This window comes from Gadus morhua, chromosome 8 (assembly GCF_902167405.1).
Source record: "Gadus morhua chromosome 8, gadMor3.0, whole genome shotgun sequence".
Taxonomy (NCBI): domain Eukaryota; kingdom Metazoa; phylum Chordata; class Actinopteri; order Gadiformes; family Gadidae; genus Gadus; species Gadus morhua.
Genome location: NC_044055.1, coordinates 29250339 through 29322427, shown reverse-complemented (window position 1 = coordinate 29322427; position 72089 = coordinate 29250339). Strand labels below are relative to the sequence as shown.

The 72089-nt window shown below is 44.2% G+C and overlaps 3 protein-coding genes and 1 pseudogene across 5 annotated transcripts; 2 read left to right on the top strand and 2 right to left on the bottom strand.

The window, feature by feature from the left end:
• Positions 1-13089: 13089 nt before the first annotated feature.
• Positions 13090-17066, bottom strand: LOC115548924 (profilin-2). 2 transcript variants are annotated; one of them, XM_030363860.1, is made up of 3 exons: positions 16727-17066; positions 15654-15846; positions 13090-14664 (listed from the first exon to the last, which is right to left on the bottom strand). In XM_030363860.1, exons 1-3 carry the CDS (start codon positions 16853-16855, stop codon positions 14567-14569), a joined length of 420 nt encoding a protein of 139 aa, XP_030219720.1. In that variant the 5' UTR covers positions 16856-17066; the 3' UTR covers positions 13090-14566. The 2 variants fall into 2 exon arrangements, with proteins under 2 accessions (XP_030219720.1, XP_030219721.1); XM_030363861.1 differs by having other exon boundaries at positions 14334-14994.
• A 10058-nt stretch (positions 17067-27124) lies between these two features.
• LOC115548518 (TSC22 domain family protein 2-like) lies at positions 27125-56100 on the top strand (annotated as a pseudogene). Its single transcript, XR_003977607.1, has 4 exons — positions 27125-29591; positions 42055-42129; positions 52857-52908; positions 53829-56100. The product of XR_003977607.1 is annotated as a TSC22 domain family protein 2-like (transcript).
• A 204-nt stretch (positions 56101-56304) lies between these two features.
• si:dkey-17o15.2 (UAP56-interacting factor) lies at positions 56305-59928 on the bottom strand. The gene is given in 10 exon segments (XM_030363225.1): positions 56305-56776; positions 56972-57095; positions 57375-57449; positions 57546-57601; positions 58457-58529; positions 58639-58829; positions 59118-59281; positions 59401-59456; positions 59458-59521; positions 59717-59928. Coding segments are annotated over 10 exon segments (963 nt in total). The 5' UTR covers positions 59778-59928; the 3' UTR covers positions 56305-56677.
• Positions 59929-60330: 402 nt separating this feature from the next.
• cpdp (CPD photolyase) lies at positions 60331-65299 on the top strand. The gene is given in 10 exon segments (XM_030363224.1): positions 60331-60664; positions 61428-61576; positions 61934-61972; positions 61974-62117; positions 62523-62681; positions 62994-63192; positions 63662-63814; positions 64214-64335; positions 64488-64647; positions 64742-65299. Coding segments are annotated over 10 exon segments (1527 nt in total). The 5' UTR covers positions 60331-60411; the 3' UTR covers positions 64891-65299.
• The last annotated feature ends 6790 nt before the right edge of the window (positions 65300-72089 follow it).

Below are 72089 nucleotides of genomic sequence, written 5' to 3'. Positions count from 1 at the left end.
CCGAGTGTTGACAGAGAATGCTGAAAGCGCCCAGATGAGAGGAAGAGTTTCCCTAAAATCTACATAGTTTTTTGTGCTGTGATTCGTGTCAGGTTGCTCTATAGGAGTCATTAATAAGAAATGAAGACCAGAAAAGTAGTATAATTGGAGATCTTTAAGTGTTTGCCCAGCAACCTTGCTGACCATGACAAGGAGAAATACCAGGCAATAGAACAGAAAAGTAAAATGCTCTCAACAAAGGAGTGATATCAAATCATCTCTCATATATAAAAGTAACATCATATCTCTATCCACTCTAAATTGTCTTAACTTGCGCATAAAATACAGCCTCTGCAGCCCCTTTTTATTAATGGTGTCTGTAGGAGACCACTAGCGATGTTTCTTCTTTAACACAATGTTTACTTACAAATTTCCTGTAGCTCACAAAATTATTATTCCTTGTCTTGTCCTTTCTATAAAAGCAGTCTTGAACCGGGGTCCCTGGATTGTTTGGGGGGGTCCAACTCATTTGTGTAGACTATATATAGAGGCCTATCTATTTTTGGTATTATATTTTGAAATAATATTTTCTGGTTGCAATTTCGGCCCAATCCCAATCACCCCTTTGCCCTACCCTTTGCTTTTGAGTAGCCCTCGCCTTTGAGGTTCCTTCAAAGCAGAGGTTCCTTCAAAGCAGAGGGCCAAGGGAAATTCTTCCCCTACAAAATTGGCCAACCTTTCGAGACTAAGTTACGTCATTAATAGTCGTTTACGGAAATAGATCGCAACGAGTTTGTTACCGGCCTCAGCTGTTGGGATTTTTCTTCCGTGGGTTTTAAAAACCTTTTTGCGGTTGTCAGCGAATCTTAGACATAGAATATAGAATATACTTTAATTTTCATTATGCAGTAGAACCGTACAATGACATTTGCTTATGCAGCCTCTGAAATAATGCTCAAACAACAACACTCACTGTATAAAAGACACATTTCTAAGAAGACATGGTCAAGTCCTTTTAAAGTGCAACCGTGCAACTGTGTAAGCTTTTTGTTGCTTTTTTTATCATGGCCGTTGTTTTTGTCTCTCATTTGAGGTGCTCTGTAATAAAGACCCCAAGGAACTTAAAGCAGGAGACCTCCTTGAATTCCTCACTATTGATGATGTGGGCTTATGCCTTCTGAAGTCCACTGTGATTTTGTTTGTTTTCCTAACATTCAGGGTCAAGTTGTTGCTGCTGACTTCATCTCTGTAGGCACTGTAGTAGTTGTTGTCTAGATTTGCCCCATCCCAGTTGTGTCATCTGCAAATTTTATCACTGTGTTTGTGAGGTGAGAGGAGATGCAGTCGTACGTGTGGATGGAATAGAGCAGGGGGCTCAACACGCATCCTTGCAGACTAGTGCTCCAGTGCTGAGGGACAGGCTCGAGGATTGATGTGGGCCCAGTCTCACCGTCTGTGGGCGGTCTGTGAGGAAGTTTGTAATCCATTTCCCCAGGTTCTTATTGACGCCCAGATCAAGGAGTTTGGTGATCAGCTGGTCAGGAATGTTTTTATGCCAGGGGAAAACACGAAAGCTACCAAAGCCTCATACAAGGTCTCCCTACTCATTGCGAAAGCTGGCAAACCTCACTCAATCGGCGAGACCTTGGTTAAGCCTGCTGCAAAGGTTATGGCCAATATAATGCTAGGTGAGAAAGCGAGTGAGGAACTTAACAAAGTACATCTGCCAATGATACAGTCCAGAGGCGAATAACATCCATGGCTGCAAATGTCCAAGATCAGCTGGTGACACGTCTGCTTCAGAGTCTTTTTTTCTCTCTCCAACTGGACGAGTCCACAGACATCGGTAACGAGGCTACTCTCCTCTGCTTTGTGCTGTACATACATGCGGATGCTGTGCACGATGATTTTCTTTTCTGTCAATCCCTACCAACCAACACCACAGGAGAGGCGATATTTGAGTCCATTAACAACTTCATTGTGCCGAATAACATTGATTGGAAGAGGTGTGTTGGCGTGTGCACTGATGGTGCCACGGCGATGACAGCCAAACACAAGGGCCTGGTTACGCGTACACGCGCAGTCGCTCCCTCTGCCGCATCGACGCACTGCTGTATCCACAGAGAGCAATTGGCAGCAAAAAAAATGACACCCTGTCTTTAACAGGTTTTGGACGAGGCCGTACCAATTGTCAACTTAATTAAAAGCAAGGCACTGAACTCACGTCTTTTTAAAGTTCTATGTGAAGAAATGGGCAGTGAGCACACAAGACTTCTTTTTTACACAGAAGTTTGCTGGCTATCGCGTGGTAAAGTTCTCACCTGCCTCTTTGAACTGCGCGATGAAGTCAAGTTGTTTTTGCATCAAACTGATTAATTATGGCAGAATGCATGACTTTCAATGGCTCGCAAAACTAGCCTTTCTTGCTGATGTGTTGAGCACGCTTAACAACCTGAATTTAGCACTACAAGGTAAAGCAGTCACGGTTTTTACAGTGTAGGACAAAGTTAAAGCCACTCGAATCAAAATGGATATGTGGTGCGCGCGTTTTGAGCGCCAGGAGTTTGACTGTTTGACAGACTTCTGGGTTCACGTCCAACCTGAGCATCCTGAGCTGGCTGAGTCTGCGTTGCAAGTGTTAGGGCCCTATCTTGCATCCGGCGCAAGTGACTTAGTCACTGGCGCATGTGTCGTTGCTAGTTTACAACTGGCGCAGAGCGCTCTTTTGCCACCTGCGCCACTCGCCGGTAAATTAGGGAATGATCTTGCGCCCCAAGGGACGGTTCGGCGGAAGGAGGAGGCGTGTTCTGGCGCAAACGGTATTTTGACGTTTCTGAAAACCATTGCGCTACTGACCAGGAAATACCTGGTTTAAAGTCAGTGGCGCGTTGTTCAGACGCTATTTTAAGGGCGCATGCCTACATGCGCATGCATGCATACGGATTGCTTGTGCACCTCGCGCATACACTTTGCTTCTCTCATCTACCTAGCCGCACATTCTTGGTAAATTATTTGGGAAAGAACAGCTGATGCAGCGGTAATAAGTTGTACTTTAAATCAATGCATCTGCAAACACCGTACAGCAAACACATATTTTCTTGACAAAGACATCGTGTAGGCCTACATGCCCATAACTTTTAGGTTTGATGAGTAGGCCTATTTGATCGTGAAAAACATTGTTTTACCGCGAGTGAGTGTTAAAAAGAATGAATGAATGCGGGCGCGCGTGTGTGCTCTGTTTAAACACACGCAAACTAAACACTCTCATCATCATCTCATCTTCGTTCGCTTATCCGGGGTCGGGTCGCGGGGGGAGCAGCTCAAGCAGGGGGCCCCAGACTTCCCTTTCCCGGGCCACATTGACCAGCTCTGACGGGGGGATCCCGAGGCGTTCCCAGGCCAGTGTTGAGATATAATCCCTCCACCTAGTCCTGGGTCTTCCCCGAGGTCTCCTCCCCACTGGACGTGCCTGAAACACCTCCCAAGGGAGGCGCCCAGTGGGCATCGTTACCAGATGCCCGAACCACCTCAGCTGACTCCTTTCTAAGTAAAGGAGCAGCGGCTCTAATCCGAGTTCCTCACGGATGGCTGAGCTTCTCACCCTATCCCTAAGGGAGACGCCAGCCACCCTTCTGAGAAAACTCATCTCGGCCGCTTGTACCCGTGATCTCGTCCTTTCGGTCATCACCCAACCCTCATGACCATAGGTGAGGATAGGAACTAAGATCGACCGGTAGATCGAGAGCTTTGCCTTGCGGCTCAGCTCTCTTTTCGTAACAACGGTGCGGTAAAGCGAACGCAATACCGCCCCCGCTGCTCCGATTCTCCGGCCAATCTCACACTCCATAGTACCCTCACTCGCGAACAAGACCCCGAGGTACTTGAACTCCTTCACTTGGGCAAACTAAACACGTAACGCATAATACAATCAATGGCAACCAATGTCTATTACCGGGGGGACACACGCATATTAGGATAGCATACAATACTGATAAGAAACAATGTTTATAATGTATTGCGTATATCATTAAATAGAACCACAGTTACCGCATATCATATGTTATAGCCTATCATACGTTTTCTTTGCCGACATTTATTTGAGGACTCAGTATTTCTGAAGTTGTGGAAGAAACCCCCTTATTCCATGTGTGAATTAGGCCATATTATTTGGCAATATACTAAGCCATTTGCAGTTTGAAATTCATGTGCATCTGTCTCATCGGAGACTGCAGACGCGCTGTCTAAATATCAACTCGTCCGATTCAAATGCGCTCATGGCTCTTAAAGGGGATGGGAGCTGGCACTCTCATTGGTTTGTTGCACGTTACGCCCAAACCACACCTACGGGTAATTAGGCTGCTTCAGACCAACCCCTTTGACACTTGCGCCGTGGCGCAAGCGTCATTTATCCGCCTGTAAAATAGCGATAGCGCCGTAGAACCGCCCACAAAGCTACTTGCGCTTTGCGCTTTCCCACTTGCGTTTCAGACCGTTAAAATAGGGCCCTCAATGTGGTTTTCAACCACCTACAACTGTGAAGTTGGATTCTCCACACTCCTGCAGAGGAACAAGATCAATGTAGCCCCCTGTATGACACTGAAACTCTCCAGTGTGGAGCCAGAAATTGAGTCAGTGATGCAACAGCATTCCTCCCATTAGTTGTTGACTGCTGCTACCTGTAAAGCTGCTATGCTTATTTGAATTGTGACATTTTTGTCAGCAGTGCTAAAGTTCATAGCTTCATAAAGATTTGATTCCTATTAACACGAATTGTTGTTAAATTAACATTAATAGTTCACTCTTTTAATGATGAATTCACATTGAGTTCACACCCCGACAGTGGTATTTCAATAAATTATCTTTATACAACTCCCCATGTTTTATTCATCACATCACAACCAAAGGCAATAGCTCTGAACAAGATTAATATGAAACCGTAATTACACTGGTAAAGTTATTTGGTAGAAGCCTAGCCTAATTTTGCTTGTAGCCTATTTATTACATATTTTGTACTGTAATATTCTGCAGACATAATTTGTAAAAAAAAAAAAAAAAAAAAGCACAATAAAACAAAGACATCATGGTTTTATCTATGTTAAAAGAGGAAAAGCTTCCTCAAACAGTACAGGCGCTGGTGACCCTTCTTGCACACAGCTTCACGTATTAAATCAAATTTCAGGGTGAAATCGATTACTGTCCCAAGATAGTTACATGAGGTTACCTGTTAAATGGTCTGACCTTTTATTGTGAAGGCCTCCTGACTGTGAGCCTGCCTTCTAAAATCAATTAACATATCCTTTGTTTTGGACACATTTATCTGAAGATAAGAGTCATCACACCATCTAAGAAAGTCATCTATAACCGGTCTATGGCTGCTCTCCCCACACCTAAGCAGGCTGACTACTACCGAGTCATCTGCGTACTTTAAAATCAATCTATTTTCGTATGGTACTGTCATGAACTATCATCAAGTTTTAAAGTTTGCTAGCCAGCAAGTTCACCAGCTAGAGCCAAGCATACTAGCGATTTTGTGGATATGCTTGTTGTAAAGAAAATGTCTAAACTACTGTAGTAAAACATACTATGATGGGGTTGAGCGTGCAGGGAACATAATGCACACACACACAAAGGGCTCCAGTTTACATGAATCATGTTTATTAGATAAGATAATAAAACCCCACTGCTATGATCCGCCTAAGTTAGTCTTCTCTTTAGTTACACATAGTTCCTACAAATAACAACAATTTTTGTTCCAATCAGCCACTATTTAAAACTGTTCCACTGGGCGGACAAGAGTCTGTTAAAACAGAAGTTCACTTCACCGGGAGTGTCGATCAAGTAGGGAGGCGCCGTGAGTGTACCGACCCGGACACGTCCACTGACACCGCTCCCGTCAATGTTCATTCACAAAGTCTGGGGCCTTCTTCTCCATCAGCCTCCGCGTTCCATCCAGCTCTCGCTCCACACGGAATGTCGTCCTTGTTCAAGCTTTCTCCCCCGGCTGTCTCTCCACCCTCATTTATCAATCTCCCTCTCGCCGTTGAACCAGGTGTGTCGCATTACTAATAATAGCTTTCTCCAAACCCATAGTAGACTCCGTTTATCACAATACATTGAAACAACATAATGACAATACGATGGTTATCATAATTTTTTATGTTTATTAACGAAGAAGACACTTACATTTGTGGTTTTTGATCCAGTCACATTTTTCACCGCCATCTTGCCTAGGATTTTTCTTGATTTTCTATTTCCTCGCAAGGTATTATGGAAGATTTCTCACGACCCTTGTTGTTGATTGTGCCTCTTGAAAATCGTACTTTCAAAGGCTAGTTAGCTCTCCCCCTTAGCCCTACCCCTCAATGAAACTACTATTGGGAAAGCCCTACACTACACGTGAACGGGTACGGGCTAGGGCCAAGGGGTGAATTGCAGAAACCTAACCTACTCCAAAAAAGCTATGTGCTTTTCACTAGGGTCAGTCATCCAACTGAGATATGCTGCTGAAACCAACATTTTATAGCAAAGTAGTAGTCTCACATAACATGCATTGAATGTATTGTTCAATAAATAAATAAAATGTCAATGTAAAAGTATGAGCCTGATAAATTGATTTTAATGATGTCCACAATACTTACAACCAATCAAAGCTGGATATATTCATAGGGGAATACAACAGTTAATATATATGAATAGGCCTCTTGGCCTGGGAAAACATGCATGCAACCAAATGTTATCATAAAATATACAAATAAAACAATAAATATATGAAGGCATTCCCTGCTTTGTTTCCATGAAGGTGTTACAGTAGCAAAACAACCCAGCACTTTGTTAACAAATCCTTTTCTACGTATCCCAATATCTGCACGCTCTCACTCTAACATCACATATCTCAGTGAAATGTGGAGCCAAAGTGACTAGTACCCCTGTAGAACCAGGGGCGGTACTGTTCAGAGATCGTCAACCCAAGGTACGTTTTTCTGATATCACCCGCCATTAGCCTTTCTTATTGTACAAATATGTGCGCTTGCTACAATACTAATCAGCATTACTGACCTAAGATAAGTTGATTAGTAACGTAGCTGACAAGCGTGCATTAAACAATAAACATTAAAGTGGGTGATATCAGAAAACATACCTTAAAAATCAGTTGCCGGCTGACAATGTTTTTTTGGGGGTTGGGTCACAACAATTCAAGTGGCAGATTTCCGAAATACGGTATTCAAACGCAGTCTCGAAACCAATTGTAGGATAACTATGTTGGTTCAGAGCCATAAAGGTTCCTGTAATGAGGTACATGTATACATTGTAAGCACTGTTCACTAGGGTTGGGTATTGTTTGGGTTTTATCCGATACCGGGGCCTACTCTGTACTTTTCAAATGGTTCCGAGCCATATGGCGTGTTTCCACCGGCGGTGCGGTTAGGCCATGTACGATTAGGTCCGGTAGTGGTGCGGTTAGGGGCAGCTCCGTTACGGCTCTTGTTACCACCGCCGACATAGTTAGGCCGGAGGGCGAAAGCCGCGGCAGCTACGTAAGCATCGTGACCTCATAGCAGCCCGACACAGTGTAGCCTTCTAATAAATCCAATGAAAAAGAACACGACACATTAAACAAAGAGCAACCGTATGTAGGACGTACAAGAAGCACGGCAAAGTTTTGTGCGACATTTCTTCAATAAATTAAGCTTTTGCCGTTGTCCAGAAATACCTTGTTTGCTATTTTACCCCTGTGGCACAGAAGTGACGATTCTGTCGACCAATCTGAGAGATAGTTACGGCTAATCGCGGTTTAGTCTGGACACCGCCCGCTTTTGGCAGTGGAAACGTGAACCGTTCCGCAACTATTCATACCTAACCGAACCACACCCCAATTTGTCATCCTCATATCTGTATCATGCCACTGTGTGCAATACTGTCGATTTTGAAGTTGTGGACATTGAAAAATAATGGTGACAAACAATTGTTCAGTGGCAAACAATTCAGATACGATATTTCAATAAATAATTATTCAGTGATTAAAAATCAATGGCTTTTATTCTCAAAATCCAATGAGACAGATATACCTCCATACGTAAGCCTGTACAGTTCCAAAACACCCACCTGTCATGTTTTTCTATGGGAATGACCGCAGCGATTGCGATATTAAATGGTAAATATAAATTAAAACACATAGCCTACCCATCTACTTGAATTGCATATTTGTAAATCTCAGTTTCACATTTGGAGTGGTAGGGTGCCAATTGAAAGTATTAATTAGATAAGTTTTTAAGTTTTTGAGGGCTTCGCGTTTGTGTTAGCATTGGTAACACTAGGCTACTGGCTTAACCTAAACTTTGACCTTACTGCATCTCTATTTTTATATCAAATATGATTGAAGATGTTGTTTCTTGCACAACTGGACTATCGGATTTCCTGGATTTTGCTTGTAATTCCGATTTTCTCTGGGTTCAAAGAGTGAGAAAGCAGTGTAGCAACAGTGCATTCAACATTAGTGTCCAGTCCACTTCTTCTGATGAAGTAGGAGCTGCTGACCCCACAACCACGATCACTTTAAGACTGAGCCATACACAAAGTAACAAGATATTTAAGAATAACAACTCATTACTCTAGGATGAATGAAATTGTATATTTCTTATAACAATGAGTTTGACAACAAGAATGTACACACACGCGTGCGTGTCAAACTGGAAAAACAAGAACAAAGTGAAGTATCAGGGATGAATATTGTGTTTATATAAGTGTTAAGAAGAGAGGAAGAAGGTGGGGAAAGGAGACAAAAAATAATCAATTTGGCTCTAAGAAAGAGAAACTATTTAGTTACCCAGACGTTCACACAAATGGTTAACAGAGAACAAATTAGAGCCCTCAAACACGAAAAGAAGAGAGGAATATGGTGGGGAAAGGAGACAATTAAAGAAGCAATACAATACATTTTACCACTGAGACTAATGGTTATAAATCCCTCCAACAAATACAGATTCCACTGCCTAACATCCACATGTTGCAATGGAGGATGTAAAGCTGGAGCCAGGAGATTTGGGGGGGGTGTTTAAGAGTGTTTGGAAAAAGAATCCTCTCCACATATATTAGGCTTGTGACCCTGAAGAGGTTTGTGAAACAGAAAACAAGTGGGAACAAGTATGATTAAGAACCACAAAGCAAACCTACTGCAAGTATGAACAAGAACAACAAGTATAGCCAGGGAGTATCAATGAATAAAACCAAGTCAGTAATGTGTGTAAGAAGAACAACAAATGTGTGAACAGGTGTGCGTGTGTATCTAACTTGAAAAACAAGAACAAAGTGAAGGAACAGGAAGGAAATTATAAGTGATTAATAAACTTAAAAAAATCCTGCACATACATCAGGCTGAGGTTAAGGATTCAATCTAAGTGCTGAGAGGAAGGTAGACAACCGTAATAAGGGTACCTGGGCAGCAAGAGCACAATTTAAGCAATTTCAACACAGCAGACTTCCTCACCTAAGGTCATAACATCTAGGCCACTGCCAAACACCTAACTTGTGCCATGGATGTATTTGGCCTCTCCCAGGACATCGTCTACAGCCTCCAGTCTCCTCTTATTTCAGAAGCCGCAGCCAGCAACAGCCACTGTCAGCAGCCACCACCAGCAGCCATCGCCAGCACCAGTCCCCAACATCACCTGCAGCCACCATCATCAGCAGCACCACCAGCAGTGCCACCACCATCCTTCGCCAGCACCAGCCAGCTCAAGCAAACATCAACGACAGCACCAGTGTTTGCCAGCACCAGCTAGGTCAAACCGCCAGCAGCAGCAACCGCCAGCAGCAGCTACCGCCATCAGCAGCTACCGCCATCAGCAGCTACCGCCATCAGCAGCTACCGCCATCAGCAGCTACCGCCATCAGCAGCAGGCTGACAAATTATACATACTGTCTGTGTAATAAACATTTTAAAGCTCATTATGGCTTTTATTTTTTGTGTGGAATAATTCAAATTCATAGATGTAATCCAGCAGCCCTTTCAAGGATATAATAAACAAACACAATTTATAACCCTATTTATATTAGCTATAGCATCAGACACACAGTACTAACACGTCAGGTTCAGCAGATAAAACCTAAATAAATCCTGTCCTTAATCAACCTTAATAATCTTAGTCATACAACATCAATAACTAATAAAATAAAAGTTGTTACTTCGTAATTGTTAGTGTAGCGATAACTTCACAGCTGGCAAAATCAAACTGACTAGCAGGCAATGACTGAAAATCGGTCGTCTACCAAGATAATATATAAATAATTACGCTGTGCACGTATAAATAAAGATAAGTATATGCATCATAAAGGACCTCTGATATAATATAGAGAGTTGACAATTCAAAAGAGGTAGCTATTTAATAAATTGACCCATGGAGAAACCTTCACAACTGGCGAAGTCGAGCTAACAACCTAGCAGGCCATCGGTCGTCTACCAAGATAAAAAATCGTACTACTATAATAGCAGGCCTGTCGCACCAGTTACTGAAGTTACTCATGTGCACATCTGGCAAGCAGCCTGAAGCTCACCCACACACACACAGCGCACAAACATGGATGGAAACAGACACACACCCAGGGGCGGCCCCAGCACATTTTCCACTGCATGGTACCAGCTCGACACGACTCGACTCGACTCAGCTCGCATTTTTTGCGTTTCCACCGCAAAAACATGGTATCTGGTACCTGAAGTGGCTGCTTTTTCTAGTACCCGCCTCGCTCTAGGTTCCAAGCGGCTGAGCCGATGCTAAAAGGTGACGTCGGCAGACGGCCGGCCACTGATTGGCCAGAGAGTGTGACGAAGTCACGAGAGCGACATGGCAACCATGCTGGTAACAGCCATAGCAGCGCCGCAGCCAACATATTCCACTTCTTCAACTTCAACATGCCAGCTAATAATACGAACACGAATACCATCGCATCGATGTCCTCATTTGTTGTTATGTGGGTTCTGTCCATGTGTGGGTTACGTAGGTGTTGTTTGCGTCGCGTACAAAAATACGTCACGGCCCTTTCGCGCAGCCGACCCCGCCCACGTCCAGGAGGTACTATTTGCGGTGGAAAAGGACCCGTGCTGCTACCGTGTCGAGTCGTGTCGAGTCGTGTCGTGTCGAGTCGAGCTACATGTGCGGTGGAAAAGCGGCAATAGACCCCCATAATATCGAACTTGGTTGCAGTTCCATTAGAATTCCACTGGGAGTGATCGCGGGCGAGTGCCGATTGAATGGTGGTCTATAGAGCTAGACGGCTTAATGTATCTTTCACCTGCTTGTCGTTGAAAGTTTGCATATTTTATTGTAGATTCTGTAAGTTCAATATAAATTATAGTACAAATGTCGAATGAATGAGTACTTATGTACTTTCGATTTCATACAGGTTGGGTCGTTATTGGCCGTATCACGCTAGCATTCTTCTAATGACTGCTGATTGGTTAGTGACAGACTTGCGACTGATTACGACCAGAGACCCTGCTTGATGGCATCTGAAGCTAAAGCAGAATAGATCATTATCTTAAGGAGATCTATCCGTCAAAGTTCATTGTAATATATTACATCCTCATCATCCTCATTGTCATCCGCTTATTGGGCGGCGGCGGCAGCAGCTGCTCAAAATGTGTATATATATATATATTATATATATAATATGTGCAGAAGTGCGAAAGTGACTCAGAAGCAGAACCTCTGGCAGTATGAAAATATGTGACGTCACTTTTTACTGATTTTTAGAACAGATAGCTAAGTGAACTTAAAAGAAAGTATTTATTCAGCCGAGTGAATTATCTTTTTCCAGCGTGACTTCGCCATTCTATAGAGTGGCGAAGTCACGCCCCTTCCGGTAGAGCCCATGGGACCCATTCATGGAAAAATATGAATGGGTTTCAATGGAGTGAAATTAAATATTTTCTGGTCCCAGTTTTTATATGCCCTTGATTACACATATGTTGTTTGTAGATTTAACTGATAATTTTTCATGTCAAGAGTTTGACCGTTTATTGTGCAATTGTTCAATTAAAGGCTGTAGCGTAAACACAATAAGAAAGCCTACGTGTCTCGTATGTGCCGTCACGCTCCCTGTGACTGGCGGGGACAAGACCAACAATCTCCACACCGGCATAACTGAAACTCTCCACATGCCCTGACTTATAATGGTTTTCACCTCTTTCGATGCTTTCCCCTTGGAAAAAACCTAACATTATCAAACTTCTTCACGAAAATGTTTAGTTTTCTTTGCATGAAAAATTATCATTTAAATCCACAAACAACGTATGTGTAATCCGGGGCATATAGACTGGGACCAGAAAATAATTACTTTCACCCCATTGATCCCATACATATTTTTCGATCTCATAGGTCCCATGGGCTCTACCGGAAGTTGCGTGACTTCGCCACTCTATAGAGCTCGTAAGTCCCTTCCGGGAGACCCCCGTTGACGGTCTTGTCCACACCAGTTGCAGAGAGCGTGACGTCACATACGAGACGTGTAGTCTACCTCATTGTGTTTTCTCTACAGCCTTTAACTGAACAATTGCACAATAAACGGTCAAACTCTATGTGAACAATTATTATTTTGGACCCACATAAAACTTTTGTGTAATCCAAGGCATTTAATGACTGGGGTCAGAAAATAATAAATTTCTTTCCATTGACTCCAATTCTAATTGTCCTCGCCCAGAGGTCCCATGCGGGTCTTACGAGCTCTATAGACGGGCTCTGGTACAAGGGAGTCCAATGTGAGTTTCTGTTTTCGCTATCAACGGGTAATGCACTTTTTATTTTATTTACTAAGCTACAAATTCCCCTATCACAGGTAATCTGTTGTTTTGCTCCAGTAATACCTTCCTACGTATCTCAGTTCACCAAGGGTTGTGTTAAGGTTGAAGAACACTGCTCTTGGACGTATATTAGTTGGTTGAGAAATATAAAATGCATGCAGAAAATACATTGCGCTGAGTCCAAAGAAGAGACACATTCTTATTGAATCATTTTTATTGTATCCGTCTGTAAAGCAAGGATATTTCATGAATGACATTTAACACTTTTGAAAAATCCCCAATTTGTATCATAGTGAATTTCAATTATTGAAGCGAAACAGATTTTAATGCATTTTTATTTTATTTTTGATTCTGTACATATGTCACAAAACTGGGTATTACTGATGCCACAATATCCCATGAGAGGAAATTGCCATCAGAAGGGGTCATCTCAATGGGGCCGCCATTAAAAACTAGAGCTCACAGTAGCAACAGATCAGATCTATTTTATGGCACAGAACACATGGTTATTCTCAGAAAGATTTCACAAGACAACTTACAAATGTTATTCCAACCAACATGACTTTTCATAAATTTAGTGTACACAGCATCTTATTTTCAGTATACTTGTACCGTGCCATGACAGATACACTTGATGACTAAACACGGCAAGTAATTTAAGGTTTGTTTTACAACGGTATGAATGCATTTCGACCCAAGCTACTTGTCGACCCAAGCTTTGGGGAGGGGCTCAAAAACCCCTCCCCAAAGCTTGGGTCGACAAGTCGAAATGCATTCATACCGTTGTAAAATTAGGCTGCATTTTCATGTTCAATGACAAGTTAGCAGGAAATTAACTACACATGTACAATTTGTAAAACTGCTCTAGAGTTAGCGAATTCAATTAATCAGAAGTTCTATCACAATGATTTAAAGTCCAACAAATACACCCTACAATCCTCCATGGGCTGAGGATATTTCATGTCTTACAAACAATCATATTCAACTGACAATTGGTCCAACGGCATCAATGGAATGGTGGTAATGGGGGTTAAATAGAAAAAGGTGAATAAATACTGTAATGCAAAACCATGGACACACAACATAGGTCTGAGCCGGTCAAAGATGGAATGTCTAGGGACTAGGACGGGCTGTCTTGTTGATGACATCAGCCTCACTCATGTTGAACTCACGTTTTACAATCAGACATCCCCATTACTATCACTCTTAGGACCACGTCCACTAACAGCAAAATAATGGGAGAAAAAGCTGAATTGAGTGCTTGGAGGGCTGAAAGAACTAGACTTTTTTTTCTCCCAACATTTCTAAGTCTTTGAGCATTGAAATAAGTGCCAGATAAGATGCCTGTCATCTAGTCTCCTATGCTGGAGAGGGCCGTGTCCGAGTAGTACCATGTTCATTAGAGGGGTAAGCATGCAACTTTACACCCAAAAAATATTGGAGAACCTGGTGATACTCTGGTGAGACATAGAGCATAAGCAAATAACTACCCCCACTGAGATTACATTTTAACTATCCCATTTGACCATCTGCCAATGGTCTCTAATACAAGGAGTCCAAATTCAGTCAAGATTTTTTTTTATTACACCTTTTGTAAATATACATTGAGACAATTTTGATAAACATGCCATTGTGGTAGTGTAAAACAATTTGTAATGTCTATTGTTTTTAAGTTAGGATGAAGGGGATGTAGAAGTGAACCATGGTAAAATATGATTATTGGCTTTTCTAATTCCAGAAGTATTGTCAACACAGCGGGTGGATGCTATGAGGATGATAGATGGGAGGAGTTGCTTAATATCCAGAATTCCTCAGGTACTGAACCATCTCAAATGCCTTCTTGTTGAGCTTTCCGCCATGGACCCCATCCTTCCCCATCACTACAACCAACACTGGAGCACACGTTGGGAAAAAAAAAGAAACAAAAGAGAGAAATGAACAGAATTGAAGAGCACCCCCCTCCCCCCCCCTTCTTTATGAAGGGTGGTGGGAAAAAATAAATGGTGACACAGGATCTTGCCACCACTCTTCATTGCTATTAAAAAGTTGCCAAGACATTTGACTGCTTGCAGAGAATTCTCTTTTTTTATCCCTCAAATTTGATCTATTAGTGAGCTGGCAACATTAAAATCCTGAATCTCTCAAGTATTTTGCCATCGTGTATGCCTTCTTATTCAATACGCCTCCATGGACACCTTCTTTGCCCATAACAAGTACCAAGACTGAAAGAGAAAAGATAGGAAAAAAGGGAAAGTTTAGAGAAGTGAGTGGTACAGAAAATGCAGTCAAGAGAAGAAATGACTATTAGAAGGAAGTCCTTTACTGATTCAATAATGTTAACGTTTATCTCCTAGAACTAAAGGAAGTTTAAAAAGAGGAAAACATTTAGAACTTTGAGGATGCTTGATTAATGAAAGATGCATAGGGGCAAAATAAACTGATCAATATATTTTATCTGAATATGAAGGAAGGTGCAGTCCGTGTTATAGTAGGAATGTAAGCGTTAATCTTCATGGAGTTGGAACTATTGTGTGTTTTTTCCATCAGGCTAGGGTTCACATGCATGTTATAGAAACCAGGAAACGTTTAGATGCTCGAATGGGACAGAGGACAGCAGAGTGAAAGGGAAAGAAGCCACTGAAAATAATCATGAATTAAATAACAAAGACGCCTTCTTCTGTTATGTAAACTAATGGTATACAATTGATATACTTCCGAAACTCGCATCTTCATCATATGATGCGACCTGACGCTGACTTGGCCAATCCTTTTTATCAAATGGACTTGTGTTTCCTCAAATCCATTTGATGTTTTCAAACAAGTCGAACTCTGCTTGCGTGCGAGTTCTGCAACCAAAATAATCAATATAAATAAGGTTTACCTCTTCCAGCCTTCCCTACGGTAATGTTGAATGTTGGCTCCCCACCCGTGCTCTTTGTCCTGATGTCCATTGTCCAGTCACTTTCGGTGTTCAGGCTGTCTCTGATGACTGAACACTTCTTGGCGCCCAGAGTGAGGCCATTGGTGAAGAAGCTCACCCTATCTTTTCCAACCAGGATGTCAATTTCTTGAACCTGCCGAGGGTTTTTGAGAATAAAACAATTAATATTGAAAGGAAATTGGTACTGTGGCATTAAATAAGAATCTTAATCTGCAATTACATAGGTAAAAACGACTAGTTATGCACCATTGCTTTTACGTCAATGACACCATTATAGCATGTGAATGCATTTCAATCCAGGAGGTTCTTAAATAGAACACTAGCAACAAATCGAAAGCTATAGGAAGCTTTGGACAACCGATGAAACATTGAAAAACACAAAAATGTGGGCATAACAGTCATATTTGTTGGTTTTGTTATACAACATCAATTGCGATAGCACGTTTTTAACCACCGATGCCCCAAATTAAACGCTAGTCTGATGTATATGCAAGGATCCTAACTCCCAACGTTATTCAAAGCAGGACAGTCCTCTGGATCCAGTCTCAAAACCTCAGCTAAATAGTTCCAGACATTCATTTTGGAACATGTGCTTTATAAATGCACCGCATACGTGCACACTTCAGGTGGTTCATTAACAGCACTAGCCAGCTGGTAGCAGCTAATCACAGCGCTGCTCCCAGAGCAACAACACTACAACGGCCGATTAGTCAAATAGTCTGACACATGAAGGCTATTGACAGTCTACCCAATACATGTTGAAGGTTCGTCCCAACGGTGCGATACGGTGTACTGACCCAGCATGAGGTAAAGGATAGGATTTGTTTAGGGAGTAACGATATCGGGCCACAGCTAACTAGCATGCAGAACAGTGATAGCTAGCTAATAGACCTAGTGGTATCACGGTGCACAGACATAAAGCATTAACGTGTGGGGGGGATGACACCCAGAACACAAAAATCACAATGAAATTCCCCAGCAGAATCAGATACCATCTCCCCAGTGTCTCTTACCGTTATATTGGTAAATAGTCTACCGGCATGTGCTGCCCAAACATACTTGGCGTCTGTGTACCCAACAATGGCGGAGTCCTGACAGTCGCCGTCGGCCATCAGGTTATCAACGTAGCCTTGCCAAGACATATTTAACAAACTGGTGAAATATAAAACCGCCGGTGTCTTAAAAATACGGTTCGATGATAGAGGCGTTATCAATTGGCCTACAGAGGAATTCAGTGTTTCCAATTCAACTCACACTGCGACGCTAACAAACATCCACGGGCAGCAAAGAAAGCCAATGGGTGTAGTCCGATCAGAACCCTCCGCACAATGAGCTCTGTAGTCCGGATCAGATCCTCCGCATAATGACTCTGCGCTTATGTAGAAAGGAGAGCGGCGGTATGGACTGCGCGCCCTTCAGTGGGAGGCCAGAGAACCACCAACAACTAGGGCTGCGGACTGGTCGATTGAGTACCTACCAAATGTATTCATGACAGAAATTGCTAGTCCAATTAAATTAAAATATTTTGTGACGGCAGTGATTTATTCTTCAAACCCTTTTTCCAACCAATGCATTCATTGATTAATTTGATCGGAGTTGTGACATTATATGATATCACCTTTCATTATTCTACATTATGTACAACCCAAATAATGGATAATGTTGGGGACCAACTCCAGCTAGTGCAATTTCTCTGGCTGATCCAATATGGCAGAGGAGGCGATAACGCTTTAGATTACAGCAATTGACTGGCTAATTAATCCGCTGTAAAATGTTGCACTAGCTGTTCAAATTTGGTAGAGGAGACTGGGGAGGGTTTCAACACTTTTTGCATTTCCCTCAGTTAGAGACTATTTGGACTAGACAAACCAAATGTCGATACATTAAACTTACATAATGTGTCTGCTAATTGCATGGGGCCTGGATGGCGTGACAGGAAGGGTTCTGAAAGAATGTGCAGACCAGCTCTCCGAGGTTTTCACAAAGATCTTCAACCTGTCCCTGTCCAAATCCATAATCCCAACCGTGCTTGAACTCTGCCACAATCATCCCACTACAAAAAAGCCTGTCATCAGCGCCCTAATGACTACCGCCCGGTCGCTCTCACACCAGTCATCATGAAGTGTTGAGAGACTGGTATCTCAAAACCAGCCTAAAGCCCACCTCCCGCCCACCTTCCTTCACCAGTTTGTCTACAGAGCAAATAGGTCCACTTGTATCCTTCTACCGTTGCTCCATCGAGAGTGCTGGCGTATGACCACATGGTAGGCTCTGCAGCGGAAAGGAGAGCCTTTCAGAGGGTCATCAAAATCACCCAGAAAAGCACTGGTTGCACACAGCCCTCCCTGAAGGACACCTTCAGGTCTCGCTGCCTGGGCAGGACAGCCAACATCCTGAAAGACCCTTCCCACCCTGGACAAAACCTGCTCCACCTGCTGCCCTCTGCTGCACAGGTCTCTCAAAGCTTGCACCAACAGACTTAGAGATAGCTTCTGCCCCATAGGCATACGTGAACTGAACAATGCTAAATAAGATTTATACATTCATATTCAACTAAATCTCATTTCACAAGCACCTTAAATACATCCTGTATGTACCAATTTGCACTATAAAAAAAAATACCTGGACAACATTACTGTGCAAATTGATTAGAATGGAAGAAGTCAGATATTGGAACTGACCGCAACCCTGGGCACTGTTGCAACACAATCAAGAAAAACATTAAATTTGAATCTGTCTGAAAGAGCAGTGTGTATATTATACTATTAGTAATATTAATCAAATACCAGTTGTATGTTCTAAACTTGTGAATGTCCAAAACTTTGCTCAAATTTTCGAACAGTTAGAATAAAGCTGGTTGCCCTCGAAAGTGGCCTGGGGACGACTTAAGGAGAGACTGGGGTTCCCTTTTAGGAAGCCTTGGACCCCTGAAAGGAAAACTTTCGACCCTGATATCAAATAAAAATGTAAACACCAAATATTATCTCTTTCTATTCCCCCCTTACCCTACCCCTCCTGCTTACCTCTTTGGGACCCAACACTCAATTAGTCAGCTGCCTGTTTTATTTTGTTTTCTTTGCTATATACGCGTATAGCTGTGAACTCATGTATTATAATTTATTGTATGATGTGTAATTTAAGGTTAAGATTAGTGCTGTCAAGCAATTAAAATATTTAATCGCGATTAATCGCATTAATGTCATAGTTAACTCGCGATTAATCACACCATATTTTTCTATTCAAAATATCCCTTGATTTCGTCCTGCTAGCCTTATAAGAAGAGATATAAGAAGAGAGACCCGCTGTCAATTGAACCCGGTCCACTTGACATCGGGTAGGGTGCATGACAGTAGTAGGCCTACCGTAAAACTTCAATAGCCCAGGCTTTTATTTGTTTTCAATCACTGAAACTTTTGAACAAAACTCTTGCTCAGCAAGATAACATTTATTATTTAAACCAGTATATGGCCTATACACATTACCAGGCTATCGAATAACCCCTACACACACACACACACACGGTGGCGGAGTGGTAATCGGGAGAGATGGGAGGAATTCCGATGGGCCGTTAACGTTTCGGGGCTGTCGGGCTGATTACTGCAGGATAACAATATTGCGTTTAGAAAAGTTCCTTGCATCGCCGTCCGGCAGGCCTGAGCTGTGCGCCCGCAACCTCTCACTCACTCAACAGACGCAACACTCACAAACTGTAAACGTCGCAACCCAGTCGATTTTGCCTAGAGGGGAGTAACTGAGCGGCCCCTCCCGAAGTGGTACAGCCCAGGTGGGGCCTTGAACTGCGATTGGTCAGAAAGACGTAACAGCTAAAGACAACATTGAACTCCCGTGCAGGGCCCAGTTTCCCGATAACGATGGATCTTCGCTCGTACGATCATTCTTACGATGGATCTTGCGAACCAACGTACATTTCTTTGGAGCGTTTCCTGAAACTCCCCTTAACTGCTTTATTTTGCACTATGGGTAGTGAGCACCACCCCAATTTCGTTGTACAAGTTTGCACGATGACAATAAAGTCTGAATCTGAATCTGAATCTGAATCTAACATGAACGCGCATTCGCTGCACTCACGACGTTCGTAGGATTGTACCTGTCCACTGAAATGGTGCTGAAACAGGCTATGACACAGGGGGAGACGCAGGAATGTCGCCGGAAAATGGGGTTAAAAAGGGTTAAAATATCTCCCCATCAAGGCCAACCGCAGAGTAGCCTACGAAAAGAATAGAGTGCAATAATATGAATGCTAAAGATATTAAAACCCAATTGATTAGGGCCAGGCCGACATCAATTGGCTATCAGTCCTAATCCTGAAGGCACTGTGCATAGGCCTACATTTTTTTCACGGCATTTTCCCCCCTGAAATAATTCCATATTACAAAATGATTTCTGAAACATACTTTGCGCCGCAAAGAACCGACTTTATCTGATTCCGCATAAGGTTCCATTGATTGGCGCGCACTCTCTAGTCTAGAATATTGCAGACATTAAAAATGCAACGTTCCATTCATTCATTATCATTCAAACGCAGCGGCTATAGGCATTGACACACTGCTATTGCAGACCCGATTAGGAGAGCTTGGTCTCAGGGATGGGCAAACTGGCGGCCCGTGGGCCGCATGCGGCCCGCATCCTCACTCAGTGCGGCCCGCATCCTCACTCAGTCAGGCCCGCACATAATAAAAAAAAAAAGAAGAAAAAAAATAAAATAATAATAATTGATCGAGTTACAGAAAACTCTGTCAAGAAAGATGGGAAGAATTCATAGAACTCGAAGGCAAACTCATGCGTCTAGTTTGCTTAGAAGCGATATCAGTCATTAAAGATATCCACTTAAGTCGCCACTACAACTACTACAACTGCTTGTTGGGTTTGAGTTCATTGAGTTGTTGCACTTAATGTTGGGCCACTTTTTTCAGTTTTTTGACTTCATTGAATGATGATGTATGTGAGCCCTTTGCACTGATAAAAATACTGACCATTCATGTGGCTGTTTGAGCATGGAAAACATAAAATTAATGTATGTTGGTTCAATTAACATACCGTACATAGGTTATGATTCTGGATGATTTTTTTAGGTAGTGGCCATCCCAAAATGCACCAGAATACAGGAAATCATATCTACCAAATTCAAAATTGTGTAGCTTCTCTCAGCTCACGTTTAGTTGAAGTGTGCAGTCATGTGGCCCTCCGATGGTTATGATGAAAAATGTGGCCCTCTTTATCATGAAAGTTGCCCAACCCCTGGATCCTGCCCATGTTGTTGGCCAGGATGAAATATCTATAGGCAGGGTTCGAGTTATGTTTCCATCTCTGGGGGTCTCTTAAAGTTTTTGAGGGGGGGGTATAGGACGTAAACATGGGCTATTCTCAATGCCGTGGAACGCTCCGTTCACTTGCATGGGCCCTTCACAACAACGCCAGCGTCTTCGGTAGCTAAGCGACGTCAACGTCTTTTGCGAACTATTTCTCTGCTGATCAACACTATGAATGGTAAAAAAATAAATTGTAAAAAGGCACCTTGTGAAGTTATTTTTTCGTTTGGCAAGTAGCCGCTCATTATCGAAAATAAGCCCCTTCAGGTCGAAGCACCTCCGTTTTGCGTCGGTGTCCGGTTCGCCCTGTCTGGGCTTATTTTCCCGATAATGACCGGCGTTCTATTATCCCACTTAAAGTCAATATTACTCTGCATTTGCAAGGGAAAATGCTTTATTTGTAATTGCAATATTATGCTGCTGTCTTTTCAGAGACCCGCACATATATTTGAGTTTGCTGCTTTCGTGGGAGCCAGACCTCTCTCTATGGGAGCTCGGCTCCCACCTAACGCGAACCCTATAGCCAGTTACTTATCCGATCCCTCGCCTGCAAGTTTCTCTCTTTTTGGGTGCAATCTGTTTAAGAGCAAGAATCCAGGTTTAAATCACTCTTTGATTGGAATAAATTATTCTAGTTTTAATGTGTCCTGTAGACAAGTTGAAGTTGGTTGCAGACCAATATATAGTCAAATATATTCCCTAACATCCATTTGTAGACAAATGGATAAGACATTCGAGATGTACAGGGTGAGTTACATACGTTCATAACTGATTGTAAGTAATTTATATAATTATAGCAAAAATGTGTCTGGATTAGGCCATAATCAAATAAGTTACACAACTGCAGCTTTAACACACAAGAAACACAACTCACCTGCTGCAGGCTGAGTTCTACTGGAGGTGTTGGAAGGCTGGATGTGGGGGTTATGGATAGAGTTTGAGCTGCAGGTACTGGAGCGGCTGAGGTTTAAAGGAACTATGAATTATATCTTGCCCACATATTTCAAACCAGTGTGGAAAAAAGTTACGACCAACTAAGGCCATCCACACCTACGAAAACAATCTTTTCCCCCCCGTTTTCTTTGGCATCGTTGCAGGAATTTCTCCTTAAAGATGGACTCATTGCAAAAACGCATCTAGCTGCAGAAACACTGTAGTACATATTCCAGGCCTACATGTGGCGCTGTTTCTCCAACAAAAAACATACAGTCAGGAACAGAAGAATGCAACAGCAGTTTTTAAACCTAAAATAATGCAAATCAAATCAGACGAAAACAAATTAGACGGAAATCTAACACTGCCCACTGGTGGGTGGGGCGATGAAGTCATCGTTTGCGTATCTGGGGCTCTAACAAATTCTAACACAAAAACGCAGTGGAGGGCGTTTTTCTCTTTTTCCACCCTGGAACCTGGTTTCGAAAGAGTGCATTTGCAGGTTCCGCAAACGTCGGGTCCATCTGTATGGAGTCAGTTTCCTGCCATAATTCAAACCTGAAAAAAAAAGTTTCAAAGGCTTGTAAGTCTGGGTTTGAAAACTCAACACCTTGTAATAAAGGTTTTGCAACACTGAAAAAAGAGATTATAACCTGAAAAAAACTAAAACTAAAATTCAAACATCTGTAAACATGATTGTGTGTTCTATTTTATCTTCTTCATCATTTTCACCAACACATTTTCAAAGTTCAAACAATTTCACCACCGCATTTGCAGAGTTTCAAATCTGGCACTGTTCTAACGGTGTATTTCATTGTTGCCCGGTTTTGAAACCTTGTAAATGGGATTCTGCAAACAGGTGTTCATACATTGAGAAATACGTTTTGAAAGGTTGAATATTTAGTTTTAAAAACTTGTAAAGGTGTACGTTTACGACATTGCAACGTATTTTTTCAGAACTGACTTTTCAGCACTGACTTTTCAGAGATTTGAGCGCAAGCTTTGAGTCACGTGAATATTGGCAGTGTTCTGACGCCACTCGTTTTGAAACTCCTGACAGTCGAATCTGAAAACGTTCCTGGGGGCGGGACCATTTAGCTCTAAACCTATTGGTTGCTCTCGGCTGACGTACATTCCAATCACATGTGCCGTTCACCGGGCTGTTCGTGATTGACAGTGCTCTGCCGATGACACGAATAACAACGGGTTGATTTCGCGGTTGATTTTGATTTCCATTTTCTGGAACCAGAGTCTCATCTCCATAGGACGCGACTAGCAAGGACGCGTCCTAGCAAGGCTGCAGCCTTCACTTTGGGAAACAGCCATGGTTCCAGAAAATGGAAATCAAAATCAACCGCGAAAGTCGCTTGTTATTTGTGTCATCGGCAGAGCACTGTCAATCACGCACAGCCCGGTGAACGGCACATGTGATTGGAATGTACGTCAGCCGAGAGCATCCAATAGGTTTAGAGCTAAATGGTCCCGCCCCCAGGAACGTTTTCAGATTCGACTGTCAGGAGTTTCAAAACGAGTGGCGTCAGAACACTGCCAATATTCACGTGACTCAAAGCTTGCGCCTGTGTGGTCAAATCTCTGAAAAGTCGGTGCTGAAAAGTCAGTTCTGAAAAAATACGTTGTAATGTCGTTAACGTACACCTTTACAAGTTTTTAAAACTAAATATTCAACCTTTCAAAACGTATTTCTCAATGTATGAACACCTGTTTGCAGAATCCCATTTACAAGGTTTCAAAACGGGGCAACAATGAAATACACTGTTAGAACAGTGCCAGATTTGAAACTCTGCAAATGCGCTGGTGAAATTGTTTGAACTTTGAAAATGTGTTGGTGAAAATGATGAAGAAGATAAAATAGAACACACAATCATGTTTACAGATGTTTGAATTTTAGTTTTATTTTTTTCAGGTTATAATCTCTTTTTTCAGTGTTGCAAAACCTTTATTACAAGGTGTTGAGTTTTCAAACCCAGACTTACAAGCCTTTGAAACTTTTTTTTTCAGGTTTGAATTATGGCAGGAAACTGACTCCATACATCTGGACGGTCGGCCCAAACGGTGAAGAGTTCCGCGTTTTAACACAAATCGTATCCGTGTGGACCATGGACATATTATAGAGGTGTGGACAGGGCCTAATGGTGTGATCCAGAAGCCTCGGACACCAGCCTTCCGAGTTGCAAGTGGGGGAATCTCCCAGCTTTCAGTGACGCTTTCAACAAAAATGGCTGTACCCGTAAATAGATTTGTTTTCTTGGTATTTGTACCACGTTGGTCATTTAAATGTAAATTTGAAAATGCTCTTACACACTTGATCACCCTGCTTCTTAATCCGGTCACCAATTAATGCATTGTACGGTCTTGCTGTGCGTGCAATCCAATGTAAAGTTGTGTCATTTGTTTTCAAGCTGGTTTGCTAAAGAGGCTAATGTAGATATCAATAAACAACAGGTAGCCAATTTCATGACACAATCACAAAGACGAACGGGAAAGCTATAAGTTCTCCGAGACCGGAAATTACGTCACAGGTGCAAATCGGAAGGCTGGTGTCCGAGGCATCTGGTTTACACAATAAGGGCCCTGTTACAAGGGAATCCCGTGAGTCATTTATTACACCTCCTGATAGCCCTCTGCTAGGAGCCTCTTATCTCATGATTACACTGAAGCTGTTATCTCTCCATATTCATTGACCACATACTATTTCTCAGTTCACTTATACATTAAGGTTAACTGATTATTGTCACAATTAAAGCTAAATGTTAAACGCTGTATTAATGTAGTTTCCAAATTTGCAGATCCTGAGATGAACCCCAGTTACTGAGCTGACTTTAAATTGGCCCCTTAAGTTGTTAACATCTCTATAGCTGCTTTCACAAATATGTGTAAATCCTGATATTCTCCTGCTATTCTCCCAATGGGCTGTATCTATGAACAACATTTCCTGACATTTGTACCCTGAAAATTGATTGAAAAAATACTACCCCTGATGTAGTATTTTCCCTGTATGAAATGTAAATTACCTTAAGATACCTTATATACTCTAAAACTATGAATCATACAATCATTACAATACATGAGTTCACAGATCCACGCCTAACAGTTGCTGAACATTATAGGATCCCGTTCTTTCACTCAGTTTAGTGTTTGTTATATGTGAGATGGAGCAAAAAATATGCTCTCTTTCTCCGGTAACGTCTTTGCGTCACCTTTCTTCTTCGTGGTTTCTTCTGCCCTAAACCCTTACTAAATGCATGTTTATAAACATGCATTTTTGCGTGTTTGATGTGTTGGTGGGTGTTGCTAGACCCGCAAGCATTGTTTCATCTGAGGTGCTGGAGAGGAGAGAGGAGATCAGATGCCCATTCTCAAGCAGCTGAGGACATCAGCAGATGATCCAAGAATGTTATAGAGTAGATAAAGTTAGCCAAGCAGAAACATGTAGCTGCTGCTGCTGCAAAGTCCACTACAAATTAAGGCTTTTCTTTCCTCCTCCTCTTTCTAAGTTTTTCTAATTGCGCAATACAAGGCTTGGACCTTTTCATTGTGGAAAACGTTGTGATCAGTCGGTCAGTCGGATCAGTTCAGAGCAGCGCAGTGATGAGCCACGCACTTTCTGCTTCTTTTAGCCGTGAATAAAAGTTCAAATATGTTTAACTCCATCACAAAGCCATCCGCCACAGGGTGTTTGAAGGTCGGCAAGAAGGGGGCGCGCCTCGCAGAGCGCCTATATGGCCTCTGCCTTCAGCCGGCCCTGGAGGATGAAGCAGGTCCGGCGGGCAGGCCTTGTAGCCACGTAGCCGTCAACCAGGGTTCCGTGATGCTGTCAGGCTATCGGCAGCTGAGACCGTTTTCACAAGCCGTATCCATGTATCCACCATGACTATAGACTGTCCCCTGGACCGTTCACACACATGTACACCTGAGCTATCTAAAGTACCCCTAAAGTATAAAGAAACCATGTTATTTGGCTTTTGTTGTTCATTTGTTCATTTCGAAACAGAATTGCATGATGCTGAAGTCATCACCCCATCTAAACCTAACCTTCCATATTAATGCTGGGTTTAATGTTCTTATAGCTAAATAATAGAACAGACACCCAGTAGATAATAATAACTTCAGTATACATTCTCTCAATATTACTCCCAAGCGTCTAAATTATTGCTCAGTTGTTCATCATACTTACAATATGGTTTATTTGTTAATTAATTAATTAATTAATTAATTCAACATTGTTAGCAGGAGCATTACTAACACAGCAGGAGTCCAACAGTGCAACAACAGAAAAGTAGACGAGAAGAGTTTTAATCTTCAGCCTCAAGGCATATTTATTTTATAGTGAATAACTAAACTGCTCTTCCAGCCTTCATGTTGGGAGCGGGCTAAGAGAATGATCAAGTCCGGAACATTCATATTAATAGGGGGCATGACGTCACCAATCATATCACATCCGTTATCAAACTGATAACGCCCCCTTGTGGTGTGGAACAGATATACAGTATAGAATAGATCACAGTCAATCATACATACTTATGTCAACAAACATACTGTAATAGCTCAAAATGAGTGCACAAAGCAGCTTGCAATATAATGTTTTGTGCTGTTTCCTACATGGTCAGCGTCTATCAGACGCCTAGCCGTTCCTGCATGAAGGGGCCTTTCTGTTTGTTCTTTATTTGTAACTGTTCATGGTGTCTTGCTATTCCAATTCGGTTTTGGCTAAGCTTGAACATTTAACCCGCTCATGAGGGCTCTGAGCTCATATGAGATTTGACCTGTGATTAAGGGCTTGATGTGAAACTTTAATGCAAAGTGTGTGTGTGTGCGTTTTTATTTATACGCAGTGTTATCCTTCTATTTAGGAAAGCGCAATAATTAAGTCAACTATTTGAATGTATGAGCATGTGTGTGTGTGTGTGTGTGTGTGTGTGTGTGTGTGTTTGTGTGTGTGTGCGTGTGTGTGTGTGTGTGTGTGTGTATGTGTGTGTGTGTGTGTGTGTGTGTGTGTGCGCGCGTGCGTGCGTGCGTGCGTGTGTGTGTGTGTGTGTGTGTCTGTGTGTGTGCGTGTGAGGGAGGACGGCGCACTGCACAGTGACTGCATCGTATTCTCGATCTCATTCTACGTAGTGTTGCTCGCAGTACCCAGCATGCAGCGCGGCGCACACAGAGCCATCTTGTCAAAGTGAGGAAGGGAAGCGCTGCAAGGATTCCAGTTGCCCAAAAGTATAACATTTAAGACATTTTGAACCCTCACAAGGGACTTGCCTTCTAGGCTGGTGTGACTACTAAACGAACACAAGGATGCTAACCAAGTTGGTGAAGAAGACTTGTTTGTAGAAGATGTCTTCCATACTTGTTCCGACGTAGGGGGAGTGTTACAGCCCCTCAGTCCGCTAGTAGCTCGGGGAGCGGAGGGCTGCGGCCCGCCTCACTCCGCTGCGGTCCCTCATTCCGCCCCAGCCTCCAGTAGCTTCGCTGCGGCTCCTCAGTCCGCTGCGGCCCGCCTCAGCATCCAGTCGCTCGGTGACGGAGGGCTGCGCCCCCTCAGCCAGCCTCAGCCTCCAGTAGCTCCCGTTGCAGGGCGGCGCGGTGACAACTCCGGGACCGGGTCTGTGGAGTGAACTCAACTTTTGTCGCAAACCCTTGTAAGGTATTACTGTTAACAGCTAAAGCTCCAGGATGCTGTAGTGTACACGATCTAGCAGTCTATTTTACGCGCTCATAAAATGCAACAGGAGACTTGGAAAAAGGAGGAGGATGGCGCAGATTCGTATTGATTGCAGTTTACTTGTTAATTCCGTATAAATGCAAACGTGAGACCCGATCTAATCGACTCGGTTCTAGGCTGATTAGGCGCATTTTGACGGATAACCATAAGGGAGTTGTTAACAGTCCGCAAACATGTCGAAAATGCCGGCCAAGAAAAAGAGTTGTTTCCAGATCACCAGCGTGACGCAGGCCCAAGTGGCGGCCAGCAGCGCCACCGACGACACGGAGAGCCTGGACGACCCGGACGAGGCGCGGACCGAGGACGGCTCATCGGAAATATTCGACGTGTCACGAGCGGATTATGAGCCAGTGTGTGACAGAAGTTCATCAGAGGAAGCAATCAATAACGTCGGAGAGACTGACGCACCTGGCGTCATGGTACCGCAACATATACCTCAAGTTAATCAGTTGTCTGCATTACCAAACAACCCTAACGGAGGCTCTCGAAACATAGGATATGCAGGCTCTGCTTCGAGTAGTCAGCAAGGGCATGATCCGGGGGCTGCGTTGATGTCTGCCCTTGTCACTCAGCCAGGCCCCGTGCAGCAGCAACGCCTTCCCCCTGGGGTGAGTGTTGGTGGTGGGCCTCCAAGCCTGTCAGTCAACGTCTCCCATGTAGCACCGGTGACTTATTCCACTCCTTCCTCTACCACAGCTACAGTGAGCTGCAGTTCACGCTTCAGGGTCATTAAACTGGACCATGGTACTGGAGAGCCCTTCCGAAGAGGGAGATGGACATGTACCGAGTTCTACGAAAAGGATTCAGAGGGCTCCGTGATGGGTCGGTCTGTCGATAACATACGACACGCAAACGCTGCGCCCGACCCCAGTCTCGACAGGGACAGCGGGCTCAGCCACATTGGTGGCTCTGCCGTTATCCCGGCAACAAACTTTGGTCAGGGGTTGGGCTCCTTGGCGGACATGATGTTATCGCTCCCGGCATCTCGCATGCAGACGTTGGACGCTCTGCAGCAGCAGATGCACCAGGCTGCCTACGCCACCGGGCAACCCGGGGGGACGGCCTCCCAGAACGCCTTCTCCAGCAGTATCAAGTCCATAGCTGTTTCCACCCCTCAGCAGCCTGCCGTCGGCCTTCTCCAACCGTCTGTCGGGCACAGCAGCCTGTCTCAAGGTGGTGTCAACATGCAGAAGACTGCACTCAGTCAACCGGCCGGGCAGGCCTCGGCTGCAACCTCCAGCCAGACAGAATACTACCATCAACAACAACAACTACATGCGTCTCCCATGCAGGAAGCTCCCCCCACCTCTCTGACACTGGCCCAGTCTGGGAGACAAGGCCCCTCTCCCATCATAACCCAAATGCTGGGACGGACCGCTGCTTCTGGGCAAAGTGGGGAGATGGCTGGTCCAGGGGGAGGAGGACCTTTACCTGTCCTGTCCGCGCCAAGCCTTCTGCCGCCGCCCCCCGGGGGTGGGTTGGGCGGTGTGGGGGCTCCCTGCTGCTGGGGGGGTCCGCCCTTAAGCAGGCTGGCGGTCAGTACACCAGCCCCGGTCAGCTTCAGCCACACAACCTCGAGCACGCACCATCTGGTGGCCAAAATGTGCCTGCCGCCAGTTCCAGTGTGCCCACCACAGTGCCCACGGGCGCACCCAGTGCCTCTAGTGCAGCCATGCCAAACCTGATGACCTCCAGTCTGCTAATGGCCAAGCAGGCCCAGTTCTCCCGCGGTCAACTGGGAGCTTTCGGGGTCTTCGGGGCCCTGGTCCCTGGGAAGGACCTGATGAAGCCTCTAATTCCAGAGAGCCTGCATCTCTCCAGCCCCACGGTCCGCAGTCTGTTTGGGATTCCCTTACCCATGGACGGGGAAGAGGACAGGTACGACCACAAAGTGACCCAATCTGCCCAGTGCCTGGGGATTCACAGCAGTAGATATGTCCTCTGATAACTTTGTTAGGAAGAAAGTAAACTACTTCAAGGTTTTGGTCAACATTGTCATCACACACTTCTGACACTGAGATCATAAACTTTGATGTAGGTTTAATCAACATATATACATTAACGAAAATTGATACCAATTGATACCTTCTTCTCATTAGATATGTTGGGAACTTTGCATGTTGTGGAAGTTGCATAAGCTATTTGCACATAATTGTTATGTTTGTTTTATATTTAGGTGGTGAACTTGATGCAGGGGTTTATTTTAATATGGAAACAAATGATCCTGCTTGGGCACAGAGTGAATGTTAAGGCAATACATGCGATACGTTACTATGCCCCTGTTGAATGGGAAGTGTTCAACTGAAACCGTTGATCACGCAAACAAACTATTATAGTTGGTGTATATTCTATTTTAGTTGGTGTTTGTCTGTGCGAGGGGGTCTGCTATCGTGTAAGTTTATCTACCCCCCCTCATTCACTCCCTACTTTTGGCTGTTGCAGTTACTTTCTCAAGACGATGGCCTTGGCTCCAAACAGGAAATCTCTGGTGCTCTGCTGGAGGGTAGCTGAGCACCGGGCTGACTCAGCACTAGTCTTAGGCCCAAACGTCTTCGCCAACGTGTGCATGAACTTTTTAATTGGTTGCCATATTTCCTGAAACCTAAGGAGACATTCTTATCATTTCCACCTTCCTCTCTTGTGCTTCTTGTCATTTGAGAGGGCGATTGTGGAGCTATATTAGCCAGCTTTTACCGTTTATTGCGTTTTCACATTTATCAACTAAATGTCTCATGTACAGTAGTGGATCTGCATTGGATTTTCAGATGGCAACGCTTCCTTGCCGTGGTGGCAGGATCTTGCTTAGCTTTTCATGTTTTCTAGGTTTTTAAAGACTTCTGTCTATTGCTGATCTTTGAAACAGGATTGTCTTCCAATCCCTTTGATTTTATGTCGTCCTGTGATGGGCTTGGCTTAAGGGGAAGGTGGAAACGTAAAGTACTTTACAATTCCTGATCGTTTCCATGTTCATGCTATAATATACCTGCCATAGCCATTAACCTGTGGAAATGTGTGGTCTGTCTACAAAGGGGCCTGTGGCTGCTTACTGTATTCTGGAGCTTAACGACATCAAACGTTGTCCTAAGATAAAGGACCATGGTTTCAGTGATGCAGGATGACCATCGGATGTCAGCCTTACACCAGAAGTCATAAAAAATATATTTTCATGTCAAAGGGAATATATCATACGTTGCCATATCAATTTCATATAGCACAAGGAAAACCCACTTCCTTCTTTTCCCAAATAGCTGCGTTGGATATTATATCCCATGGGTCAATCCCTATTGAATGGCCCTGGATATGCGTTGACTATTTGTCAGGTTAGTCACTGCATGCTTACTACTCAGTAAAAGGGGTGTAAACGTGTACTCGTTTTCTAATTTCTAATCCCCTTATTTATACCTTTTTTTTATATGATGTTATGTATTTTTGGATGTTTCTGGAAGGATAAATAGTTAAAAGTTCCCAAATAACACCTTTGCCGTGCATATTGTTGTAGAGCCTTGTATAGGTATTTGGTTGGCCAGTGTTTAGTGGCTGGCCCATTGGTGGACCGTCCGGCGGCAGACAAGTCATAATGACCCCAGGAACAGTATTATTCTTCTGCAATATCCGGTTATGTGGTTTGACAGTCTTTTAGGTCAAAAATAAAATATCGGAACAGATATTGGCTATTGTATCCCTTAAGCTGTATAGTACAAACGGAGGGGAGAGTGGATGCGTACATTGCTAGAAACGATCAGACTTCTTTTGCTTCTTTTTGCATGGGGTGCAAAACAAAAGTTGTGGGCTTTTCTTGTATCCCTACTCCTTCTAGAATCACTTTTTGCCTTTTTATAAATGTTATTGAACTGGTTGCAGTTCTTTAATTTGTAGCTGCTGAAATAGAGGCTTTTAATACCGTTCTTCAGAGAGTAGACATTTGAAAAACTATCTTTTACCGTAGCTCTTTAAAAATCATGACGACAAGGATGGAGTAGAAGCTGTTTTATGCAGCCTTTGGGTTTTCTTCTGTGTTTTTTTTTTTTCATATTTTAGGTGAAAGCTACCTACTTGCCTGGCATACTTACTGTAAGAGTGTACAATTTTAGCTCCACGTTACGTTACGTGTGGAGGATGGTTCTGAAAACATCATGGATGCAAAACATTTTTGAAAATGCAACAGAATATTTTTTTTATATCAAATGATGGCTATTAAATGATTTATATATATATTATAACTATTTTTGCAGTCAGGATTGTGTTATTTGTCACTTGTGTACTGCTAGTGCTGATTAGAGAGGGCTCTGTTACGACAGCAGGGTCCTATCAGAGAGCCAGCAGTGGTATTTCCACCGTTGCTCCTTGCTGCAGATAAGAGACCTGTCACTGGGGCGTGTCGCTTCAGCATGTTCTCTCTCTCTCGTTCTCTCTCTCTCGCTCTCTCTCTCTCGCTCTCTCTCTCACACACGTAAGTGGGGATTGAGCGTATTGCTCACTGACACTCTACTTCACTCCTACTTCATTGGCCTCCGCGTGGAGTTCAATCTCCGCTGGTAAAAAGGTTTTCTTTTCGAGTCATGTCAGAGAGCAATACCTTCAGAGTCTAGATCACGCAGTAACTCACTTGTATTTTGGTTTATCCCCAGCTTTTGCCAAAAACAACTTCTCTCAAAAATAAGTAATTGTATTCAACCAACGCCCTGGTGTGGCAGGTGGTAGGCCTTCCTGGTGTGGCAGGTGGTAGGCCTTCCTGGTGTGGCAGGCGGTTGGCCTACCTGGTGTGATAGGCGGTAGGCCTTCCTGGTGTGCCAGGCGGTAGGCCTTCCTGGTGTGCCAGGCGGTAGGCCTTCCTGGTGTGCCAGGCGGTAGGCCTTCCTGGTGTGCCAGGCGGTAGGCCTTCCTTGTGTGCCAGGCGGTAGGCCTTCCTGGTGTGCCGGGTGGTAGGCCTTCCAGGTGTGCCAAGCGGTAGGCCTTCCTGGTGTGTTAGGCGGTAGACATTCCTGGTGTTCCAGGTGGTAGGCCTTCCTGGTGTCATAGGTGGTAGGCCTTCCTGGTGTGGCAGGTGGTAGGCCTACCTGATGTTCCTCCTGTGTGAGGGCCTCAGTGGGTCTTCAGGTTTGTTTTCTTAGCTGGGGCCTGAATGCCGGGCCAGGCAAGGCGTTACAGATGTGTTCAGACTCAGAGGAAGTGTTGATAGGCACCCTTGTTCTGCGATGAGTGAACTTTAGGTTCAGGTATTATTTTTTTTGGCAGTGGTTAGAAAGCTTTCAGTTACTCCCACTCATCCTTGTTCCCCAGCAATAAAGGCTGGTTCCAGGTGTATTTAGGTGCTACTTTGTGCATGGGGGTTTCAGAAGTCAAGTTCTTATTGATCAACGTCCCATCAGTAATTCATTCCATCACCTGGGGAGGTAATAAGTTGTTGACTTTGTGATGCATACACCTTGAATGTAGAAAGGGCCGTGGTTTGTATGGTTATGTGGCATTCTCTCGATACCATACTTTTGGGATGACACCATATCTATATCTGTATCCCACTGAGGCAGCATTTGTATGAATGTAGTTTCCTCCAATGAAGGCCTTGCAGAGGAAGTGTGTACGGTAGTTGAATTGTTGATTGTTCCATCTGCCTCTGTCGCAAGTGTTCAAGCTTGCTTCATGCAACGTGTGTTTGATCAATAACCTCCCTGGCTAGTCTTCATCCCCCATCCCTCACCGGCCGGTTCAGAGAGGAGGGGCTTGTGCTCCGAGAGCCGCTCTTTCGCTGTGTGTCCTTGCAGGGATTATCTCCTCCGTCATCACCACACCCTCTGATCTGGCTCCGTGTTCTGCAACCGGTTAGGGTTGTTTAAACTCTCCTCCCTGCTGTTGCGCTATCTTTGTGCTTTCGAAGTTTAGTAAGCTGTGATTTAATTTTATTTTAAATGCCAATAATAAAGGGGAGTAGAAATTAGGGATGTGAATAGCTCACATTTTTCATGGTCGAATAATCAGTGGGTGGTATGAACGAATAATAGATTATTCGATATGTGCCGACATTCACAAAGGCAGCCATGGATCATCTGCAAGAAATCACTTAATATCTTAAACGTAAAAAAAACAACTACCTGCTAAGTAGTTAAAGTCAAATTGTCTGTTGTGAAAAATGCATTATTCTGTAATCAGAAAATGCGGTTATATGCAATAGACCCTATAGTATCTGTGGTATAAAGGCTGGGACTAATTTAAAATTATAAATATGTACACTTTATGTTGAAAATATAGACCGTCGCGAATCCCATTGAAACGAATGGCGCAGTGATTCGGTCTTCAAAACGAGAGCTGGTAAATTGTGAAAAATGCATTAAACTGCAATAGACAACGCATTATATGCTATAGACCCTAGAGTATCTGTTGTATAAAGGCTGGGACGAATTTCGAATTGTAAATATGTACAATGCATAATGTTAGCTCTCTGGCTCATAGCTGAGCGGACTAGAATACCTCCTGTGGTCAAGTCGTAGCTAAGGTCTATCCCAGCCTTTATACCACAGTTACTCTAGGGTCTATAGCATATAACCGCGTTGTCTGATTACAGTTTAATTCATTTTTCCAAAATTTACCAGAGCTCGATTTGAAGAATAATCACTGCGCCATTCGTTTCAATGGGAATCGCGACGGTCTGTACTTCCAACATAAAGTGTACATATTTTAGTTTGAAGTTTGTCCCAGCCTTTATACCATATAGCATATAGCATATAACCGTGTTTCTGATTACAGTTTAATGTAACAGTAAACTGACAACATCGCTAATTTACACCGCAACTGCAAATTAACCACACGGAGATAACCATGGCAACCGGTCAAACAAATTGTCTTTTTGCGATCATTCTGCGTGCACATGCGCCGTGTTGATAAACAAATAATCCCCCTACTGTATTAGTCAAACCCTCAGGCGTTACCAGGGAACAAAGGTATGGTTTGGGAAAAACGTTATATCTGAATGGGAAAAAATGTTATCAGTCCAAATGTTACAAATCGATTTTGACCCTCGAGAACGAATGATGGAATATTCCGTCCCATCTAGGGTTGGGAATTGATACGTTTTTATCAATATCAATGCCATTGTCGATTCTGCCTATCGATCCAATTCCTTATCAATTCTCTTACCGATTCCTGAGTAGTTCATTGAGTGGCAAAGAGTTCTACAGTCTTCTGCACCAAAAGTAACCATTTTATTTTCTACATACTAACACAATAACAAGAAAATATAGTCTAAATAAGTTAGACTGACAATAAAAAAAGAATAGGAAGACACTTACAATTGAACATGCTAAATTATGATTTAACACTAAACTTTTATATACATATTTTAGATGTAATGACTAACCTTACCTAGCTTAAACCAAACGTCATTAAATTAAAGTTTAACACTTTTCTAGGAAGGGTTATAAAAAGTAAACAAAATAGTAAACATACGTACATCCCTTTCTAATTAAATAGGCATGAAATGTATGCCTTCATAACATCTTTTAGATTTATTTTTTTTACTGAGCGTCAACAATTCTTATGCAAGAATATAAGCATATCTGCCTTTTCTGGGAGTGAAAGGGGTAACTTGAGCTGATGTCGAGGGGCCAGCTGCCTGAGGGCGATCATCTAAAATGCCTGAAATTTGTATAGGTCGGCATTATTAATAAAAACTACGACAGTGGGCTGCTAATGCAGGATATGTAATGTGAACGTTACCGTTGTCAACGGAGGACCCAGTGGAGCTTGTTTGACTCGTATGAAGGCTTTTGAACACATGGCATTCTTGGGACTTGATTCCATGCTTGATAGACAAATGCTTTAGCATGTTGCTGGTGTTTGCACCCTTACACGAAATGATAGCTTTGCACTGATTACATACGGCAGATTTTTCATTGCGTTTGGTGAAATGGAGCCAGACTTGCGATCGCTTCCTACTTTCCACGATGCTGCCTTGTTGTTTGAAGGTTGTCGGCGTGCGCAGGGTCGTCGCAAATTTTTTGCGTAAACCGGAAAACGTGGTGCGTAATCGTTAAGAAGAATCGATAACGTTGGAGGCGTACGATTCCGATGGAATTGGTTAGTTGGTACCGGTTCTGAGTAGGAACCGGTTCTCGATTCCCACCCCTAGTCCCATCCCGAGTAGAAATGCAGATCTTCCAACTTGGTTTGCATGTGGCTGCTGCCACCCTTTCCCGGTCCTACCAGGAGAGAGCTAGTATAGCTAGAAGCCTTTTGGAGGAGCCTCTGTGCTGCCATTTGTTGGATGCACTCGGTTCCCTCGGCCGGCACCATTTTTTTCCCCATGGTTCATCGATTTGGCCCCCTGACCCGACCATTTCCCCCCCATTCAGTGTAAATATGCCTGTTGTGGGTCTCTACGCCTCCTACATTCCAAGGTGCTGAAGGAAAACCCCTTGGGGGAAACCAAAGTCAAAATATCAGAGAGGCACGCACTAGGGCTTTGACTTTTGCCCAAAAATCATATTCGAAGTTTGTTTGTTTATTAATATTAATATTCGAATATATTCGAATATTTATTAATATTTTGACCATTAAATGCCTTCAGTAAGACCTGGGCTGAATCCGAATACTTAGTACATACTATTTCTGTTCAGTGTCTACTACTTGACCGTACTACACTTGTGTACGCACAGTGTGCGCACAGTGTAGTACGGTCTACAGCTATGCGTAGAACGCCTCCGAACACTTCCGAACATCGCCGAAACTCCACCGGATGTTTGGAGATGACGTATCTCCCCTCAGATGCCGGCAAAATTACCTTGATAAGATACCTGTTTTCCGTCTTGTCATCGTTGCTATTAAATTAAAAAGGTCTCTTTTTACTTAATTACTTACTTTACTTTTTTAATGTCTCTTTTTTTCGCCGCTTTCTACGACGTCTTTCTAAGCTGCTGTTGGTAGTGTCGGGTCAGCCATCTCTTCTTCGTTCGTTACCCGACTCCGGTTGCATTGTGGGATAGCGTAGTGACCTACCGTTGAGCATTCGGACGCGCTATATTTGTGGCGTACTACAAAATGCATACTATAAGTATGAGTATTCGGATTCAGCCCTGGATTGGGTTTTTTCGAGGTTTGTTTACCGGCGTTGCTATGGTTACCGGTCTTACGTTTTCCAACGGTTATAGGGTTTCTAATCAATACTTAATTTACTGCCTCTTCCGTGGTCATTACAATATTATGAATAGACTGCGTCAGGTTCTCCGACGTCTCTCCCTCTTGGCCTGCCCATAACAGGTTCGAATATTAAGGGCTGCCTAATATTCGTTCGAATTTTTTTTTTTTTTTTGATATTCGAAGTTCGAAGTCAAAGCCGCAGCACGCACGCACGCACGCACGCACGCACGCACACACGCACGCACGCACGCACGCACGCACGCACGCACGCACGCACGCACGCACGCACGCACGCACGCACGCACGATCGCACGCACGCACGCACGCACGATCGCACGCACGCACGCACGCACGGTTGTGCTATTTGTTTTAAGTAAAAATATGCTTTTTAACAACAACCATGTGCATAGAGAAAACTCTTTTTCACATTTGGTGGCAGTGGTGGGATGATTCCTCTAGCCGAGTGGAGGGGAACCACATTTCGGCATTGTTCAAGGAGCATCATGGTGGACCGCAGTGAAAGGTGAGCAGGTAGACGAATAGTCCTGCTAGGAGAGGAGATCACTGGTGGAGTTGAACTGCTGTCCTGTGGGGTTGGCCAAAGCCTGAAGGAGGAATAGCTCGGGAACTCCTTGTTGCTGACGTGAGCCTTGTGGGGAGCTATTGCCAAGCTTTAGCAGAACAGCAGTGGCGGAGGACATACTGTGAAGAGTGCAGTGTTTGGCCAAGAAGGAGTGATCTTGGAATGAAGATTGCCTGTCACCAGAGAGACTTTTTTAACTGTTTTTTTAACACAAATTACTTGCACAATATTTTACCTTTTTTATCTACTGCGCTTGAAACCGTGTTTGCAAGCTTAAAAGAGGGGGAAGGAAATGTGAAGATGTGAATGGCATCTTCCCTCTGTTGAACCATGTTTTAAAAGATGCACGTGTTCCTGTCAGGCTGTTAGCCGTAATAGTCTGCAGCTGTGGCTCATAAGCTAATTGAGCCACACCCATTCTGGTGCTCCTTAAGAGGGCCAGAGTTTTAGACTGGAGGGAGGCTTGAGTTGTGCAAGTGACTCGACGGTTGTGCTATTTGTTTTAAGTAAAAATATGCTTTTTTACAACAACCATGTGCGTCGAGGAAACTCTTTTTCACAGGGTTATTGTGTTTTTTTTCAAAGGACTTTGAGTCACATATCTTAAGTTTGTATTTTTATACATTTTATTTATCAGAACGTGTATGTGTTTATGTGTGTGTGTGACTGACGTCAGCGAGTGAGTGGATGTGCGAGGAGAGCAAGCGATAGTGTGCGTGTCAGTTTAGTGAAGTAGTGAATGAATCCGGTTGTGATAATGGAAGGATAAAGCACCCAGCCTGTCAAGAATTGGTGGCCTCTACATTGTCAGTCAAAGTGAAGCCTTGGCCCCCGAGAGAGCGTCGGCCCTGGAGGGAACGTCTCCCCTATGCTCCTCGACTACGGTCTGGGAGCCGACAGCCGGAAAAGTGTAACACTAACCATCTCATAGTTCGAGGTGGAGCGCAAGAGGGTAAGTGTGCTCCTATAGTGCAAGTTAAAAATAAAGCACATCAATTTGAATGATTTTAGCTTGTCCCCGCCCCGGGTGCGGGCGGGGGCGGGGGCAGGTCTCAAACAATGGACCGGTGCAGGACTCTGGCCTAGGCTATTTGAAATAAACAAAATATCGGAAAGCAGAGTTGGTCTGGCCGCATCTGGGTGCGTTGGTTGGGTCCACACAAGAAAGTATCTCTAAAGGAATTGTAGCCCAAACAGTCGAATGGTAGTTCCATAGATTTGGTAGGTCAGATGGTTTTCCATGTCAGCTGAGCTACGATGCTGTCCATGATGCTGACATGGCAAATGCGGCCCAACCAACTCTGCTTTCCAATAGCCTAGGCCAGAGACTTGCACAGGTCAAATTTTTGAGACCCGCACCCGCAAAGTCCAGCACCAGATCCGCCCCGTCACCCGTGATAATGTCAAAATGAAGCCCACACCTGCCCGGACCCATTATTATTTGGCCCATTACCCGACCCTTGATAAATCACACACAAGCTAAAATCATTCAAATGAATGTGCTTTATTTTTATCCCGCACTATTGGAGCACGTATACCCTCTTACGCTCCGCCTCTACAAGGGAGACGTTCCCTCCAGGGCCGATGCTCTCTCGGGGGCAACACCCGTCACTTTGACCGACAGAGGGTCTGCTTATAGGTCGGAATGTAGCGGCCACCAATTCTTGATAGGCTGGGTACTTTATTCTTACACGCAACCGGACTCGTTCATTACTTCCCTAAACTGACACGCTCACTACCAAACGCTCTCCTCGCTCGTCCACTCACTCGCTGACGTCACACACATAGTCTACGAAGATTTCCTTTGGTTGACTACAGACCTAGCAATTGGGTAGGATGGAAAAATAAATGGTCTTGCCAGCCTGTGGATATGGAGGTGTTGACATGCAGTCTATTTTCTCCATCCCTTCCTTCTACCACCCAGTTTGAGAGGAAGATTGCATCTTTTAGCTGTTGCTGGCTGCTGCTGCACAACATTGACGAGTCATTCACAAAGACAAGGTTTGAATGAATATCATCAGGGTAACAGCTCGGGTGGAGATTGACGTGCAAGCGCGTGTAGTGTACGTGTCAGGGCCTAAGGATTTGAACCCCCCCCCTTTATCTAGAACCAAGATTTCTAGGAAGAGGCTGTGTTAATATTCACACAGATGCAGTAAATCAACCCCTTCACTCCTGCTAGGTGTGGGTGTGTGTGTGTGTGTGTGTGTGTGTTTTGTGTGTGTGTGTGTGGTATCTGCAATAGGCCACACTAGGCCTCTGGGGGTCTAGGTGTTCCAGAAGCAGTGGTGGGGCGGGGTTATATCCTCGGGCGTAGAACAGTGTTCTCATGGCCAGTAAGCGTCTTAGCTCCCCAGCAAGCAAGGCATGGGAAGAGCCTGAGATCCAGCTCTCACCAATGGAGTCACCTGTCAACACCAACCCAAAGCTACGTCTCCCCTGTCGCTCAAATAATGCAAAAAATAATCAGTCCTTTTGATCTGTCCTCTGTGTCCGGGGTTGGAGTCACGATGTGTGAGACCCAGCCTCACCCAGTTAGTAGGTGGGACACTTTCAGAACTCCTGGTTATGTCCACTGTGGCTGTGTTTTAAGCTACAAGCTAGTTGATATACACATTGCAACATTAATTACATTATTGTTTATGTAACATTGTATTACAATTGTTATTTGTACTTTCTAAAATATTTTGTCTGTGAATCATTCTAATTCTTCCAGCACTCTTATGAAGAGTGTGTCAACTTTCCCTCATCTCAGAGCTAGGGTTGTATGGAAGTTAATGTCTCATCGTTTTTTGAAAATTTAAGCAATTGAATTTTAAGCGCTGAATATTTATACATTGAAATAAATTATCTGAACTTTTTGCCTCTGAATTTAACTCTATCCATTTGAAACAAATATTTTTCACCATGTTCACAAATTCGAAATCTAATATTCTACATAGAAAAATTCTATATGCCAAACTCAGATGCAAAATTCAATGTATAAAATTAAACAAATATTTTCAACGTCCCCAAATTAAACATGCCAATTCAGCTGCAAAATTCTATGTATGAAACTCGGTTAACAATCCGGGGACCCAAGGAAGAGCCATCAATCCTAGATGCTAGATTGTGGTCAAGCAAGGAGAGCGAGCAGGAAAAGGTAGTTGGATACCCGTCCGACTCTGATGCATGAAGGCATGTGTACAAAACAGGTTTTAGACATGTCCAACGGCAACGGCTGTTACACCGAATTCCGCTGTTGCACATTTTCTGCAACATGCACGGGTTTCAAGCGTAGACAGGCATTAAGTCGTTCACGTACGGAAATGCATGAGCTTAAAACGTTACGTTTGTTTCAGCATCGATCTATCGGAATGGGGGCAGTCGTTGCGTGACACCGGGCAATAGCACGTTTTCACAGGGTTATTGTGTTTTTTTTCAAAGGACTTTGAGTCTCATATCTTAAGTTTGTATTTTTATACATTTTATTTATCAGAACGTGTATGTGTTTGTGTGTGTGTGTGACTGACGTCAGCGAGTGAGTGGATGTGCGAGGAGAGCAAGCGATAGTGTGGGTGTCAGTTTAGTGAAGTAGTGAATGAATCCGGTTGTGATAATAGAAGAATAGAAGGATAAAGCACCCAGCGGAATGGGTGGCGGAAATAGTGCCCTACTAAATTGGTCTCTTAACACACTACAATTACCCTTAAGCTGCATGGAAATCCACCCATGTCTCTGCAATCACACATACAGACATTAGTTCATCGTTCATTTCCTAAACTGCACAAAAAAAAAATGGTGTGCATTATAACGAAATCATAAATAAAACCTAAGATCCCCCCCCCCCCCCCCCTCAACTTGTTAATAAATGTGCTTAATAAATACATTTGATTTGATTAGCATTTTACAGACCCGTACAATGGATAGGGCCTTTGGTCTTGTACCCCCTTCCGGGTACCTGCACCGTGCCTCACTGCCAGGAGTCTCCTTAAGGCCAAGCGCAGGGGCTGAAGCTATAGTCTAGTCTTGTGTTTAGTGGCTGTGGACTAGGTGTGAAGGGAGTTGGGGGACTTTTCTACCGATTTAATTCTTCTCTTGCTGGTTTCTTCAAATTGCCTTCTCTATTTTAAAGGCACACGATCCTCTGCTCAGGATGTCTCTTTGACCCAGCTATCACACACGCACACAGAGTTGACATCCCTGGCAAAGAATGTAATTCCTAATTGAATCTGTAATAATTGAATATAATCTGAATATAATCTGTGACTATAAATCCTTTGTGGTGAAATAAGGTCACTCTCCAGGCGTGATAAAGTGTTCATGTGGGGAAAAAAGGGCTTTTATTATTTGAGACAGTTGCCTGATTGTTAATTGATCAGTTCTGTCTAATGACAGTTCTGTCAGTGTTGTGGTAACAGCTCATGCTAAATCTATATTCCTGTGAGAAGTTTGACGAAGATGGGGTTGAAGAAGGAATTAATAATAATAAGAATCTATAATTTTTCCAGAAGTGCTCTCAACATGCACCACACGTCCCCCACCACCGCATCAACTCCAATCACTTGCTTCCACCTCTCATTCATTCATTCTCTCCCCCCCCCTCCTCTCTTTCCCTCCTTCTTTCCTCTCCTTAATCTGGTGGCACAGGAACCCATCCAAGGCCTTCTACCAGGCCTTCCAGCCTGGGAGCAGGTTAAGGGACTCAAAGACCCCCAGTGATAGGTATGGTACCGGACTGGTTTGCACTGGACCCTCCTGCTGCGTGTGTGCGCTCGTGCGACTGCGTGCGTGCGTGCATTGTTTGGAAGTGGAGAGCTTCGCTTTTTTGGCCATGTGCAGTGATGGACTCTAGGGAACCCAAAGCCTGGCCGCCAGGGAGCTTTGGGTAAAAGACTCTGTTGATCTCAATCTATCTCTCTCTGTCTCTCGCTCTGCTCTGTCTCTCTGTCTCTCGTTTTACTCTCTCTGACTCAGTCTGGCTCAGTCGCAGCTTGGCAGACCCTGCAATTTCACTGTCTTGCCTTTGTAAAACAGAGGGGGTAAAATCCCCCTTCGTCAAGGAGCCGGCTTTCATGGTTCACTGGAGAGAGCAGACCTCTTTAGAATAATTTGCATACTCTAAATGTTTTTATTTTTTCATGATTCAAGACACTTGCATGCAAGAATGAGTATACATCTGAGTGTAGGCTACAAACGCTATTAACTATTTACAAGTGCAAAAACGCCAACATAATCTATATTGTGCTGACCACATGTTTTTTATCCCGACAAAAGCCTCCTAAGGAAAGTTCCTCTGGTACTTTCTCGTAGATCGCACCATCTTTCCCCGTCTGCGTTAAATGCAATTGCATCACCTTCTCTCCCGTGATAGTCAGCATCTCACGGTTTTCACCGTCACTCCAGTTCGAACTTTTCATGTTTATCGCTGCGTATTCTCTACAACAGAGCAACACCTCTACCCAGGTCCCGCCCCTGGAACTGCGAAGCTGTGTAATCGCATTTAAATCAAAATTAAACGGCCAATATGTAGGGTCCGAGAGGGTAAATTGGGGTGCAAAATCAGAACGGTATATTACCTCGGGTCAGTGTAAACGCGTGGACCATGGCGTAAAAAAGGCAGGCATATTTGGAATTGTAAAAACGTTTGCTCTCTCTCGCTCTCTCTCTAAAACATGTCTATCTTAACCTGCTCACCACCAAGCTTAAATTGCTCTTAGGATTTTTAAGATTTATTCAGGAAATAATTAGACCAATTTTATAGCAGTAAGAGGAAGCATGAGGAGGAGGGAGGAGAACAGTTTTTGACGGGGGGCGAGACGTGACCTAGCGTCATATGGCCACTGAGCGCATTGTGGGGCTCCTGCCACTAGGGAGTGGTAGAAGAATAAGAAAATACTATATATATATATATATATATATATATATTTTTTTTTTAAATTTATTTTCATTCCCATGGGCCCCCCTCTGCCTTGGGCCCCCTCAAGCCTGTCCACCTTACACCCCCAGTCCGGCGGACCTGCCTGTGTGAAAGCTACTACCCTAATCAATTTAAAGATAGTCTTTTTTGTGATTTGGTTTGAAAAATAAGATTGTGAATATGTGGTTGACTGGCTTTGTGTGCTGCTCTCCTCCTCATCAGCTTGTGCAGTGAGAGGGGCTGCTCATTTAATACAGGCTAGTGTTCATCAGAATAGCTGGCTTTAGACGGCGGATCACCAATTGTTCTAATTAAGCAGCGTTTCAGCCTCCTATAAGTGCTGCTGATACACTGCGTGGTGCGCTCAAACTAAGACCCCAACAACACATTAAGGCCTTGTTCTGGTGAACACTGAAAACCTTTATCCACTCTGATCTACGGTGAACCTGGGGTGAGTTGATAATCCAGGGTGGCTTATTATGGCACAATGGAACGACGATACAAATGCTACAGCTGTACAGATTCACTTCCTGTTTTGGAAGTATTTCCGTTTGCCATGAGCTGTTGTTCTTCTCTCTTGCCATGGTTTTATAGTGGGAGTATAACTGTCCGTCATCAGGGCATTGTGGTCCTGGTAGTTCAGTCGGTCAGTTTCTTGTTGTTGACCTTTTGGTGTACTCTGTACAGACGGATCAGTCTCCACGCTGCCTTGTGTTGGATTCCCAGTTTGATCCTCGTTAAAGGAGGTCCGCTTAGTTATTGCATTGAATCCAGTTGTGGTGCAATTTCTTTATTAATCTTTGTTCTGTAAGCATCACTTATGCTGTGAAAGTCATTGACCACCAAATGGATAATTTCAGATTATCACTGTTAAAGTTTGTGATGTGCCCAGTCCCTTCTCTGATCCCAAAGATGTGGCTGCCCTCTCCTCATGAGTTTTTTTTTTGTCAAGTGGCAGTGCGTGAGAGAGAGGAAGATCCCTTTGTTATTACCTCGGAGACTTAATGCCTCACTAGACTTGTGTTTGGAAGGGTTGCCAGAGGCTGCTTCATGATAGCATGTGCTCCTTTGACTGTAGAACTGGACCACTTATTGGCCTTTATGTGAAGAGTTGGGCTTACACCTTTTGCACAAGGTCAACTTTACAGAGCGCTTAACCATCCCTTAGCCCTTACTTCCTGTGGTTGGTAGAAGCAGTGAGGCTTTGCATTGCACAGGTAATCCCCTGGAGCTCGCTCTATCTTGGGTTTTTGTATACATTGGCGTCCATGAAGTCCATGAGAACGGGACATGAAAACGCCATCAAGTTCAACTCTACCCCCTGGCTTATCGACCCCAAGCACCATGTGATGTGTGGATCAATGGCTGATGCACTTGCTGTTGCCTACTTAAAGGTCCCATGGCATGCTACTTTATGGATGCTTTAATATAGATATTAGTAGGCCCGAAACACAGTATTTGAAGTCGTTCCCGGAATTCAGCTAAGGTTCTGAATTACAGCCACTACGAGCGAGTCGCACATTGAGCTTTCCCCAAATGCGCCGTTTCGGTGTCTGTAGCTTTAATGCAAATGAAGAGGAGAGAGGCGGGTCAAGGAGTAGGGTGTGGCCATGAGCAGCTTGCCGCCACGGTACCATGCGCTCTGTTTGCAGTGGATGTATCGCAATGGCGAGGGGCACACAGCCTTTGGCCGTGTTGTGTATATATTCTAGAATACACGTTCTAGAATAGTCCTGGAGCTCTATATCTAAATAATATATTATGCATAGATATCTCTATCATACAATATATATTATCACTGCCAAAAGCTGTGCCTCCAGACGATATTATGAATGTCTCCCGTAGGGGTGTACGGTATAAACTGTGCTGAAGGTATACCGGTGTGAATTTGCGCTACGGTATGGATTTTGACGTTACCTCAGGACCGGTGTGACCGGTAGACAATGTTGTGTGTAACGCATAACAAAGTAAGTAATGCGTTAATACAGTCCCTAACTACTTTTTCATGTAAAAAGTAAAGTTACGAGCAACTACTGAAAATATGGTAACGAAACATAGTTCCTTTTTCAATTCGGCACCACGTTACTTTTCCCAGGGAAAGATTGACAGCGATACTGCCTTCTCAGGCAGTATGCTATTGCGCAAGTACGCAGGTGCTTAGCAAGCGCTCCTGCGTGCTTGCGCAATAGTCCCTTCACAAGCTCTCATTCCACAACGTACGAGACAGACGCTGGTAGCGTGAAGCCGTTTCTGCAATCAGACATTGCTTCCGCAGGCATTTTGAAAGCCAGTCCTTACAACAAAATGCCAGTGGAGGAACGAGATGACAAACGTTGTCACTGTTTACCTGTCTAAAGACCTGGTTCCCTTTCAAAATGTCGATAGAAAGGGCTTTAAAGAGATGGTCAAAACACTCGATCCCAGGTACGCGTTACATGCCTGCACACACTTCAGCCAAATTGAGATGCCAAAACTATATGGCAAGGTCCGCAAGCAAGTGGAGAAACAAATCCATACTATTAAACATTAGTGTTTTTCAGAGATGGAAGTAACTTGAGAACAATTTTAAAAAGAAATATGCGGTTTTGCTGCCTTTCCAGTATTTTACCCCTTCAGAGGCATTTATATCGAAATTAGAAGATACAATTAACATACCGTGATATAATACCGTTACCGTCTATTCCTCAAATCATACCGTGATATACATTTTAGTCCATACCGTACAGCCCTAGTCTCCCGCCGGATCCTCGCCGCCTCGGCAGCGGTCAGTGCTTAGGCACCACCGCCTCCTGCAGCGACGAGGCGGTGGTCCCTCGGCAGCGGCAAGGGGGGCTACAGTGGGAGACATTCGCAGCCAACAATCCCTTTCTCCTCCATGTCGTGGTTCATATACTTCAGGGAGTAAAAGCCAAAGTTCCTTTCCCCCCAATATTATGAATCACAAATGACTTTGTCAGGTTCTCCGACGTCTCTGGTTCTTCCACTTCCACATCAATCTGAAGTAGACTGAACTGCGCGCTGCTTGCTGCTTGCTGCCGGCTGCCCGCTGCCGGCTTCCCGCTGCCCGCTGCCGGCTGCCCGCTGCCGGGCGGTAGTGCTTCACGGCAGTGGTGCCTCGCGGCAACCGGCGGTAGGCAACATGTTGCAGTTCATGTACTTCAGGGAGTCAAAGCCAAAGTTCCTTTCCCCCCAATTCCTTCTCAACCATGGCTGAGATAACCCCAACTACCGTCTCGTTGTGGAAATACAAGAAGAACCGACATGTTATGTGCAATAACACCAACAGCAAACACTTGCGTTACAGTGTGTGTAATCACACACACACACACACACTTGGCGCTCGCACGGTTGTGTCTCATTGGCGGGCCAAATTCTCTGGGCCGGCAAGGCAGAGAAAGGGGAGTAGCTTAGATCCTTTGTGACGACATATGGGACCACATTCCAAATCAGCTCGCTTGAGCCTCCGTTTTTTTCAAAGGCGAGCAGAACACCTGTTGCTCGTTTTACACCAAACGCAAGTTTTAGCCACTGGGGGACCATAGGCAGGCTAGGGGAACTCATATTTATGTTAGAAAACCTCATAAAGTGGGATTTTCATGCCATGGGACCTTTTAACCCGTCAGCCTCGGTGTATAGCGGCTATCCACTTTTAGACTTCCTGTTCGTCAGCACTGATTTAAGTATTTTATTTCTTTATTTCTAACACTTTAAACATCGACCAGGGTCAGTTTGTAGAGCGTGGGTTAATGGTTTGATTCCTAATTATGCTGACTATGAGGAATGTATGAAGTCAGTGCTATAAGATTATTTAGGTTAGTGTTCACCAATGGCCTTTTTTATAAAAAAGACATGGATGTATAGGTCGATGTATAGTTGCTGTTCCACCTGAAGCAGTTCATATTGCCCTTGATGGTTCATACTGTAGGCTTGTTGTAGCCTCTGGCCTCAGTGTGAGCTCTTGGAGGTGGTCAGTGTCCTCCCAAGTCACCCTGATGTAATGCATCATGCATCATGCTCATCCCATTCATTCTGACTCGTGGGATGTGTTTAAACTGCCAGACATCGCCAAAGTCTTGGCTCAGGGTACCTTGAAAAATGGGAAACACATGCGTTATTAAGGTGTTATGTTGCGTCTGCTTGTTACGCGCGTTGCCATAGCGACGAAACCGTCCCCCGGACCGTCACATATTCTCTTGATGCAGATAGCATGAGGGTGTTCCTCGGTCTGTTTTGTCTCCCTGTGGTTAAACTCTTAAGTTCTTTCCAGTTGAAACCCACCTCCAATGCAGGTCCACTGTAAGTCCTTGTTCCTTTTAAACATACAAGAAGTTTGAAGCCTATTTTCAGGCAATCTCGTTTACAGGTATGAGATTTTAATACTTGAAAAATACATAGGATTATTTACAAAGCTCGTAAAGAAGGTGGTGACTTATTTAGATATAATATGCAGATTATATAAAGATGGTTAGATGAATAGATATTAATCGTGGTTAATCAATTCATGCTGTTTTATTTATATTCGAACAACTTAACACTTTTCTTTAAACTCCTGTGGCCTATAAATAATCCCCCTCAAGTAGCCGACCTACTCCTGACGGCCCACATACCCGGACCCTGACCAAGGGGTTCTCGGTTACTGGGTCCAGGCCAGGGGGCTGTCCCATGCATTTTAAGCGCCGCCACGTGAGGTCAGGATCATAAATCCAATCGCACCGGTGTGTATTTAGACTATTGGGGTCAGGGAAGTAACAGGACGTGTGAGGTGTGTGTGCGCCTCTCTATGCTGGTCTAACGCTGTGTGTGCCACCATCACTACAGAACATGTGTCTGTCTCTCTGGGGGTCAGCCGGCCTATCTGAGTGCAGGTCGTCTGTTGCTCCTTCAAGCCATCTTTAATCTGCCCATGTAAACAAAACAGACCAGACCCAGCTTCCATCGCACTGTCCTCCTGACCCACACTCCTTATCTTGCTTCTTGTTTGTCAAATATGAGTGTTGATTTAAAACATGTGCACTGAGTACCTCATTCATGGATTAACTAAATAAAAATGACGACCCAAACGTTAACTGCTTAGGTGTAAAGACCATGCATCAAAGACTAATTTGGAAGAAGTAGTTTGTATCCTCGCCATCTTCACTACATCATCTGCTTTACTGTGGCCATTGCTTTGGTTCTAAATATTTTTTAGATACTCAAAGCCCATCAAACTACCAGGTAGTCCTTTGAGATCATTGTAGCAGACATTTTTGTCCCAAGCAACTTGGAAGTGAGCATATGTAGATGGTTGGGGCTAGGGCTACTTCCTCAAGGATGCCTACAGTTGGACTATAGTAGTTTTAATGGTTGAAAACCAGAACCCTCATCTTTGAGTCCAACACCCCCCTCGCCGTGGTCCGGCAGCCCAGCGCTGACCGTTGTCTTGAGTCGATGACACAACAACAGACAAACAAACAAAGAATTGTATATTCTAGCCTACCATAAAATCTGATTGATTAGTTTCATTTGGGTTGTTTCAGACGGATAGCGACAAGCCTGTTGTCAGCGATAGGATGATACGGTTCGGTACGGCCCGCTTCATTTGGACTGGTGGTGGAAAACGCAGCACGGCTCTGCATGGCCAGCAGTGCTGCTGGCCAATAGCCGCAGTCAAGAGGCGGCAAAAAAAGAATGGAATTCATTTAGTGAATAACATTTGGAAGGGGGGGCTATCAGGACATGCAAACCGTGCAGAGCTAGTGGCTTTATCAAGAGGTTTTCTCAAGTGGAGGTTAGAGGACTGTGGCCCAATTGGAGGGCTGAAGTTCTGATTCCCCCCAGGAGAATACTCGAGTGAACCCACCTGGCTGCCACACACGCCTCGACTCTCACTGCGGGGGAGGGCTACCTGTTGTCCTCATTACGTCAGTCCCGACATCATTAACCTGAGGCTCACCATCACTGCAGCCAGCATACATGGAGGAATCAGGACGAGGGGATTATGATTCTGTAATGAAATTGGAATTATTATGCACTGTGCGTGGAATAGGTACTGATCGGCGTGGATTATCAGGGTTTTATACCCTTTTTTGTTTCTAGAATAGAACAAAAAAAACACGATTCAAATAAATGTGTACAGCCCTGCGGCAGAACTCTTCTGCAACATACTTGATGGACCTCGTCTTGGTCGTAGAACTATCTCTTTAAGGTATGTGTGTGTGTGTGTGTGTGGGGGGGGGGGGGGGGGGGGGGGGGGGGGGGAACGATCGGGATAACGTGGCAGTGACGCTGCCGTGTGAAGTTTTAACTCATGACCAGTCACAGGCCTTCAGGGCAGTGTGACTATAAGGAGAGAATGAGGGCACATGTTTGTTCTGAATGAGGGAAGTGCTCCTCCTCCTGTCAGCGGACCTCCGAGAGGCCTACTACCGCCGGCTCCTCTTTCAGCTGCTAAATGTGTCTCTCGTTGCCCCTCCCCTTGAGCGTGTCTCAGGCGGGTTGAGGTTCACGGTCGATGTGCCACACTGCTGACAGAGCTCTGCCGTCCTTTAGCCACAGAGCTCTGCCGTCCTTTAGCCACAGAGCTCTGCCTCCTGTATTCACAGAGCTCTGCCTCCTAAATCCACAGAGCTCTGCCTCCTGTATCCACAGAGCTCTGCCTCCTGTATTCACAGAGCTCTGTCTCCTGTATTCACAGAGCTCTGCCTCCTGTATTCACAGAGCTCTGCCTCCTGTATTCACAGAGCTCTGCCTCCTGTATTCACAGAGCTCTGCCTCCTTTATTCACAGAGCTCTGCCTCCTGTATTCACAGAGCTCTGCCTCCTGTATCCACAGAGCTCTGCCTCCTGTATCCACAGAGCTCTGCCTCCTGTATCCACAGAGCTCTGCCTCCTGTATCCACAGAGCTCTGCCTCCTGTATCCACAGAGCTCTGCCTCCTGTATCCACAGAGCTCTGCCTCCTGTATTTATAGAGCTCTGCCTCCTGTATTCCACAGAGCTCTACGTAGTGTGCCAGTGCCTGTGCAATATTCTGGCTCTCTGAGTCTATTGCATGTAAATAACTTCTTAGCAGATTCAAAGGCATCTGACCACATCTCAGCATCAAATTGAGCCCCAATATCCATCTCCCATAATTCCCTAATTCAGTAGGTATTTACACGGTTAAAGGGACACTGTAATATTTTCAGTCATTTATTACCTCAAATCAACGTATTCATTCATAAATAAGTCCTCATTGGTGTAAAATTATCTCTGCCAAAAATCTCACTTATCCTCCTGAGTGAAGAATAATTCATATGTAGTTACATAGCTTCATGGAGGCTTCTATGTTCTTCCGGTCTATGAACTGCCGAGAGGGACAAAAAGCACTCTGAGCCAGCGTGAATGATGACTGAAATACTTCATTAGTTTACACAATGATTCAATGCAGTTTGATATTTGTTTGAAATAACGAACCTCATCATCACTCGAATGACTCGATTAGGTAGTATTGGATGTCATGACACAGCTTCTTGGCACATACTGCCCACCGTAGTTTTTGAACAAGCTAGCACTGTTAGTTTGAATGCAATATACAATTGTACCACTAGATAGGATTATTTTTTACAGTGACCCTTTAAAAAAGAAGTCTTTCATTAAAAAAGGAGATGAATTTTTTATTGTTTTAGGTAGCTGAATTAAAATTGAGAAGGAAGCTTTCAATTGGACTTTTTAATGGTTGATCTGTTGGGAGTATAAAATCAGATTTAACAAAATGCCTCACCTAACAAAAACAAAAGTGGCCGTTTTAAGGTATTCTATATTTAGACTGAAGGTGTGCGAATGAGATATAATTATGACTTTCAAACAAGTCAGACAAATCTTAGGTCCCTTGAGTACCAGTCATTGAATTTTTTTTTTTTCCTACACCAGGAGGGAAAACTTCATTTTGTGTTAAAGGTTGTTGCGTTGATGAGGGGTTTACCCATTAAAGTCTGCTGTCCAGTGGATAAAGAGTGGCTGTCTTGTAGGCACATTCAGGAGAAACCTCTCCGGCTGACGTGTTTAGTAATATCACGCCATATCTTAAGATATTATAGGATTGTTTTTAACCCCTGCTGGCACGTTAACCACTTTAATTGAAGTAAGGCTGAAAAGGGAGAAGGGGGCACAACACCATGCATGTACGAGGGGCTCTGTATGATGTAGAAAATTGCTTGAGCCAGCCTGAAATTATCCAAAAACGACAGGCCCAGTGTTAATACAGATAATTGGGAAATGCTTGACCACCCTTTTCTAGCCTGGCTCCGCCCGCCTAAGTACTTCCACAAAATGTTTATTTCCCTTAAGTACTACGTCTGGGTCTGCGGTTAGTGCGGTATATTCTTGGGTTTTCTCCGTCCAAATTTTGTGCGTCCAATCAGCTAACAGAGGGAGTGGCTGAGAACAATTACGTTAAAGTCAGCTCTTGTTGACGGAGTGTGTTTGGCTTGTTTACAGCCTGCGCGCTACTTGATTCCCGGCCAAACGTTAGCGATTGGTTATGGCAGATCCAGAGTGGCACCGGGCACATCCAATAGTTTTAAACATCAACAGACACCCGCCTTCAAGTGAGTTAACGCGTTTGTCAATTGAGTGGGTCAAGACTCTCTATGCAAATTAAATGAATTATGAGAGTCTGGTAGAACCAGGCTAACCCTTATCTATTGGTAATTGCAAAGTTTTCATCTTTAATCTAGATTTTTTCCATGCCATAGGAATCTTTCAATATCCAAAATGGTTGTTCTATTGATTTTAAGTGGTCTGGGAAGTACATTCATCTTAATCAAGCTAAGTCTACCCATCCATGATAGAGTGAGATCAAACCACCTGTTAAGGTCATATTTAACTGCTGTCAGAATTGGTGTTAGATTCAGTTTATACAACTCTTCAATATTTGCCGATACTCTGATTCCCAGGTAAGTAAGGCCTGAAGTTGACCATCTGAAGGGGAAATTGACAAGAGCCGCCCGGTCCCCAAAAACACCCAGGGGCAGGGCCTCCGACTTGTTATGATTAATTTTGTACCCTGAAATCATTCCAAATTGACTGATAACAGATAATACAGGTATAGATCCCTCTGGATTGGTAATAAACAGTAATATATCATCGGCATAGAGGGAAATTCTGTACTCGGTGTCTCCTTATATGACCCTCGACAATCCTTGGTGTTTCCTAGTCTCTGTGAGAGGTTCGAGCGCAAGCGCAAATAATAGAGGGAAGAGGGGACAGCCTTGACGTGTACTTCTACCCATGGGGAAGATGTGAGACATTGATCCATTAACCAGGACCCTCGCAGCTGGAGAGCTGTATAGAAGTTGAACCCACTCTGTGAAACCAGAGCCCAACCCAAACCTATCGAGGACATCTAAAAGATACTCCCACTCCACCCGATCAAATGCTCTCTCAGCATCCAATGGGACAAATAGGAGCCTATTGTTTGTGCTTTGTGAGAATTGTATTGTAAACAATGTTAACAATCCCTCTAAAAGAATAGCCCTCTTGTGATATAAATTGTCACTTTATTTTTTCCACAGTGCCGCTGGAACCAGTGTAGTTGCCATCGACAACAAGATTGAACAGGCGATGGTGAGTAATGCATGAACAACTTCTTTATCTGATCATGAACCACTTCTTTCATGTCTGCTATAATCTGCTCCTCACACTTCAGCCATGCAGTCACCTTCACGAGCCGTTGATTTAGTTTTAAACCATTAAAATTACGTCTGAAGATGATAATAAAACAGATTTAAATATTTAAAGGTAAACTTCAGGGTTTAAGGGTTTAATGCGGAAAACAATTTGAGAAATTGGGCCAGTATTGAACAAGATTGCTGCAGTCGTAATCCACGAAAATCGGCTGAGATGTAATCCCTTTCAGCAATAGGTACCGTCAATGTGTGTCTTCTTAAGGTGCTTGTTTTTGCCACTGACTGGGTGAGAGTATATTATAACATGAAAAGAATACCTACTTAGAAATACAACTTTTTTCTTTCCAATTGGTTTGATGTGTTTGTTAATGAGCTCAAGGAGAATCTCTCAACGTTTCGTATGGAGAGACCCGTTCCCCATGAAGCAGGATTGTAACAAAACAATGAACATGTACATGTTATATGTATTATTAAATGTAGTCAGTTATACAATGTAAATAATAGAAAAACATAAAACATAGAGAAAAAAAAAATAAGCGTATGAATTGTTAATAATAATACTCTGGACGTATCCTAGCACTCTGGACGTATGCTAGCACTCTGGTCGCATGCTAGCACTCTAGTCTCATGTAAGAGCACCAGTTTCATGCTGGCGGTCTGGTCATAGGCTAGCACTCTGGTCGTCGGATACCTTTCAGTTTAAAGGCTAGCGCTCTGGTCGTAAGGTACCTTTCTCGTTAAAGGCTAGCGCTCTGGTCGTAGGCTACCGTTCTGGTCGTAGGCTAGCTATGTAGTCATATGCAACACTTCTGATGGCGCTATTGACCCTAACAAAGATTTCCCCCCCATCTCCATCAGGACTTGGTAAAGAGTCACCTTATGTATGCGGTGCGTGAGGAGGTGGAGGTGCTGAAGGAGCAGATCAAGGAGCTGTTGGAGAGGAACTCAGTGCTGGAGCGGGAAAACGTCGTCCTGAAGTCGATCTCCAACACTGACCAGCTGTCCCAGCTCTCCACTCCGCCAGCCTCCTGCGCAGGTGGCACGCCTCCGCAGCAGCCGGGCCTCGGCCAGGCTCAGGCCCAGCACCAGTCCCAGTCACATTCACAGCTGCAGCACCCCCATTCTGCACCTCAGACCCAGTCCCCCCAGACCCAGCCTCCTCAGACCCAGCCTCCTCAGACCCAGCCTCCTCAGAACCAGTCCCCCCAGACCCAGCCACATCTAGACCCCAGTCAGCCGCCACAACCCAACTTCACCTCCGCCTGAAGTGCAATCCTCCCCTACCCCTTTTGCTTCACAGGAGAGGGGGGGGGGGGCTACAACTTAGTACAACTAGTATCTGTGGAAAGAGAAAATAATGTACAAAAACTTTCTTTCTTTTCACCAGCTTGACCACAAAGTACAGTGTGTTTTGTGTGTGTGTGTGTGTGTGTGGACATTGGTGTGTTTGTGTTAGGAGGCTAGAGTGAGTTAGGGAGTGGAACATGTCCAGCATGAATTGTGTGAATTAGGGCTTTGACTCCGAACTTCGTTATTCGAATATAATTTGAATATCAAAAAATGTAAACGAATATTAGGCAGTCCTTAATATTCAAACCTTTTATGGGCAGGCCAGGAGGGAGGGACGTCGGAAAACCCGACGCAGTCTATTCATAATATTGTAATGAATTAAGTATGAATTAAGTATCGAATAGACAGCGATTTATTAGAAACCTAATAAACCGTTGGAACACGCAAGACCGGTAACCATAGAAACGCGGTAAACAAACATCGCGAAGCCCAATCCAGGTCTTACTGAAGGCATTTAATGGTCAAAATATTATTAATAAATATTTGAATATATTTGAATATTAATAAACAAACAAACTTCGAATATGATTTTCGGGCAAAAGTCAAAGCCCTAGTGTGAATGTTAGGTATGAGTGTGTATACGTTTGTATACTGTGGGCATGCAATCATCGAGAGAAAGACACAGAGACGAGGAGAGCGAGGGAAATTTGCCACTGTGCTGGAACTTGGGACGTGTTTGCTTTTTGGGGCAACCTTATGAGACTCTTGTGTGGAGACGCTGATCACCATGAAGAACGAATGAGGTGTGATTGTCAAAGAGAGCGATATTTTTTTAAATGAGATATTCTAGTGTGTGAAGGGATGTATTTTTTAGCCTTGCTCTTTCATGTTGTAAATAAGAAAGTAAGAGAGAAAGTAGGAAAGTCTATTTTCAGATCACCAGCGCTGCCATTATCTAGGTTTCCATCAATCTACAACCCTGGTCTCCTGCTCAAATTCTACTGTTGCCGCTTTATTTATTACAGGGCTGCTGTCACAGATTGAGAACAATGTCATTACATCCATATCAGTCACCATAGCCTTTTATCCCTGCTTTCTTCTGCCATTTGTTTAGTAGTATTTCACATTATTTGGCCATACTTTCTTGAGGTACTGTATTAGATTAGTTGAAAATGTAGCCCTAAACCATGAATCACTTAACAATGCGTTCAACACTAACTCAAAATCTTCTGGAAATGCCAAATTACAATAAATAAATGTTAACTCACAATGAATGTACTGGTAAAGGATGTTTTAGTATTAATATTCTCGCAAGGTGAAGAAAAACAACATTGACATCAATTCTTCAAAATAAACTTAATTAATAAATATGTTTGTATTGCAACACCCCCTCTTCCCAACTTACATAGCCTGTTTTATTTTTTTGATGGTATGTGGGGGGTAAAGCTGTGAAATCATTCAACCTACTTTTGTAACCAAAGATGCAAAGCTGTGTATATCTTTTTTTTTTAATGCACTTTTTATTTTGTTCTATTTCTTCCTCCACAATTTATTTTGTTGTTCAGCATGATCTGTAACTTTCAAACCACTTTCTTACCTCATTTTTATTCACTCTTATTGTAAGATAGTCTGTGAACAATGTCTACCGGGGCAAAAGTACATCTTGAGTTGGCTGAGAGGTAGAACTAATGTTGCCAAACACTAGTCAGAAATGAAGTGAGCCATGTTCATTTAAATGGTGTTTGAATTTCATGCCAATAGTTTTGTTACATTGCAAATTTTAACGTATTTAAATAAAAGCAATATTGACCAGAAGTGTTGAGCCTTATACGAAACTGCAGTTCTTGTTTATTGGCTCTTTTTTCCATGTATAGTTCTGCACCAGATTATATTACTTTTTGCCTCTGAACACATTCAAGATGCCAACACATTAGTGCCAAAGGGCACAGTTGGCATTTTGATCACAAGATGGCACTGGTTCAGAAATCTATAAGCCTTTTCCCGGCTGCTTGAGCAACGACACCAACATGTTCAGTACAGAATGGAATACAAATGAAAGTGACATTTATTTGAGCAAAAGATACAAAACATTTCAAAATTTATTCCAACAATCTAGAATAAAACTTAACCCAAAAGATAAAAAATTCCAGCACAGCATCTTGACAATCCAAGTCAAACGGCATAAAATATGGATATGAATTGTACAGTAAAAGAAACTTTCTTCCATGATGCCTATCTGGGAGGCTTTCAGAGTATTCTGTGCCTTCATACTCCAGGAGCCTTTTCCACAGGAGTGTGTCCCCAAAGTGCAGCATGCTTCACGTCGCACTATTTTCAGTGAGTTAGGCTCAAGTCCTGACTGCAGCTTTAACCTCCCTGGCCAACAGGGTTTAGTGAGTGGGTGAGGACAAGGCAAACTAACTCACAGAAACAAATCTGCTGCCTTTATTGTGTTGTGTGGTGGTACGTTGATCCTTCAGGATGCGGAATCTCTCGTTCAAAGTCATCGCTGTCTGCTGCAAGGGGGGGGGACAAGCAAAATGGACTGATACACGTAATTCAAATTTAAAAGCAACAGATGTGCAAAATACCATATTTCTGAAAATGAAAAGGCAACCTGAAAGGTTTCACTGGATGTTTGTCAAGTGAAACCAAAGTGGGAGGAGCCACAGTGAAGCTCTTGGTAGCGCACAGATTATTTTTATTCTTACTGGTTTAGCGACAGTGTTGATGTCAAACTGAAGAGGCACTCCTTTAGGCGTCTTCTTCTCCTCTGGCTCCATCTTAACAGCTGGTGGGGGGGGCTGTGGGTGCAGGGACCAGGCCGTCGGAGGCCTAGGGTCACACACATTGATTAAACCGATCAATTGGTCTACAACAACATATTCTATTTGTTGGCTAAATCTGCCTACATCCCAGTGAATATTTTCTTCTAAATCAAAAGAAATTGTATTTCAAGCAACCAGCAAGATGTCACTTATAATAACACACACACACACACACACACACACACACACACACACACACACACACACACACACACACACACACACACACACACACACACAAACACACACACACACACACACACACACACACACACACACAACCTACTCGGGTTGTGTTCTGGCAGTAGGGTTGTCAATTGATACAGTCAGGAGGCCGTTGCTTTTGGTAGAGTTGTGCCCCCTAGTGGATTGATAGATTATGATCATTGACAATCTGAAGGCCTGTGTTTATTAATAGGCATAACCAATGCATCCTTAGAGCCCCATAAATACTCACTGACGAGTTCTTACTGGTGCGGTGTGAGGAATCTGCCTCCGTACTTGGGTGTGGACCTGCAGATAGAAAAGAGGCTTAACTTAACAATAACCACAACGGATCGATAAAACACATCAAGAAATTAAGCATAGTGTTGGATGAAGAAAGGGTTAGGTGTTTGATTACTGAACTGGAATTCTGAAATGGAATTTTCCATAAGTCATGTGGTTCACAAGACACCATTACACTGAGACCCTTAGTTATTGTCGTGTTGTTTTGAGTCTCTGCGTAGAGAGGCAAAGCATGGACAAGCATACAAAGTTTGAAGCGCTGCAGTGAGCCCCTAACAGGGGGCCCACTGCAGTGTTAAAGCAAGGACCTTGAGGGCACGGCTGCAGATAAGGAGGCCGCCACTAAGCCGAGGCGGTCTCAGTTCTTCTCAAGGGCGATAAGCACGGTACAAACGGTTACTATAGAAAATGAATAAAGGGTCTCAGTGTGAACACAACATGTCTTATGGACATTTCCATTACAAATCACATATGACGGAGCACCCCAAAAACCACTTGTCAGTATCCAATAGTAGGCAAATGTTCTCACCCACTTCCTTCCTCTCGAGGTGTTTTCCTCGATACCCCTGTCCCAATTATAATGAAGATAGATGAGAAGTCGGAAGTAGCTTTTGACATCAGAGTATCCTAACAGGAAGAGCTCTGGACATTTCCTCACATCCATCAAATGAGCATTTAGCCTTGAATGACGCCGTCCTGTTCCACCACTCACTGGCCTGAGCTGGTTGACGCAAAAGCTAAGTGATCAGCCACAGGAAGGAAGCCGTTTGGTACAGGCTTTGGAATGCAGCCCTTGTCACTGAGCCTCTAGATAAGTTGAACACCTGGGTGCCACCGTGGCGTGAGGGGAAGCCACCATACCTTCAGTCCGCGATGGGATAGAAATGTGGCCTGGCGAGTGTCTCTCTGGGCCTGATGGGCAGGAGGCAGGGGTCTATTGGAGGAGAGCAATTAGTCATCTGCCAAACTTAACTTTGCACATTTGCACAATTATTTGGTGTGCAGGTATTTTAGACGATCCTGCGTCTTGGAAGACTAACCACCTCCGAAGCTGAAAGGGTCTCCTGCCAGGAGCGGCTGACATGTGGCACCCCTTCTGGTCCGCCAGCCCCCCCCTGTACGGCCCCGTCTGGGGCCCGGGCCCCTGGTACTGGACTTCAGGCCGCTGAACAACAGGCCCGGCCCTCTGTCCCATCCCCCGTCCAAACCTCTGTCCCGCCCGCTGGCCTGTTCTCTGAAAACAAGGACATCATTAATACACTGGGAATAAGAACATTAATCATATGGATATGATACATTTCAGATAGGACTAATTTTGGGTGCATGGATCGGTGCCGTGGAGTTCTGTTTAGGCGAAGGTAAAGGGTGACTTTCAACACTGAGGTCTGAAACTTCAATCTGACAAGCACAAGTGTCAGATTGAAGTCTTAGTTATTCACCAAGACCCGCTTGATGTAAATTAGAGTGCTGAAAGTAGCACACACATACACACACACACTCTGGTCCTAAAGGGTTGTAGTACCTGTTTGTATGTTGTTCTATTGGTCAGGTTGAACCCTCTTTGTAATGAAGTGGGTCTCCTGGATGCCAGCCCAGTGATAACACCCTGACCCCGTTTTCGAGTCATTTGGGGAAGGATCATTTTTCTTCTTAACTTCGACACACCTCCTCGTAACACACCACCTCCTGCAACGTTGACACAAGGAGGGTTTTGGTTGCTGATGAGGACAACGACAAGTAACACGTCTACGTATACAATATATTGTATGTGCAATAACGGGGTCAATTATTAGCTCTGTGTGCACCTCGTTGGACTGGTGCCGAGTTCCTCACAAGAGCCGGGTTTCCCCTGGACCAGACCAGCCTTCCTTACGGGCTTCTTTCTACTGGACTGCTGCTCTTGTCTATTCAGCCGAATAATGTCATCTGTTATGACACCAAATAATGTACATAACACCAAAAAAACAACGAAATTAAAACATTGGCACCGTCAATAAAAGTATGATAAGCGTTCATATAATCTCATCAATGACGAGTGAGAGTAACCGTTGGTAGGACTTGGATTGAAGTATTAATTAATATTATTAGTAAAGTCCAACCAGTCGGTACCGGAGGCCTTACCTAATGACATGTCCACCTTATCGGGGGCTGACCGTCCTGCCGCAAACCCACTTTGACTCATACTGAAACGATGAGTTCAAAACTGTAAAAGGATAAAGTAGTTTGGTTGTACCTCGGTCGTCTTCTCTGTGTGCTATGTGCTATGCTAGCAACCAACACAGAGGACTACATCCTCTTCCTCGCCGAGCATGCTGGGTAATGCTGTTTTGAAATAACGACAACACTTACGAAAGAGCCTCACGTGTCTGCGGTAGCGGTTGTGTAAAGCAGGTAAGATCGTGAGTTTTAATGTCTGCAGGCTCTGGAGGTCTAGTTAGTCTTCATTTGATTTCATGAGCATGCAAGCGACCAATGTTCCAGAGATGAGTGCCGGGGATTGTTGTGCGGCGTTTTACGGTGCTGATTTATTTGGCCGTCTGCTTGGGTCCTCCAAACATCCTCACTCACAGGAACCTTACGGCGTCGGCACGGACTTACTTACACGTTTAGTACTTGTATTGTGTTTTTTTTTTGGGATAATTACTTGTAGCAGTATACTTTTTTGCGTTATTTGAATGCTAGCATTTGTTTATGTCATGATTTGCTTAAACTATGCCTATCTCTCCTTTGCAAAGCAAACGTGCAAGCTCATCAGCTACGGGACTACTCGCTGCTTACTGGTAACATCTAGCCAGATATTAAGCCTACAACACATCATGGCATCGAACAAACGAAAGGCTGCATCTTCTGCCAAACCTCCAGCGGCTAAGAAGCAGAAGCCAGCTCCATTCAAATTGAGAAGAGGGAGAGGCTGGAGGGCTGGCTGGTGAAAGATGTGGCCAAACAAAGAGGAGAGACCCGATCTATCATGCAACCCAAAGCGCATCCGTTTTATATCGGACACTCAGTCAATTAAGCACGGCTGTGAAGGTATTCTGTATTGGATGTCGAGGGACCATAGGATTCAAGGTACGACACGCTTAAAACTAGGGTGACCAGATTTCCTGAAAATAAAACCGGGATACTTTCCGCGTGACCGTAGTGCGCGTGCATGTGAGGTCACAGACGCAGATAAGGCTCAGTTTCAACACGTAGGACCAGTGGCGGCTGGTGTTTGCATTTGTGGATGGGGCGCAGTCAGGGACGGGGTCTAGGGGTCCTCCCCTAAACCCCAATTGATTTGGTAGGTGTGATTTCCTGTATTCTGGTGCATTTTGGGGGATGGCTACTACCTAAAAAATAGTTCAGATTCATGCCTACATCCTGACTTGCAGTGTCAGAACAAGCTTACATTGCATATAAAGACCTACTTTATGGCATTCCACCAACCATTGCTATTTGTCCTATGGGTGCTATCTAATACGGAGGTAAATCATCATGGACTATCCTATAGGACTACAATGAAAGCTAATGGGGAAAGAATATCACACGTTTTTTTTAGGGTTAGGGTGATAATGATAATTAGCTATATTAAGACCACATTGGCTATGTAATCGTGGACAAAAGGAGACATTTCATAATGGTTGGTGGAAACTGGGACATTTTTAGCATACCGACGACAGGCTTTTGTCAGGACTCGGACACGCATCTCAAAATCAGGACTGTCCCGGTAAAACCGGGTTGTCTGGTCACCCGAGCTTAAACTCAAATAAATGACAAAAAAATGGAAAGGGTGGATGTGTAATTTCACACTTGTATTCTTCTTTCTGTGTTTTATTTGACTTTCTTTCAGATAACTGGGCCCTGATCCACGCTCAGCAGCTTGCGGTGGAAGAGAAGCTGCCCCTGCACATCTGTGTTTGTCTGCTTGTTCCAAAATCTGAGCTGTCCACTCTCCGGCACTATAATTTCATGTTGAAAGGTCTGGAAGAAGTTGCAAAGGTATTGGACTTCATGCACCTTATCAACATTGTAATAATAGGAATAATAGTGACATACTTTGTACATTGCACATGCATCATGTTACTGCAAAAATATACCAGTAGAGGCTACACTGTTTAATTCAATTGAGCATTCATTTGATAAACAAAGCAAAGTAGCATATCTCTCAACTAAAGATATCACAGCATAGCTTCAAAATAAATAACAGGCGAGTCCGGAAAGTAGTTGGAACATATTGTTTACATTCTAGTTTCCATGTGAACACAACTTGATAGCCTGATTGGTTGATTGGTAGCCTAGCTAGTGTATTAAAGTGTTGGGACGGTTCCTTACACTGCACTCTCTTCTATTCCACAGGAATGCAAAGAGCTCGACATCCAGTTCCACCTGCTCCGCGGGGGCCCCAGGCGAGGTGCTGCCCGGCTTTGTGTCGGACCACGGCCTGGGGGTGGTGGTCACAGACTTTTCCCCTCTCAGAAGCCCCCTCAAAGCACTTGAGAGCCTCCGAAAGAGTCTCCCAGAAGACATCCCTCTCATACAGGTACCTCCTCACGCACAAAGACATTATTAAGAACATTAATATTATGGATTTGGCTGATTTGTGAAGACTTTTGTTAAAAAAGTCTTCACAATTTCTCAATTTCTCACCTACTCACGTGCTCAGAAATCTGTCAGATGGCCAACAATAATTTTTTATACTCTGAAGTTTAGCAGTGCCGATAGCTGTATCTTTGTCCAACCAAGCAAGGTATGCACATACAAACTACCTTGTCTAGGTAGTTTTCTCAATAGATGGATCATCAAAGTTCTTGGGTTTCATTACTCCTTGACATTACTACTTAGTCTCTGCGTATGTGAGTCAGTTGGCTTTTCTTCAGGTCCACGTGTTTCTTATTATGTATCCCAAATGGAATGATTCCCTAAAAAATGTATTTGCGTGTCGCAGGTCGATGCCCATAATATTGTGCCCTGCTGGGTTGCGTCTATCAAGCTTGAATACGCAGCAAGAACAATCAGGGGCAAGATCACCAAACTCCTGCCAGAGTTCCTCACAGAATTCCCTGTGGTCAGAAAGCACAGCTACACCGCAACTAGGCCAGCCAAGGTGGGGTAGTACTACTATGGTACGAAGACCAGACTAGCGCTTTCACTGTCAATGTGCCATGCCGCTAAGAGAAGGGAGAATGGAAGTACACTTTCATCCAGACAAAGAAAATCAATGAGAAGAGGAGATCTTAGTAATGTAAACCTTACATTAAGATTAAGTGTTGCTTAAGTGTTATGCTACATGTGTGATGGTTACATGTGAATAGATATTTAATGTAATATGATATTTTAATTAATTAACAGCCTGATTTAGTAGTAATGAAACACTCTTCTCTAACGTTGCCCTTCCCATCGCGGCCCCTGGCTTCAGCCGGTGGACTGGAGCGAGGCCCTGGGCTCCCTGCAGCTTGATAGGACCGTGGGGGAGGTGGACTGGGCCCTGCCCGGCTCCGCTGCTGGGAGCGCCATGCTGGAGTCTTTCATCGACCTGCGGCTGAAGCACTTCGCCAACCACCGAAACGACCCCAACTCGGCCGCTCTCAGCCAGCTCTCGCCCTGGATCCGCTTCGGTCAGTGGCCCTCAAATATACTAATTCCATCATAAGGATTGTAACTTTATCATTTCATTTTTAAGAGATTTTTGTCATGCTACAATATTGATTGCGTGCTTTGATTGTTTCCAGCCTCACCTGTAAGCCACTTTTGATAAAAGCGTCATTATATCACTTTTCATAAAAAAGGCTAAATCCGAATGTAAGGTAGAGCGGACTTATTGTATTGAGTCCGCTCTACAGTCCAGGTTACTGGACTGTAGTACTCCTACGTCTTCTGATCTCCTTCCCTCACCTTCTCACCCTGAACTCTTCGTTATAATACATCACCCCTCTCTCCGTGTGCCCTTTTTTCTTTTTATCCTTTTTAATATCTTCACCACCCCATTCTGTCATTTTTGCTATATGCACTCATTTGTCTCCTCCATCTTTCTTTCTTTGTCTATCTTTCTATTTCTCCACCTCCCCCCTCTGTGCTCCCCCCCAGGCCACCTCTCCGCCCAGCGCGCGGCTCTGCAGGTGCAGCGCTGTGGGAAGGCCTTCAGCGAGTCCGTCGCCCCCTTCATCGAGGAGCTGGTCGTGCGGAGGGAGCTGACCGACAACTACTGCTTTTACAACGACAACTACGACAACATAAAGGGTGAGTGAGGGTTCTGTAAAAGTGTTGGCATCCCTCCGTTCCAGCCTGTCCCTGCCCACTCCACTGGGGGGTAAGCTATCATGTGCTAGGTATTATTGGTGATCATGACACCAATAATAGTAGCGTTTCTTTATTATGAACACAAAGTGTTTTTCAAACGTAACATAAAGTACCTAATCAAGTCAAAAAGGATTCTAGAGGTACCAGAGAGTGGTTTTGTAATTGTCCAACCGTCTACTAAATGTCTCATAGGCTTTCCACCTGTTTTTACTACTAATTATCGTTTGTCGATAATTAAATATCTGGAAGCTCTGAACATCTAGCATATTACCAAACCAGATCGCCCTGTAAAAACTATGTATTTAGTATGTTAATCTTTATGCTTTTGGCTGAGTTCAGGGGCCTATGAGTGGGCACAGAAGACATTGAAAGACCACGCAAAAGACAAAAGAGAGTACCTCTACACCCAAGCAGACCTGGAGAAGGCCAAGACTCACGACAAGCTCTGGAACGGAGCCCAGGTAGAACCCGTCCTCTCAACGCTCTGAGCCCTCATTCACACCATGCGGTTGTAAAAGATGAACTGTTTATTTGAAATCCTTCTAAAACTCTGAATCCCATTTGCGGATGTTTCAATGCTGAATGTTTTGTGGATATGATAATTGTTCAATAGTACCAGATGGTAAGCGAGGGGAAGATGCACGGGTTTCTGCGGATGTACTGGGCCAAGAAGATTCTGGAGTGGACCTCTTCCCCGGAACAAGCCCTGTCCATCGCCCTCTACCTCAACGACCGCTACTCCCTCGACGGCCAAGACCCCAACGGATTTGTCGGTACGTTCGATCCACGCTGGCCTTGAATGTGTTTTAATTTACTTCCCTTCATTGAATCAAGTGTTTTCCTCCGGTGGTTCTGTGGGTCCTGCAGGCTGCATGTGGTCGATCTGTGGCGTCCACGACCAGGGCTGGGCAGAGAGGGCCGTCTTCGGGAAGATCCGCTTCATGAACTACAAAGGCTGCCTCCGCAAGTTTGACGTGGCCAAGTTTGAGACCAAGTACTGTCCTAAGAAGCTTTGAGCATTGATATCACTTTGATGAACATCAATGTGATGTCTCTCGCCCAATGCCCACATGCTTCCACCTACTAATGTCGATATTTTCTTGTGAGCCAGATTCCAGTGAAGCCATTATGTTCATAAATGCTTTGAGGGGGGTAGGATTTGGTACATAAGTATTATTGCTTGTTCATCAAATGTAAGACGGTTATGGAAGCCCAGTACCTGTTGCAATGTTACTTTACGTTTGATGTTTTTTAGTTTCCTACTTTGAGAGCAAGTCCAAAGCATTTGGATACAAACATGTGTTTTTGTATCTTGTTTGAGTTTTCACAGCAGTTTCTTTCAACGTGAAATTACATTAGTGGTTGTGCTGTTGACTGCCACATATATTTTCTGACAATAAATAAATACAGAAACAACTAATTCAATTAATGCTCTTGTTCTAATTCTGGTTAATCAAACATCGTAGAGTCCATGTTTTTTAACTTGTGTTATATTCACAAGGAGTGCACTGATATTTGTACTTTTATTACAATAAGCTGTAAAAGGTTGCATGGCACGAAAATTTCACTTTCTAACATTGACATGAGTACCCTAGCCTGCTCAGACGCTCAGATTTCGAAAACGGCCCCATATGGCTTCATAAGTTACCTCCCCTTTCTCTGACTTTCCCGGCCAGTGAATTTGGCCCTCCAATGAGACAATGAGCTACACCCGTGAGAGCGCCGTGTGTGTGTATGCGGGTGAATACACACACTAACTTGTGTGTAGTAAGTGTTGTACACACGTTCTGCTGTCGGTGTTATGGCGCATAACACGTCGGGTTGTCTCTGGTATTTCCACAACGAGACTCGTAGTGGGGGGATATCTCAGCCATGGTTTTGAAGGAAGTGGGGGAAGGAACTTTTGCTTTGACTTCCTGAAGTACATGAACAGCGAGATGGAGGAGAAAGGGATTGTTGGCACCACACGCTGGCACCACCGCCATGCAGCTTCGGCGCTGCACGCTGTCCACTGCTCAGGAAGTGGTGCTGAAGCAGCTGTGCTCTGGCAGGAGACAATCGCGGGCAAGATAGATGTGGAAGGAGAAGAACCAGAGACGTCGGAGAACCCGATGCAGTCGTTTTGAGATTCATAATATCGTCTGGAGCGCACAATGCTTTTGGCCGTGATAATATACTCTATATGTTCTATGATATTGATATCTATGTATAATATGATATTATTTAGATAAAGAGCTCCAGCACTCCTTCCGGAGGACCAGAGTGTTCTAGAGTATTTACAGAACACTGCCAAAAGCTGTGTGCACCTTGCCATTACGATACATCCACTAAACACAAGCGCATGGTACTGTAGCCGCAAGCTGCTCAGGGCCACAACCCAATCCTCCACAAACGGTACGTTTGTGGAAAGCTCCTTCTGGGACTGGCTCGTAGTGGCTGTGTGCACCAAGGCTGAATTTCTTGAACGTCTGTATTGGAGGCCCACTAACACCTATATAAAAGCGTCCTAAAGTAGCATGCCAAGGGACCTTTAATTAAGATGGAAACAATATCTCCACGCCGACTACCACCATTAATACATAAATATATAATTTATTACACAGCTCTTCTCAACGCTGTGGGCCGCTCCGTTCCCTTGCATGGGCCTTCACAACTTCCGATGTTACACCTTATTCTGCGACCAACAGAACAGTGTGACCCCAGGAGGCCCCTGCACATTTTCTGCAACAAGCACGAGTTTGAAGCGCAGACAGGCATGAAGTCGTTCTCGTGCGGAAACATGCACAAGCTTAAAGCGTATCGTCCTCGAGAACTCGGAATTGGTGCATTCGTTTTGTGACACCGGGCAATACTTTCTTTCTTGATAGCGTCCTACTGACTAGCGTCTTATGGGGAAAGAAGCAACAGTTATGGACCTTACTAAACCATCCACCTATCCATACTATGGGTCTGTGAAATGCAAAATCAAATGTTTTGATAGGCTACGGTGAGGGGGGGGGATCTTATGTTTTATTTATTTTTTTGTTATAATGCCTTGCCCACCGTTTTTATTTTTATGCCCAACGTTATTGTTCTTTTTTACTGCCGTTTATGAAATAAATATGAACTAATGCCACAATTATTGATGTTCATCACAGGGTCCACAAGCAGCGCAGGTCTATGGCGTCAGAACAGTCTCATTAATAATGAATGCACAGAGAAGGATTCACAAATGTATTTTGTGATTTACATATAAATCACTCTCTTCTCACAAATAAATTTCAATGCACACACAAATGGATATCGGTATGGATCAATGTAAAATTTATCCATAAACAAAATCAAGTTTCACAAACGAATTTCTGATCCACACACAAATGTACCTAGTTTTAAATAAATGTAGTATAAATCCATAAATATATGAATTAAAAAAATATTTGCAATTTTCATAAAAATGGAACCGTCACCTTATCGTGGTGGATAGGTTTGCGTGTCCCTGTCGAGGGCTGTGTTGTCTGGAGCCTTGTGCTCCTGGTATGGTCTCTCATGGCAGAGTGGTCTCTGGTGAGGGGCCAGACTAAGAATGGTTCAAAAACTCCAATGAATAACGAAAGAAGAGGAGATGTGACCCGGCCCGGAGGAAGCCCGGGGCCCCCGTCTGGAGCCAGGCCCAGACGGAGGGCTCGATGGCGAGCGCCTGGTGGCCGGGTTTGCCACGGAGCCCGGTCAGGCACAGCCCGAACAAACTACGTGGCACCCCCCTCTCTTCATCCCATGGGCCCACCACCTGTGGGTGCGCAGCCACATGGGTGGCAGCGAAGGTCAGGTGTCTCGACGGACCAGACCCGGTTCGGCAGAAGCTGGCTCTGGGGACGTGGAACGTCACCTCGCAGTGGGAAAAGGAACCACAGCTTGTGAGGGAGGTGGAGCACTATCAGTTAGATCTGGTTGTGCTTACCTGCACGCACAGTCTCAGCTCTGGTACCGTACTCCTGGATAGGGGTTGGAATCTTTTCTTCTCCGGAGTTGCCGAGGGTGTTAGGCGCCGGGCAGGTGTGGGGATACTCATAAATCCCCGGGCTGAGCGCTGCGGTGTTGGAGTTTACCCCGGTAGACGAGAGGGTCGCCTCCCTGCGCCTAAGGGTTGTAGGGGGGAAAACTCTGACTGTTGTTTGTGCGTATGCACCAAACAGCAGTTCGGAGTACTCGGCCTTCTTGGAGACCCTGAATGGAATCCTGTATGGGGCTCCAGTAGGGGACTCCGTAGTTCTGCTGGGAGACTTCAACGCCCACGTGGGCAACTATGGAGACACCTGGAGAGGCGTGAAGGGGAGGAACGGCCTCCCTGATCTAAACCCGAGCGGTCGTTTGTTATTGGACTTCTGTGCTAGTCATGGATTATCCATAACGAACACCATGTTCGAACATAGGGTGCTCATAAGTGTACCTGGTACTAGAGTACCCTAGGCCGAAGATCGATGATCGATTTCGTGATCGTGTCATCTGATCTGAGGCCGCATGTTTTGGACACTCTGGTTAAGAGAGGGGTGGAACCGTCAACCGACCACCATCTGGTGGTGAGTTGGATCAGGGAATGGGGGAAATTTCCGGATAGACCTGGTAAGCCCAACGAGCAGTGCGGGTGAATTGGGAACGTCTGGAGGAGGTAGGGCTGGGCGATATGACCAAAATATCATATCCCGATACAGTAGCGGACTCAGACTGTTTGAAGGGCAGGGGCGAAAAAATAAAAAGTGCACATTCTGGACAACATGGGGCCCCACCAGCGGACACAGTGGCTTTTCTAACTTAATGGTGTTTTGTTCCCCCTACGTAGCCTTAAATTCAGCGCTGCCTGGAATGTCCCATTAGGGGCACTTGTTACATCTCCATGTAGCACTTAAAAGAATAGTTGTGCTCATAATTTAAAGGAGGGGTCTGAAAATTGTTTGCTTCAAAGACACTGTTTCCCTTATTCTAGCGTCTTTATAAACACCAAAATTAGTTGTTCACATCATTGTGCACTTTCACATTTTAGCCAAAGAAAGGAGGATGCCTTACTGCTTTCATCTTTACTAACATTTATGTAAAAATTAGACTGGAGAAAATTCAATGTGCTGCTACCATACAGTCTTTGACCGCTGACAGCCAGCTACGGAAACATTAAAGGAAGTTTTCCTTCACATTGAGGTGATAGCTGACCATTATCGTCTCTCTTGCATGAAATGACCTACACTTGAATGATCTTGAACGCTCAAAAAATGTATATACATTTTAAACGGATTATGCAAACTGAAAATATTAAGTTTTTCTAACTTGGCATCTAATTGTGCTTTTCCACTATGGGTACTGAAATACTCTTAATCCGCTTTTTGCTTTGTTATCCAGTGGAGACTTAAAGGGATACTTCACCCATTTAGAACCGGCGTTCTATCATTATAAAATCGCTATTGTAATTGTAAATATATAAATAAATATCAGTCTAAACCAGTCTCCCCTTGGCCCATTTTTTCTCATCTAATTTTCTCCCGAAATGACGTTAAATGACGCGTTTGACGTCATTTCGGGAGAAACCTCTTGTCCCGCTAGAAGGGCTGAGGACTACAACACACTTTAGGTGGCAGATTTTTCCACCAATAAGGAATGAGAGGGGGCGGGAGCTCGCGTACTGAGGGGGAATGAGGGGGACGGAAGACCGACAGGTGGGCGGGGCAGCGAGCGCAATGCACTGTGGTAGTAGGAGTTTTTCTTACTTTGAGCCAGAGAGACCATGAAAACACTCTTTCTGCCTTTTTTCAGGCTAGGATGAACCGATTTCAATTTTTTTTTCACATTTATAATACATTGAATTATTTAATTCATAAAACCTTCATATTCCCACCGGTGAAGTATCTCTTTAAGTACCACTCGATGTAGCTGTTTGTCATGGCGACGCCACATGAAAGCAACGCCTCGCATTCCCCGTTCGTCAGCTACCAAACAGAGGAACGTCTGCACCTCAATAGCTAACCACAACATGTTTTTTTCGGTTTGCCATATTCTTGCTCCAGAGGGCACATCATCATCATCAGGGGCAACCTAGGGCACTAATTAATTTTTGTTCACGTGTAAAGGGCAGCCAATAAGGCACTTTCTCTCATTTTCACCACCATAGAGGGCACTTTAGCACACTTTTTCAACCATGGGGGCACCAGACGGGCAGAAGGTCACTAGAAGGGCACCAGGCGGGCAGAAGAGCACTAGAAGGGCACTAGAAGGGTACTGGAAGGGCACTGGAAGGGCACTAGAAGGACCAGACAGGCAGAAGGGCACTATCAGGGTACTAGAAGGGCACTGGAAGGGCACTAGAAGGACCAGACGGGCAGAAGGGCACTATCAGGGTACTAGAAGGGCACCAGATGGGCAGAAGGGCACTTGAAGGGCCAGACGGGCAGAAGGGGACTATCAGGGCACTAGAAGGACCAGACGGGCAGAAGGGGACTATCAGGGCACTAGAAGGGCACCAGACGGGCAGAAGGGCACTATCAGGGTACTAAATCATCATCATAATTTATTGTATGAAGGAGCACCCTAGAGGGCACCTAATCATGTTTTGCACGTGAAAAGGGCAGCCAATAAGGCATTTCCTCTCGTTTTTGACACTCTTGAAGGGCACTTTAGCGCGCCTTTTCAACCATTGAGCCACGAGGGGGGGGGGTCATTCATATCCCGATGACGATATATATCACGATATAGCACATTTTCTGTAAATTCAATGAATAAATACCGTATTTTCCGCACTATAAGGCGCACCGGAGTGCTGCAGCAGCTAAATTGAATGATGTGTACATAAGCCGCACTGGACTATAAACCGCAGGTGTTTTAATGTTTAATTACCATTAGGGCTTGCCCAAATGCCATTTTTCAGGCTTCGAATACTCGTTGGTTTTTCCGAGCAAATATTCGAATACTCGTTCCAGAAAAAAACACCATCAAAAACACCATTAATAATCCCTATACAGCAGGGATGGGCAACTTTCATGATAAAGAGGGCCACATTTTTTATCATAACCATCGGAGGGCCACATGACTGCACACCTCAACTAAACGTGAGCTGAGAGAAGCTACATAATTTTGAATTTGGTAGATGATTTCCTGTATTCTGGTGCATTTTGGCGATGACCACTACCTAAAAAATCGTCCAGAATCATAACCTATGTACGGTATGTTAATTGAACCAACATACATTAATTTCATGTTTTCCATGCTCAAACAGCCACATGAATGGTCAGTATTTTTTTCAGTGCAAAGGGCTCACATACATCATCATTCAATGAAGTCAAAAAACTGGAAAACAGTGGCCCAACATTAAGTGCAACAACTCAATGAACTCAAACCCAACAAGCAGTTGTAGTAGTTGTACTGGCGACTGAAGTGGATATCTTTAATGACTGATATCGCTTCTAAGCAAACTAGACGCATGGGTTTGCCTTTGAATTCTATGAATTCTTCTCATCTTTCTTGAACGAGTTTTCTGTAACTCGATCAATTATTATTATTATTATAATTTTTTATTTTTTTATTTTTTTTTATGTGCGGGCTGAGTGGGCATGCGGGTCGAGGGCTGCATGCCCGCGGGTCGCGGGCCGCATGCGGCCCGCGGGCCGCCAGTTGCCCATCCCTGCTATACAGTATACTCCCTGGAACCGATTTTGACAGTATCTGCATATTTTGTTGAAGATTTAATAGCTTTTGAAGGTTAATTAGTAGGCCTAAGTAGGTTGAAGTTCCTTAGTTTTTCCCCGTGAAAGCGAACAGCTGTTGTTCCGTTCCAAATCAGCTGTCCTCTGCCGCACCGTTAGCCTGGTTCTACCAGACTCTCGTACTTCACTTCATTTAATTTCATTTGTACAGAGAGTCTGGACCTAATCAATTGACAAACGTTAACTCACTTGAAGGCGGGTGTTTGTTGAAGTTTAAAATGATTGGATCTGCTCAGTGCCACTCTGGATCTGCCATAACCAATCGCTAACGTTTGGTTGTGACGTATGTCATGCGCCGGGAATCACGCGCAGGTTGTACACAAACCAAACACCTTGCGCGTCTGCACGAAAATGTCTGTCAACGACAGCTGCAGGTTCTGTTCGTCGAATTTAATTCATCAGGGAAAAATTGCACATTGTAAATCAATATTTTATAGTAAGGCAATCTCAAACTGGCGCACGACTTTATCGTCATTGTTCTCAGACATGCCCTC

Coding starts and splice junctions, on each gene's coding strand:
- LOC115548924 (XM_030363860.1), bottom strand. CDS start 16,855: ATGTCTTGGCAAGGCTACGTTGATAACCTGATGGCCGACGGCGACTGT. Junction 15,847..16,726: donor GACTATTTACCAATATAACG/GTAAGAGACACT, acceptor AACCCTCGGCAG/GTTCAAGAAATTGACATCCT. Junction 14,665..15,653: donor CGTAGGGAAGGCTGGAAGAG/GTAAACCTTATT, acceptor CGTGTGCTCCAG/TGTTGGTTGTAGTGATGGGG.